This window comes from Bombina bombina, chromosome 2 (genome assembly GCF_027579735.1).
Source record: "Bombina bombina isolate aBomBom1 chromosome 2, aBomBom1.pri, whole genome shotgun sequence".
Classification (NCBI taxonomy): domain Eukaryota; kingdom Metazoa; phylum Chordata; class Amphibia; order Anura; family Bombinatoridae; genus Bombina; species Bombina bombina.
This window is the reverse complement of record NC_069500.1, coordinates 435,373,017-435,445,105: the sequence shown is the minus strand read 5'-3', so window position 1 is coordinate 435,445,105 and position 72,089 is coordinate 435,373,017. Positions and strand designations below refer to the sequence as shown.

General features: G+C 39.5%; 1 protein-coding gene, 1 non-coding gene and 1 pseudogene across 2 annotated transcripts; 1 reads left to right on the top strand and 2 right to left on the bottom strand.

Moving 5' to 3' along the window:
* Nucleotides 1-14,796: 14,796 nt before the first annotated feature.
* TRNAD-GUC (transfer RNA aspartic acid (anticodon GUC)) lies at nt 14,797-14,868 on the bottom strand. The gene has a single exon. It is a non-coding gene; the product is annotated as a tRNA-Asp (tRNA).
* Nucleotides 14,869-22,620: 7,752 nt separating this feature from the next.
* LOC128646989 (peptidyl-tRNA hydrolase 2, mitochondrial-like) lies at nt 22,621-33,466 on the bottom strand (annotated as a pseudogene).
* Nucleotides 33,467-55,442: 21,976 nt separating this feature from the next.
* Nucleotides 55,443-58,747, top strand: LOC128647810 (cytochrome c oxidase subunit 6A, mitochondrial). The gene is made up of 3 exons (XM_053700530.1): nt 55,443-55,602; nt 55,841-55,986; nt 58,510-58,747. Exons 1-3 carry the CDS (start codon nt 55,500-55,502, stop codon nt 58,606-58,608), a joined length of 348 nt encoding a protein of 115 aa, XP_053556505.1. The 5' UTR covers nt 55,443-55,499; the 3' UTR covers nt 58,609-58,747.
* Nucleotides 58,748-72,089: the final 13,342 nt, after the last annotated feature.

The following is a 72,089-nucleotide window of genomic DNA, read 5'->3' as shown; positions in this document are numbered from 1 at the left end:
GAATATCCTTTAAATACTAATACCCATTTTCTCATATATTCCCCAGTTTGTGACTACCCCGCAAAGGGTTTTATATCTCTCATATATGGTGTATTTATATCCTTACCATGTACTATTGATATTTATTAATGTTGTTTATAGTACCCTTGATGTAAAAGAGTCACGCTACCTAGAAGTGATTCTCACATACTCTCCTGCGAAGGAACTATATAGATATAGTGTCTGTTAGGGCACAGTGCAAACTAAGGCATTATTTACTCAGATGCACATGGGAAGTTCTTTTCTTCTCTTTACTGAGCTACTTAAGTCCCCTAGACATAGCCTTTAATGTCTCTCTGAATGCCAAGTGCACCATAATCCCTTCATCTAATAACCCTATAAGGTACCCTTTATAATTCTCTTATCTAATGGGGCCCCCTCAAACCACAACTTCACTGGCACTCCCTTAGCATTCGACAACTCATGCTTCTAACAAGAGCCCATCTCCCCCCCAACTCTTCTTTTTCCCTTTTCTCACCTCTTCCCCTCCCCCTCTTTCATTTCTTCTAAGCAGCCTTATCCTGCTGCCTTTTCCCTTCTTGCTATCCCAATCACTAGGCCCAAAAGTGGCCTCCTCAAATGCCAATTTCCTCTATCTGTGCACATAAGCTTTTGGGGGTTCAAAAGTAACTCCCCCTTTACATAGAGGATCACACTATAGAAAATAATATAAAAATAGAGGTTCAAGGTTGATGCCCACACAGATTTAATGTATTGTCTCTGCATTATTCATCAGCTTTTTGTGTGTTAACTACTCAGTTGCTCTTATTGCATGGCATTTTATTAACAATGTATTATCTTTATAACCTCAATAAAAAAAATTATTACAAAAAAAAAAAAAATATTTTAAAAAAAATATTGCACAAAAAAGTTATAACGGCTCAAATATATGAAGTCTCAGGTGTTAGAAAAATGACTGCAAATGGCTTTTACATAGAGATACATACATACACATGTGAAAAGTTGGCATTTATCATTGCACAAGCAGTTCTTGTGAACATATTCGCAGTCAATCGGCGGCTAGCAGGGGGTGTCAATCAGCCCCATTGTATAGGATCGGGCGGTTTGATGTCCGCAGCCTCAGAGCAGGGGGACAAGTTATGGAGCATAGGTCTTTAGACCACTGCTTCATAACTGCTGTTTCCCGCAAGCCTGAAGCCATTCGGAGCTTGATAATTCGGCCCTATATCTAAAGATGCTGAAATAAACAGCATTTGAAGTGACTACCCCTTCTTAAAAAATACTTAAAGGGTTAGAAAATTATGCAAAATTTAACAAAACTAAAACAGATTATTATAAAACTATGTTATATTCTATCAAACAACTGTTTGTGGTGAAAAACGAATCTTCTACATACGATTATTTTTATTTTAAAGTTGTTATGAAAGGAGGGATAACGACCACCCACAAAAAGAGGTGTAGTTTATGTTAATCCTGCTACCGCCCTCCCCATCCAATGGCAAAGCGTTTGGGTCCCTTGATTTTAATATTAATTTCATCCCACAATGCATGCGCACTTGCTTTATAAGGAATTCACATGCACACTACAGCGGCCATATTTGTAGTTTGTTGTCTAGAGTAGTACTCCATATACTTTATAAAATGCTAGTCTAGGGGTACTTTGTGTACTTACCTCAAACGACACTGCTAAATCTGCTGCCCTTCCTCTTCAACTTCCATGGTACCCAGAACTTCAGCACTCTGGTGCGCCACTCCCCCATCACTAACCACATATCCACCCAGCATCCGACGCGATCACGACACTCTGCTAGAGAAAGAAGAGAAGGGACGATTCTGCACACGCGTGGGCAATAGAATAATTTTAATGCGCATGCGGGTGGCCATGATGTTTCTTCCTAGGTAGAACATCATAACAGGGCTCATATAACAAGCAAAAATGGGTTTGGCACAGTAGTAATTTTATAAATAAAATTACAAGAAAATGAAAGAAAACTTTAAATAAGTACCAATTAGAAATAGGTTTATTATTTAAAGAAGTTTTTGGGGTTTACTATTCCTTTAACTATAAGCCAGGAGGACTCACTCTTGATGTACTCCCAATGTGAAAGTTCCAAGCTAAAGTATACAACAAAAGTGAGTTCACCCCTGTGCAATATAAATTAAATGTTAAATAATTAAAAATTGTATCACCTCTCAATAACTGCATTGTTTCTAAATTAACAAGTATTTCCTCTCAAAAACAAACACTTTAGAAAGACTATATTGAAAATACAGACCCCAAAGTAGAAACTGTTTATCTGATAGCGATGAAAATCTAGATGCTATGCAAAGAATACATAGATCCTGAATTTTATCACATGAAGATTATAGTGAGGATTTTAATTCCAGTAAGCAAATATTGGAAAACTTAGATACATATAATAAAACATCTAAGAACTTAATTTAGAATTTAAATATTATTTTGTACAACCAATGACCCTAGAACAGAGTAATAATTAAATTCCTGTCCTCAGAACCCGCTACAAAGCCACATCAGAACAAATTTGAATGAGAACAAGTTAGTTAACCATATTTACTGGGTAGATAATAATCAGCTAGATTACGAGTTGAGCGGCATTACTCAAATAGCAGTGTTGTGGCCCATAATGCATCATTTCCCCTAATGCAGCCATTACAAGTCTTGTCGGTATAGGTGTACCGCAAGCCTTTTAGCCTGTAACGCAACGCAACGTCAGTACCGCATACGTAAAATTTATGTTTTTTAATGGGATTCCCATAGTGCTGATATTACGAGTTTTTCTGGGAGGCTAAAAAGCGAGTGTTACACTCTAAAACGACAAGATCCGTAAGGCCATCTAAAGTCAGTAGTTATGAGTTTTACGCTACAAAGTTGTAACATAAAACTCATAACTAATGTGTTACAAAGTACACTAAACACCCATAGGGGTTAATAGATTTATTTAGTGGTAGTGATGTGGGAGGCCAGAGGTTTAGGGGTTAATAACTTTATTTAGTTGCGGCTATGTCGGGGAGCAGCGGAATAAACTACCTATTAACCCCTAAACCGAGGCCCTCCCGCATTGCAAACACTATAATACATTTATTAACCCCTAATCTGCCGCTCCCGACATTGCCGCCACTAATAAAATGTATTAACCCCTATTCCGGCACTCCCCAACATCGTCATCACTATAATAAAGTTATTAACCCCTAAACTGCCGCCCTCCCGTCCTCCCACATCGCAAACACTATTTAAATATTATTAACCCCTAATCTCCCATCCGCCCACATCGCCTCCACTAATATAAAGTTATTAAGCCCTACACCGCCGCCACTATAATAAACCTTTTAACCCCTAAACCGAAAGCCCACCACAAAGAAATATAATAAATTAAACTATTAACCTCTAAACCGAAAGTTCCCCACATCGCAATAAACTAAATTAAACTAGTAACCCCCAAACCTAACGCCCCCTAACGTTATATTAAAATTACAATTTCCCTAGCTTAAATTAAATTAAAACTTACCTGTCAAATTAAAAAAAAACTAAGTTTAAACTAACAATTAAGCTAATATAATTATTAAACTAAAATTAAATGAACTACCAATTAAATTAAACTAAACTACATATTAAAAAATCCTAACACTACAAAGTATCTAATTACAAAAAAAAAGACTAAATTACAAAAAATAACAAACACTAAATTACAGAAAATAACAACCGAAATTATCAAAAATAAAAAAGAATTACACCTAATCTAATAGCCCTATCAACATAAAAAGCCAACCCAAAATAAAAAAACTAGCCTACAATAAACTACCAAAGGCCCTTAAAATGCGATTCAGAATTCAGAAATTAGAATCAGCCAATAGAATGAGAGCTGCTAAAATCCTTTTGGCTGTTCAAATCAGCCAATAGGATTTAAGCAGCTCTCATTAATTAATTAGATCTATTTTAATTATGTTAAAGTTAGGGGGTGTTAGGGTTAGGTTTAGGGTTAGGTGTAGGGGTTAATAGTTTAATTTAGGTTGTTGCGATGTGGGGAGCTGGTGGTTTAGGGGTTAATAGATTTATTTAGTGGTAGTGATGTGGGAGGCCAGAGGTTTAGGGGTTAATAACGTTATTTAGTTGTGGCGATGCCGGGGAGCAGCGGAATAGGGGTTAATAACTTTAATATAGTGGCAGCGATGTTGGGGTGCGGCGGAATAGGGGTTAATAACTTTAGTATAGTGGCAGCAATATCGGGAGCAGTAGATTAGGGGTTAATACTTTTATTTAGGTATTAGGGGTTAATAACTGTAAGCAGGCGTCGGCGATGTAGGGGGCAGCAGATTAGGGGTGTTTAGATGTGGGGTTTATGTTAGGGTGTTAGGTTTAAACGTTAGTTTCTTTTTCCCCATAGACATCAATGGGGCTGCGTTATGGAGCTTTTCTGTCCACTATCGCAGGTGTTAGACTTTTTTTCTGACAGACTCTCCCCATTGATGTCTATGGGGAAAGCATGCACGAGCACGTCAAAACAACGCTTGTTTTTTGTGCGGTATGGAGCTTAAAAACCCCATATCGTGAGCACAAGCCAGGTTTTTTAAAACTTGTAATGGCAGCGCTATAGGGGATTAAATAACGCCACTTTTGTTGCATTTGTTAATTTCCCTATAGCGCTCAAAACTCGTAATCTAGGCGTATATGATTTGTGCTGTACATAAGACATCTCAAAAATAAGGTCTGATAGTGGGTCCCGAGATCTGTAAAACAGCAGCCCAGAAGATACGTTTCTTCATGCATAACTCCATGTACTTATATACTATTCGTGTCAAATACAAAAAATCATTATTCATTCTTCAAAATGCTAGGCAATCATATGAAATAATATGACAACATGCTATTAAAGGGACACTACACCCAAATTTTTTCTTTCATGATTTACAAAGAGCATGCAATTTTAAACAACTTTCCAAATGACTTCTATTATCTAATTGCTTTATTCTCTTGAGCGGGAGCATTAAATAGTGCTCCACTGATGTACACCATTGTCAACACCACATCATGCATAACACTATGGGGTCGATTTATTAAAGTGCGAGCAGACATGATACGATGTAGCGTATTGTGTCCGCCGCACATCGATAAATGCCGACAGCATACGCTGCCAGCATTTATCATTGCACAAGCAGTTTTTGTATTTATTGTTAAAGGGATAAGAAACCCAAAAAATCCTTTTGTTAATCAGACAGAGAATACAATTTTTAAAAAGTTTCCAATTTGATCCTAAAACATTTTTTCCTTTAATGTGTGTCCAATTACTTTTTTTACCAGCTGCAGAGAATGTATGAGATTTGCTATTTTATGCTTATTTGTATATATATATGAATTAGCTGATTTTTTGTTTTGAAGCCACAACCTAATAAAATGGGTTGAGCTTGTAGGTATAATCAGATCTCATTACTTTATCACAGTGTGTACATAGACCTGCTTCTTTATCTTATATCTGTCCATAAACTATTCACCAATACTTGGAGAGAACAATGGAAAATTAACATTTTATTACCTTATCTCTTCTATAACCCACTGGGAGTGTAATTTCTTCTACTGGCTGTGTTAACACAGCTTGGCATTGAGGCCAAACACTTTCAGGATGGGTGGAGATACCACAGGCTAAATAAACTATTTCAAATGCCAAAATAAGGGTAATGGAAATACTTGTAAACAATTTAATACACTCCAGCAGGAAAAAGTGGATCATTGGGAACAAATTAAAGGGGAGAAAATGTTTGAGTAAACTGTCCCTTTAACTTCAGATAACACTTCAGATAACATTGTAACATTGGTGAGCTATCAGTTTTGCCTGTGGCATGGGATGTGTACCCACTACAGTTTGAGAATCCAGTCTAGGAGAGATTATAAATGGCTGTGACATTATTTATTTATTTTTTTGTTCTCAGTGTCTTTGCTTGAGAGTTAGCATGTGTGGCAGTTCCCCCTATGTGGTTAAATGCAGTAACTAACTGACCATTCTGTGTTTTTTTATGTGATATTTCCTATTAAATCTTGCATCCAAGCCTGTCTGTAGTTTGCTGCTTGAGTCGCTGAATACAAACACACCTGTATGTATGTTTACTGGTGATCTGAGCACCCAGAGTGAGAATGGGATATGAACCCACTCCAGTTTGAGAGTGCAGTCCACTTCTAGGTTTTTGTGTATATAAATGGTCAATGAGTGGTGCGGAGATCCTGTGGCTGGTCAGTAATTGTATATTGTGGCTGGTCAGAGAGAAAATGCTGTGGCTTGTCAGAGAGGAGATGCTGTGGCAGATCAATAAGGTGATCTTGTGGTTGGTCTGTAAGGAGATGATGTGGCTAGTCAGTAAGGGGATATTGTGGCTGGTCAGTGAGTTGATACTGTGAGAGGTGGTCAGTGAAAAGATGCTGTGGCTGATCAGTAAGGAGCTACTGTGGCTGGTCTGTGAGGATATGCTGTTGGTGGTCAGAAAGGGAATACTGTGGCTGGTCAGTGAGTTGATACTGTAAATGGTAGTCATTGAGAAGATGCTGTGGATGATCAGTAGGGAGATACTGTGGCTGGTCTGTGAGGATATGCTGTTGGTGGTCAGTAATGGAATACTGTGACTGGTCAGTGAGTTGATACTGTAAATGGTAGTCAATGAGAAGATACTGTGGCTGATCAGTAAGGAGCTACTGTGGCTGGTCTGTGAGGATATGATGTTGGTGGTCAGTAAGGGAATACTGTGGCTGGTCAGTGAGTTGATACTGTGAGTGGTGGTCAGTGAGAAGATGCTGTGGCTGATCAGTAAGGAGATACTGTGGCTGCTCTGTGAGGATATACTGTGGGTGGTCAGTAAGGTAATACTGTGGCTGGTCTGTGAGAGGATGCTGTGAATGGTCAGTGAGGAATGCTATAGCTTGTTAGTGAGGGGTGGTCAGTGAAAAATACTGTTGCTGGTCAGTGAGAAAATATTGGGGATGATCAGTAAGGGGATACTTGGCTGTTCATTGAGTGGAATGTGTGGCTGGTCAATGAGGAGATACTGTAGCTGGTCAATGAGTAAATGTTGTGTCTGGTCAGGGACATGATGCTCTGGTGGTCAGTGATGGGATACTGTGGCTAGTCAGTGAGAGGACACTGTGGTTGCTCAGTAAGGGGACACTGTAGCTGGTCAGTTAGAGGATAATGTGGTTGGTCAGTGAGGGGAAACTTTGGCTGTTCAGTGAAGGGGAAAATGTGGCTGGTCAGTGAATGGGAAACTGTGGCTGGTCAGTAAAGGGGAAATTGTTGTTGGTCAGTGATGGGAAACTGTGGCTGGTCAGTGACAGAACATTGTGGCTGGTCAGTGAGGGGATACTGTGGCTGGTCAGTGAGGGAATACAGTAGTAGATAAGTTGGTGAATGTTGTAGCTGAGTGGTAGGAGGATAATATGGCAGGTCAGTGTAGGGATGTGCTAGTTGGTTAGGAAGAGGATGATATAGTGATGCTGTGGCTGGTTAATAAGAAAGGCATGGTGTGGGCCAGGGAGACACAGTGGTTGGTCAGTGAGCAGATTTTGTGCTGGTTAATGAGTGTATGATGTGACTAGTCAGTGAATGGTGGAGTGTTTGGTCAGTGAGGGAATGATGTGGCTGATCAGTAAGGGAATATACTGTAACTGAACAGGAAGAGGATGCAGTAGCTTGTGGCTGGTCAGTGAGAGGATAAAGTACAAGGTCAGTGAGGAGATTTTGTTGAGGGTCAATAACAGGATGCAGTGTATACCATTTCTTGTTAGGTGCTGATAAGCAGTGGCACAGTATTTGGCCAGTGCTCCTCCCACCGCACAGCTCTGAATCACTTGCTGGGAATCTGTAACATAATTATCACATGAAAGGAACGCTCTTCTATTCACAGACCCGACAAGTAAAACTCTGAAAAGCAGGAGCTGAAAGGCAGAACTTTTTGTGTATTCTAAAGTTTAGCAGCGGGGCCCTGTCAAGGGTTATAGCATTATAAGAATTTTATAAATAAATCCAAATAAAAAAAAGAACATAATCTTTTTTCCAATATACTTTTAAAATGCCCTAACTATCTATAAAACAATAGGTCCAGAAACATGTCAAAACACAGTTTTTTTGTCAATATTAATTTGTATAAACCATTTGTCTGCTGAAAGGCCATACCAGAGATGTAAAATTATTTCTATTACGTATAAATAATCCATATTTTAAACTTACTTCCCTTACCCAATATATCCAAGTAAATAGAACTAGTTTGATGGCTAAAATATTTGTAATTATTATTTTAAATATATAACAATTAATGATAGTGCACATTTCTACCTCATTCTCTAAAAATAAAAATATCACATGACCTTTCATTAATTAAATTTGAAATTTGTGCTTAACACCCTTTAGCAAAGCATCAAGGGAATCCCAGTGTGAAGAAAATAAATGGGAAAAAGCCATAAAACAAGGCTCAACAGAACATGTGAAAGAGCTGTGGGTGTGTGGGTCTCTAAGCTGTAAATGCTGTAGAGAATACTGGAGTGTACTATTCGGTTTATAGGAGAGAGCTGACATCCTCTGGAGTCCCAAGGAACTGCCGGCTAAAAGGGTTGCTTTGCTCTTCACAAATATAGTTCATAGTAGAAAGTCAGTTACAATCAGAGTAATAAATCTTTGCCAAACAGAAAATTATTTTATGAAGTAAGTTAACTGTAAAGCAGCACATATTCTATAGTGTTTATAGTATAGTGCACATTTTAAACAAGAGGAACATTTTCATTTTGCAGTGATTCACTGCATTCAGTTTTAAGACATAGTACAGTTTTTTTATATTTCTGCTGATTAAATCTGAGTTATCTATTCAGGTTTGTGGAGGCTTTACCTATCAACCAATGAGCAATCAGTTGCTCCCGCTCTCACGTTAACTTCGCTAGACGTGTTGCACTCACAAGTTGAAAGTAAAAATTTACCATGAGAGCAAAAATGTTTTGCTTTTTTTTTTTAGAAGCATTTTTGTTAGTGGAAGTATATTTAAAAAAAATATATTCTATTTAAAACTGAAATGGACCTTACACATTTCAATTGCTAGGAAATCAGAGGAATTCATTTTCAAACCAGAGAAAAAAAGCTATTTATACCAGATATTATATGCTATCATGACTGGATATATCATCATAATGCCTGTTCTTTGTGAAGATGGGATTTTTCTCCCTAATCACTGTCTTCAGAGCCTCTGCTTTGCTGAGGCAGGCCCAGGAGTTAATAGAGAGAAGCTTTCAGGCAGCATAGATAGGTACATAACTATCTGTGGAAAGGAAAAAGAACAACCTATCTCATTGCATGCTTCCCAGCAGCCGCACGTGCACCTAGGGAGAAAGGCGCACGTGCTTATGGTGTTTGTTGTGATATTATAATATATAATGCTTTCTTCCTAGTTTGTGCTCTGACTTGTAAATGTATATAATTGTTGCAAAGAAGCAGGGGCGGGGACAGTGTTGTTGAAGTGAGGAACCAGGAAGTAAAGTGTGTAGTTAGTTGCTGTATAAATGGACTCTGTGTCAGATATATTTCTAAACCACCTGGATTTACAAACACTACATTTTGGCGACGAGGATTATGTTTGAACCCTATTGCTTTGTCTCAGCAAACAGTGAGTAACCTGCTGCAATACACACACAAGAATGGCTGCATGTAATGAATACAACTTCCCTGTGTTTGATTCTGATGCAGAACTAAACTCAGTAGGCCCAAGATGGCTAAAATGGATTCAGAGATTTGAAAATTATCTTATTGCTTTGGATGTTACTGATGCAAACAGAAAAAAGGCTTTACTGCTTCATTTAGCTGGAGAAAAAGTGTATGACATTTATGATACCTTGTCTGCAACCACTGACTCATACAATGATGTTAAAGATAAACTGACAACATATTTTCTCCCCAAAAAGAACACTCAGTATGAAATATACACATTCAGACAGGCAACACAACAGGGTGATGAACCTTTAGATGCATTTCAAACCAGGTTACGTTTACTAGCAAAGAATTGTGAGTTTTCTAATGTTGAAAATGAGATTAAAGCACAGATAATACAAAGCTGCACTTCTTCAAAACTTAGGAAATATGCACTGAGACAATCTGAACTATCTTTAAAAGATTTGCTTGATTATGGCAGAACATTAGAAATTGCTGACAGGCAAGCTGCAAGCATAGAAAATAGATCTACTGAAGATCAGTTTATTACAAATAGAGTTCAAAAAGACAGTTCAACAGTACAGCCCACAAAAAAGAAACAGATCTCATGTGTGTTATGCAGGAACTGTGGGGGTTTCTATCCACATAATGGGACTTGTCCTGCAAGGAATAAGCAATGCAGGGCATGTGGGAAATTTAATCACTTTGCAAAGCAATGTAGAACAAAACTGTATCAAATACCTCAATCACATACTGAGCCACATACATCAGAACAGTGGAAAGTAAATCTAGTCAGATCTCCTGATCAAAAAGGACAATATTCAAACAATGATGACAAATATGTATTTGTAGTAAACAACATGTGTAACCTAACTCAGCCACAAGTTGATGTACTCATTAATGACACTAAAATCACTGCATTGATTGATTCAGGATCTGCTGTCAATTTAGTGGGTGAACAAACATTTCACATGTTAAAACCACAACCACAGTTATTACAGAGTAAAATAAATATATATGCATATGGATCAACTAAACCCCTTAATGTCATTGGTAAATTTACAGCCACATGTGCATTTAAACACAACAAAAGAGCAACTATGTTTTATGTTGTAAAGGGTCAAAATTCTTCTCTTCTGAGTTTTGAAACTTCATCCAGTTTGGGACTTATAAAGCTTATGAATGCAATTTCACCTAGAAAGGACACAGGATCTGTAGCAGATCGGTTAGTACAGCAGTATTCCCATTTGTTTAATGGCATTGGTAAATTGAAAGATTTTCAAGTACAGCTGCATATTAATCCACATATAAAACCTGTAATACAACCACATAGAAGAATTCCATTTCATCTAAGGCACAAGGTTGATGCTGAACTCAGGAACCTTGAAACACAAGGAATTATCGAAAGAGTGCAGGGGCCAACTCCATGGGTCTCCCCAATAGTATCAATGCCAAAACCCAAAGACCCAAATAGTGTAAGAATTTGCATAGACATGAGGCAAGCCAACACTGCCATTATCAGGGAGCGCCACGTTACTCCAACATTAGATGATATAATTCATGATCTCAACCAGGCAAAAGTTTTCTCCAAACTTGATTTAAAATCAGGCTATCATCAACTGGAATTGGATCCAACAAGTAGATATATAACTACATTCTCAACACACACAGGATTGTGGAGATACAAGCGCCTAAGTTTTGGTGTTTCTTCTGCTGCTGAAGTATTTCAAAATGCAATACAGCAAACATTATCTGGAATTCCAGGAGTTAAAAACTTCAGCGATGATATCATTGTGTTTGGAGCTACTCAAGAGGACCATGATAAAAATCTCACAGCAGTTTTTGAGCGACTTCATGAGAAAGGACTTACCTTAAATTGTAGTAAGTGTGAATTTAACAAAACTAAACTAGAATTTTATGGATTTGTTTTTTCAGCTGAAGGCATATCAGCAGACCCAAAGAAAGTGGAAGCAATTCAGAATGCAAATCCTCCAATAGACGCCAGTGAAGTCAGAAGTTTCCTAGGGATGGTAAACTACTGTTCTCGATTTATCCCTAATTTCTCTACTATTGCCACACCTTTAAGAGAGTTAACAAAGAAAAGTGTGCCATGGCATTGGACTGAAACTGAACAACAAGCTTTTCAACAACTGAAACAGAGTTTGACCAGTGACAAGACAATGTCCTATTTTAACCCTCAACGGCAAACTATTCTTTTAGTAGATGCTAGCCCTGTTGGTTTAGGTGCTATTCTGGCGCAGAGAGACAAAGGCAAGCATTATATAATTGCTTATGGTAGCCGTTCTTTAAATGATGTGGAAAAACGTTATTCTCAAACAGAACGTGAAGCTCTGGCAATAGTTTGGAGTTGTGAATACTTTCATTTATATTTATATGGTTGTCCATTCACACTGATCACAGATCACAAGCCTTTACAGTTGATCTGGAATAATCCAAAATCCAAACCACCCGCTAGAATAGAAAGATGGGGTTTAAGACTACAACCATATAATTTTACTGTGGTTTACAAATCTGGAAAAGAGAACCCAGCAGACTATATGTCTCGACATCCTATATCAACAGATTCATTCACAAGTTCACCAAGTTCCATGGATGCAGAGGAATATATCAATTTTGTTACTAATCATGCTATACCTAAAGCATTGAGTTTAGAAGAAATACAACAAGCAACATTAGCTGATCCTATACTGCAAAAACTCGCTGTATTAGTTCGGAATGGAAAATGGTACACAGCTGATTCTGACAAAATACATGGAAAAGAGTTGAAGTCATTTGCAAGATTTAGCAAAGAACTCTCAGTGAATAATGACAACAGTATTATCTTGCGAGGTAATCGACTAGTCATTCCGACATGTTTACAACAGCAAGTATTATCCTTAGCACATGAAGGTCACCAAGGAATAGTTAAAATGAAAAGTTTATTGCGAGAAAAAGTGTGGTTTCCATCAATAGATCAACAAGCAGAAAAGTTGGTGAGAAATTGTATTGTGTGTCAAGCCACAACTCCAGGAGCTCACAAAGAACCTTTAAAAATGTCTGCATTGCCTGAAGCACCATGGTGTAATGTGAGTATAGATTTTTATGGTCCATTACCTACTAGAGATTATTTGATGGTGATTATAGACGAATATTCAAGATACCCGGTAGTAGAAGTTATCAGCTCAACATCTTCAGTCACTGTTATTCCGGTTTTAGACAAAGTTTTCTCTTTATTGGGAATTCCTAAAATTGTTAAAACAGATAACGGTCCCCCATTTAACAGTACTCAGTTTAATAAATTTGCTTCATATCTTGGATTTAAACATAGGCGCATTACTCCTTTGTGGCCACAAGCTAATGCAGAAGCTGAAAGATTCATGCGTTCTATGGGGAAATTTCTAAGGGCAACTACAGCGCAAGGTAGACCATGGAAACAAAATTTATACTCTTTTCTGAGAGACTATCGATCAACTCCCCATTGTACTACTGGCAGATCACCTGCAGAGCTGTTATTCAATCGCAAACTTCGGATCAAAATTCCGGATATAAATGATTCGCTAACAGAGACACTCAACAAGGACTTAATACAAAAAGACAGTCATGCCAAAGCCAAGATGAAAGCTTATGCGGATAAATATTATCATACCAAATCTGCTCCTTTTGCTGTTGGAGACAGAGTCCTGTGTAGGCAAGATAGACGACACAAGTTGGATACTTTATATGATGTCATCCCATATACAGTTACAAGAATTCAAGGATCAATGATCACTGCAGAAAGAAATGGACATACAATAACTCGGAACTCTTCTTTCTTCAAGAAACTACACAAAGAACAGGACACTGAAGTATCTGATGCAGAAGATGATGATTCTGATATACCCAAATTATTTCAAGAACATGATGATAATATGAATAACTCAGAGAGCAGTGAGGGGGAAGAAAACATAGCATATGATCAGTCCTTAGATACTAATCGAAAATACCCTCTCAGAGAAAATAGAAGACCTCCTGAATACCTTAAAAACTATGAAAAATAATGTGTTTTCATGTAATGTATTATGTCATCATGCAACTCTTTTATGTGAAATATAGTTGGTCTTATTTCTAGATATTAAGCATAGTATATATATAGTTATATTTATGTTTAGTTTCTTTGTTATGTTTCTAATCTAAAGTAAGGGAGAGATATGGTGTTTGTTGTGATATTATAATATATAATGCTTTCTTCCTAGTTTGTGCTCTGACTTGTAAATGTATATAATTGTTGCAAAGAAGCAGGGGCGGGGACAGTGTTGTTGAAGTGAGGAACCAGGAAGTAAAGTGTGTAGTTAGTTGCTGTATAAATGGACTCTGTGTCAGATATATTTCTAAACCACCTGGATTTACAAACACTACAGTGCTCAGGTGAGATCCTCTTACAGGCCCTGTTACTAGGCTGGCCCCTTCTCCTTTCGGTAGCGCAATGTAGCCAGCTCGCGCACGCTCCATTTCTTCCTACAACTGCTTAAGCGCATCAGCCCAAGCACTACTGCAGAGGCACGCTGGGTAAATGATTTTAATAATGGGAGTGGCTTTGGTGGAAACAGCTTTGCCAGCAGCCTGACAGTATATATGCCCTGATTGGGTTAGAGTTTTGATTTTAAGAAAAGCCTTAAAGGACTTTGCAAGGTGCCCCTTCCCCAGGCAAGCTCTCAGTGGACCAAAACGCATTGCGGCGCACAACAGGTGCGCGTGCCTGAGCAAAACAGAGTGGCGCAGCGGAAGCGTACTGGGCCCATAACCCAGAGGTCGATGGATCAAAATCATCCTCTGCTAAGGCATTTTCTCTTTCACGCCGGGAAACGTATTTCTTTCTTCGTCGCATCCAAAAATGGCAATGACTTTCACATAACGGCAGCGCCTGGAACGTACATGCGCTATAAACCTTCGCAAGCCTCATCTTTCAGCCAGGCGGGAAAATAGGGGCATAGGGCTGACTGGTAGATTTGCACGCAGTACCTGTAGATACTTTTCTTTTTTCACCTCTATTTATATGCAAGGCCTAAGGCTTAACGCTCCTATTTTTTAAACTTCCTGTGATATGGGGGACACCTGGTGGTAAAAGGCACACCTCCCCGTCGGGGAATCGAACCCCGGTCTCCCGTGTGACAGGCGGGGATACTCACCACTATACTAACAAGGAAAAGCTGTGCGCACTTCTCCTTTACATGACGCCACGATAAGCAATTTGCTTTTAAACGCTTCCAAAACATGACTTTTGCATGCAGATTTTTAGGGTTTTTTTTGCAATGCAATGCAAAGCGATTTTCGCGGGAAAGTCCCAATTTTAGGGGTCTGTCCCGCTGTCCCGGGTTGCTAGCAATCTGTCCCGCATTGCCCCATGCATTAAAAAAAATGTTTTTTTTTTTTTTTTTTAAATTCTATTGGGCCCATACTCAGAAGAAGCTGGCTTTTCTCTCCCAGGGTTATATACCTGTTAGATTCCTTGTGAAAAAGTAATGGTGTGTGTTAAGCAGGAGTAGGAAGGCTGTATACCCTCTGACCTCAGGTAATGGTGACCTCTAACCCCTGGTAGTGATAACGTCTAACCCCTGGTGATAATACTAGCATGCCTTAAGTTTTATATGATGAGCAGTGCTAACACCAAGGTAACGAACAGTGGCAGCCTTAGACTAATGTGCTTGCCAACCTCAGGACCCCATACAATGAGTAACAGATAATCATATATAATGTAGTGTGTGTGTCTATCTGTATCTATAAGTGTGTATGTGTGTGTATCTGCATGTATAAGTGTAAGCTGTGTAGTGTGTATCTGCATGTATAAGTGTATGCTATGTAGTGTGTGTGTATCTACATGTGTAAGTGTATACTACGTAGTGTGTCTGTATCTGCATGTATAAGTGTATGCTATGTAGTGTGTGTGTATCTGCATGTATACGTGTAAGCTATGTAGTGTGTGTGCGTGCATCTGCATGTATAAGTGTATAATATGTAGTGTGTGTGTATCTGCATGTATAAGTGTAAGCTATGTAGTGTGTGTGTATCTGCATGTATACGTGTAAGCTATGTAGTGTGTGTGTGTATCTGCATGTATAAGTGTATAATATGTAGTGTGTGTGTATCTGCATGTATAAGTGTAAGCTATGTAGTGTGTGTGTATCTGCATGTATAAGTGTAAGCTTTGTAGTGTATGTGCGTGTGTGTATCTGCATGTATAAGTGTATGCTATGTAGTGTGTGTGTGTATTGGTATGTATAAGTGTGTGTGTGTGTATCTGTATGTGTAAGTGCATGCTATTTAGTGTGTGTGTGCGTATCTGCATGTATAAGTGTATGCTATGTAGTGTGTGTGTATCTGCCTGTATAAATGTATGATATGTGGTGTGTCTGCATGTGTAAGTGTATGCTATGTAGTGTGTGTATTTATGTGTACCTGCATGTATATGTGTATGCTATGTAGTGTGTGTGTGTCTGCATGTATAAATGTATGATATGTAGTGTGTGTCTGCATGTATAAGTGTATGTTATGTAGTGTGTGTGTGTGTATCTGTATGTGTAAGAGTATACTATGTAGTGTGTGTGTATCTGTATGACAGTATAAGTGTATGCTATGTAGTGTGTGTGTATCTGCCTGTATAAGTGTATGATATGTAATGTGTGTCTGCATGTGTAAGTGTATGCTGTGTAGTGTGTGTATGTATCTGCCTGTATAAGTGTATGCTATGTAGTGTGTGTGTATCTGCATGTGTAAGTGTATGCTATGTAGTGTGTGTGTATCTGCATGAGTAAGTGTATGCTATGTAGTGTGTGTGTCTGCATGTGTAAGTGTATGCTATGTAGTGTGTGTGTCTGCATGTGTAAGTGTATGCTATGTAGTGTGTGTATCTGCATGTGTAAGTGTATGCTATGTAGTGTGTGTATCTGCATGTGTAACTGTATGCTATGTAGTGTGTGTATCTGCATGTGTAAGTGTATGCTATGTAGTGTGTGTATCTGCATGTGTAAGTGTATGCTATGTAGTGTGTGTATCTGCATGTGTAAGTGTATGCTATGTAGTGTGTGTATCTGCATGTGTAACTGTATGCTATGTAGTGTGTGTATCTGCATGTGTAAGTGTATGCTATGTAGTGTGTGTATCTGCATGTGTAAGTGTATGCTATGTAGTGTGTGTGTCTGCATGTGTAAGTGTATGCTATGTAGTGTGTGTGTGTCTGCATGTGTAAGTGTATGCTATGTAGTGTGTGTATCTGCATGTGTAAGTGTATGCTATGTAGTGTGTGTATCTACATGTGTAACTGTATGCTATGTAGTGTGTGTATCTGCATGTGTAAGTGTATGCTATGTAGTGTGTGTATCTGCATCTGTAAGTGTATGCTATGTAGTGTGTATCTGCCTGTATAAGTGTATGCTATGTAGCATGTGTGTGTATCTGCCTGTATAAGTGTATGCTATGTAGTGTGTTACTGTGCATTTTCGCTAACTTTAAAGGCCAGAATCTAGAATATTAGCAGTTTTAAAGAATCTATTATTAAATGTCCAATTAAGAAAAAAAATACTTAGCACTGTCTCTGCAAAGGTTAATTAAATACAGAGCTCACATAGCTATACCAGTGGTTTGAGCTTGTGTTTGATTTGCTGCCTAAGAGTATTAAAAGATATGACTTTATTTAGAATTTTATTTATATTACTTTAGTCTTATGATTTTTTAAGCCCCGCCCCCGCTCCTGCCCACCACATTTAAAAAATTTTCTGCGGGGGGTGTCCCTCTTTTGAATTTTGAAATGTTGGGAGGTATGTATATATGAGCCAGAACAAAGGATAAGGGTAATACATTTACTCAGGCTACAGAGCATTTAACCGAGGGGTCTATTTATGATAGTGCGGACAGATATGATGCGATGTAATGTATCATGTCCGCCGCACATCGATAAATGCCGACAGCATATGCTGTCGGCATTTATCATTGCACCAGCAGTTCTTGTGAACTGCTGGTGCAATGCTGCCCCCTGCAGATTTGCGGCCAATCAGCCGCTAGCAGGGGGTGTCAATCAACCCGATCGTATTCGATCGGGTTGATTTCTGTCCACCGCCTCAGAGCAGGCAGACAGGTTATGGAGCAGTGGTCTTTATTGACCCCTAAGTCTGTATCTATACTTTCTCACAAAAGGAAATGGAGTAATATGAGTGTAGGCCACATCTGATTGTTGGGTGTCATGATTGATGGGTAGGTTGCATAACACGACTATACTATTGATGTTACAGTAGCAGTAAAGCTTTAGCATAGAAGAAAAGTTAAAAGAGACTTCGCTTGGTGTGATATTATATGTTATAAGTTTAACACAAGCAATCAATAATCAAGGTCCTTACTACCTATATCAGGTACCTAGTTCTAATTTTGAGAACTTGAAAGAAATAAACTATAGGTGCTTATGAAATGATAGAGTTAACCCTCCATTTCACTGGCACATTGGAAGCAGAGCAGAGCAAAAATGTTCCTTTTTTGTAAGACATAGAGGAGATACAATATTTTGGGCCCCAATAATTCACCAGCCATTACAGTGGCTGGTTATTGCAACCGCAAGCTTGCGGTAGCAGTTAGTGCTCTGAAAATGAACTAGAGATTAGGGGCGCGATCCGATAAAGATCGTAGTTTGCGGCGCAAGTGAGGGAACCCCCTGTCGCCCGCAGTTTCAGCTCGCAACTCGAGCTATCCTATATACGGCGTCGTCAGAGGCTAAAGTGCCGTAAGTCTGACAAACCAGCGATGTCCAGAAATCTGCGTAAGCACAAATTTCTGGAGTCGCCAGTGACTTACGGCACTTTAGAAACTGCCAGCGCCTACAAAACCTGACTAAAGTTATTAAATCTCCTCCTAAACATAGCCCGACACGTCTAACCCTCTATCTGCTATCCCCCCTCACTATCCTAAAAAAAATATGTATTAACCCCTAAACCGCCGCTCTCGGACCCCGCCGCCAGGTATATTAATTCTATAACCCCCTAATGTAAGCCATCTACCTTACCTACCCCCAAAAGTGAGCCCCTACCCCGCCGCCATCTACCTTACCTACCCCCTAATGTGAGCCCTTTACACCACCACCATCTATTTTAAAAATATTAACCCCTAATTTAATCCCCCTACACCGCCGCCAGCTATATTAACTATATTAACCCTAATTATATTCTAAGCCCCCTAATAAAATAATAAAGCCCCCCAAAATAAAAAAATTTCCCTACCCTATTCTAAATTTAAAAAGTTCACAGTTCTTTTACCTTACCAGCCCTTAAAAGGGCCTTTTGCGTGGCATGCCCCAAAGAAAAACAGCTCTTTTGCCTGTAAAAGAAAAACACAATACCACCCCCCAACATTACAACCCACCACCCACATACCCCTATTCTAAACCCACCCAAACCCCCCTTAAAAAAACCTAACACTACCCCCCTGAAGATCTCCCTACCTTGTCTTCACCCAGCTGGGCCGAACTCTTCATCCGATCCGGGCGATGTCCAATCAAGCGGCAGTGAAGTCTTCTTCCATCCAGGCGATGTCTTCAATCAAGCGGCAGTGAAGTCTTCTTCCATCCGGCGATGTCTTCAATCAAGCGGCAGTGAAGTCTTCTTCCATCCGGCGATGTCTTCTTCCATCCGGCGATGTCTTCAAGCAAAGCGGCATCTTCAATCTTCTTTCTTTGCTCCTCCGCCGCGGAGCATCCATCTGGCACGAAGACCAATCAGCCAATCAGATTGAACTTTAATCTGATTGGCTGATTCAATCAGCCAATCAGATTTTTCTACCTTAATTCCGATTGGCTGATTGAATCCTATCAGCCAATCGGAATTCGACAGACGCCATCTTGGATGACGTCATTTAAAGGTACCTCATTCCTCGTTTAGTCTTCGTGCCGGATGGATGCTCTGCGGCGGAGGAGCGAAGAAAGAAGATTGAAAATGCCGCTTTGCTTGAAGACATCGCCGGATGGAAGAAGACATCGCCGGATGGAAGAAGACTTTACTGCCGCTTGATTGAAGACATCGCCGGATGGAAGAAGACTTCATTGCCGCTTGATTGAAGACATCGTCCGGATGGAAGAAGACTTCACTGCCGCTTGATTGGACATCGCCCGGATCGGATGAAGAGTTCGGCCCGGCTGGGTGAAGACAAGGTAGGGAAATATTCAGGGGGGTAGTGTTAGGTTTTTTTAAGGGGGGTTTGGGTGGGTTTAGAATAGGGGTATGTGGGTGGTGGGATGTAATGTTGGGGGGTGGTATTGTGTTTTTCTTTTACAGGCAAAAGAGCTGTTTTCTTTGGGGCATGCCCAGCAAAAGGCCCTTTTAAGGGCTGGTAAGGTAAAAGAACTGTGAACTTTTTAAATTTAGAATAGGGTAGGGAATTTTTTTTATTTTGGGGGGCTTTATTATTTTATTAGGGGGCTTAGAATGGGTGTAATTAGCTTAAAAATCTTGTAATATTTTTTTTATTTTTTGTAATTTAGTGTTTGTTTTTGTAATTTAGTTTAGATTATTTTATTGTATTTTAGTTTAGATATTTGTAGTTTATTTAATTTATTGATAGTGTAGGTGTATTTGTAACTTAGGTTAGGATTTATTTTACAGGTAAATTGGTAATTATTTTAACTAGGTAGCTATTAAATAGTTATTAACTATTTAATAGCTATTGTACCTAGTTAAAATAAATACCAAGTTACCTGTAAAATAAATATAAACCCTAAAATAGCTACAATGTAATTATTAATGACATTGTAGCTATCAGGATTTATTTTATAGGTAAGTATTTAGATTTAAATAGGAATATTTTAATTAATAATATTAATATTAATTAGATTTATTTTAATAAGAATTTAGTTAGGGATGTTAGAGTTAGATAGGGTTATTATACTTAATATATATATAATATAATAACGATATTAACTATATTAACCCTAATATAATTAGGGTTAATATAGTTAATATATATAATATAATAACTATATTAACTATATTAACCCTAATATAATTAGGGTTAATATAGTTAATATAGCTGGCGGCGGTGTAGGGGGATTAAATTAGGGGTTAATATTTTTAAAATAGATGGCGGCGGTGTAAGGGGCTTACTTTAGGGTGGTAGGTAAGGTAGATGGCGGCAGGGTAGGTGCTCACTTTAGGGGGTAGGTAAGATAGATGGCGGCGGGGTAGGGGCTCATTTTAGGTGGTAGGTAAGGTAGATGGCGGCGGGGTAGGTGCTCACTTTAGGGGGTAGGTAAGGTAGATGGCGGCGGTGTAAGGGACTCACATTAGGGGGTATGTAATGTAGCTTGCGACCGTGTAGGGGGATCACATTAGGGGGTTATACTTTTAATGTAGGTGGCGGCGGGGTCCATGTGCGGGGTTAAATACTTTATTAGGGATTGCGGCGGGGGATTGGGGGGGGGCAGTTGACAGGTAGATAAACATTGCGCATGCATTAGGTGTTAGGTTTTATATAGCAGGTAGTTTAGGGAGTTACGGGGCTCCAATAGACAGCGTAAGGCTTACTACGGCTGCATTTTGTGGCGAGTAAGATTTCTCCATTTTCGCCACGTAAGTCCTTACGCTGTATATTGGATACCAAACTGCGCTGGTTTGGTATACCTGCCTATGGCCCAAAAAACTATGGGCGAAGGCAGAAATATACGAGCGTAACTTCTAGGTTACGCCGTATATGTGATACCAAACCAGCGCAAATTTCGGCGTTGCCGGCTTTTGCGGGCGACGCTGCATATCGGATTGGGCCCTAGATCTCTTGTTCATTTTCTAAAATTGAGGGCAATATAGTTTTTTTAATTTTTTAAAAACAGCTTTTTTTAATATAAAAAAACTGCACTAGGCAATTTTGGGGCTATAAAGTTGGTGGGAGTGGGGTGTTAGAAGTGCCTTTACATTGCGGTCTAAGGGAACTGTGTTTTCCCATAGACCGCAATGTAAATATATATTATATGATTATATACATATATAGGTATATTTATGTGTTAATACGTGTTTTTTATACATATTAACACATAAATATATATGTATATAGTCAAAAAATGGTGCCCATCGCTGTGCTACTTAACCCCTTTGCTGCATGAGGTTCTGAAATACAATAATTTTCAAAGTGTTTCAGTATATCCTGCAATACAGGCCATCTGTATTACAGCAACTTTTCAAAACACTGTACAATTATCAAAAAACATACTTTTGTGCTGCTGCTTTCCTTAATGTATCACGGCTGTCACTGTAAGGAGTAATGTGGTACAGCAAAGAAAGCAGTAGCAAGAGAGTGCACTGCTATATAAAGACAAAGCGCAGGTGGTTTGCTTGTGGTTAAATGTACCACCCACCACCTATCAAACTTTGGAAACAAATAATTTCAGGAGAGGAGCCAGGGGAATTTAAAGATCAAGAATAAAAAGCATATATAAGTATAATTATACAGTATTATTGTATTTTTTTTTTAAAGTGTATATATATTTTATAATACAAGATTTATAATCCTACTGGGTATCTTCTGTTCCTTCGCCTCCCTTAATTTCCTCTTTTGGCTGGTCTGTGACATAAAGAGCAGTCCCACCCACTCTCTATGTAGGCTTCCTAAGGGCTTTAGAATGCTGGACTTCAAGAGTGTCATATGACGCGCACACTGATTGGATGTTTATTGGAATTGTCATTAAAAAAAAATAGTTCATCCCAGTGAGTCGGCATAACATTGTAATACTATAAGCAAGTATTTAGCCCTTTTCATGGATAAAAAGGCCAAATGACTCAGACACAAGCTAACTTCAGGACTTTAGATATGGTACTGCGCTAACTCGCTCTCCTCACAGACTTCTATGAAGTACTCTAAAGAAAGCTTTTGCATTTTATCGCTTGAGCGCTAACTGAAACTGCTCTAGATCAACTGTGCTTAAGCCGAATGTGTGTTAAGATACTACAAATTCTTTTTTTTTTACCACCAAAAACACATTTCTTCTCAAACATCTAATTATAGTGCCATAAAACAACCATGTGGTAAAGGTAACCATGTGGTAATGTCCAGTCACCTTGTCAATTCAGCAGGACCTGGTCACACACCGAGTATGGTTCTTGAACCTGGTGCTATCTGAGTGCGACCAGCATCTTGTATCAAACTAATGGTCAACCCTTCTTACTTAGTATGAATGAGAAGTTTAAATAAGGTGTATTCATTAGGTGCTTTTAACACCACTTTAAGTTGCCCACAATATTCCCATTGTTTGAGTAGTCCCGGATTTCTCTTGAGCAGTTGTTTATAGACCGACACTTTAGGCATGCGAGCATTGTGCTTCAACTTTTCCTTTAACCATTTTCAAATCATTGCGGACAACCAATACTATTTTAAACTCGTCACTCTCTCCCATTATGCTTGTGTCACTTCCAGCCTCATTTAACCCCTTAAGGACACGGCCATTTTTCAATTTCTTTCCCTGAAGGACCAGGGCTATTTTTAAATTTCTGCGGTGTTTGTGTTTAGCTGTAATTTTCCTCTTACTCATTTACTGTACCCACACATATTATATACCGTTTTTCTCGCCATTAAATGGACTTTCTAAAGATACCATTATTTTCATCATATCTTATAAATTACTATAAAAAAAATTATAAAATATTAGGAAAAAATGGAAAAAAACACACTTTTTCTAACTTTGACCCCCACAATCTGTTACACATCTACAACCACCAAAAAACACCCATGCTAAATAGTTTCTAAATTTTGTCCTGAGTTTAGAAATACCCAATGTTTACATGTTCTTTGCTTTTTTTGTAAACTATAGGGCCATAAATACAAGTAGCACTTTGCTATTTCCAAACCATTTTTTTTCAAAATTAGCGCTAGTTACATTGGGACACTGATATCTGTCAGGAATCCCTGATTAACTCTTGACAAGTATATATTTTTTTTTAGAAGACATCCCAAAGTATTGATCTAGGTCCATTTTGGTATATTTCATGCCACCATTTCACCACCAAATGCAATCAAATAAAAAAAATTGTTCACTTTTTCCCAAATATTTTCACAAACTTTAGGTTTCTCACTGAAATTATTTACAAACAACTTGTGCAATTATGGCATAAATGGTTGTAAATGCTTCTCTGGGATCCCCTTTGTTCAAAAATAGCAGAAATATAGGACTTTGGCGTTGCTTTTTGGTAATTAGAAGGCCGCTAAATGCCACTGCGCATCACACGTGTATTATGCCCAGCAGTGAAGGGGTTAATTAGGGAGCATGTAGGGAGCTTCTAGGGTTAATTTTAGCTTTAGTGTAGTGTAGTAGACAACCCCAAGTATTGATCTAGGCCCATCTTGGTATATTTCATGCTACCATTTCACCGCTAAATGCGATCAAATTAAAAAAAACGTAAAATTTTTCACAATTTTAGGTTTCTCACTGAAATTATTTACAAACAACTTTTGCAAGTATGGCATAAATGATTGTAAATGCTTCTCTGGGATCCCCTTTGTTCAGAAATAGCAGACATATATGGCTTTGGCGTTGCTTTTTGGTAATTATAAGGCCGCTAAATGCCGCTGCGCACCACACGTGTATTATGCCCAGCAGTGCAGGGGTTAATTAGGTCATTTGTAGGGAGCTTGCAGGGTTAATTTTAGCTTTAGCGTAGAGATCAGCCTCCCACCTGACACATCACACCCCAGGATCCCTCCCAAATAGCTCTCTTCCCTCCCCCATCCCACAATTGTCCCCGCCATCTTAAGTACTGGCAGAAAGTCTGCCAGTACTAAAATAAAAGGTATATTTAAAATTTAAAAAAAAATTGTAAAGCATATTTACATATGCAGCTGTGTAGGATCCCCCCTTAGCCCCCAACCTCCCTGATCCCCCCCCAAACAGCTCTCTAACCCTCCACCTCTACCTTACTGGGAGCCATCTTGGGTACTGGCAGCTGTCTGCCAGTACCCTGTTTGCAAATACAAATGTTTTTTTTTTGTTTTTTTTAAAAAAAAATTCCATTTTTTCTGTAGTGTAGCTTCCCCCCCCACAGACAAATCCCCCACCCGCTCCCAGATCCCTTATATTTATTTTTGTTGGGGATTGTATCCCCCCTTACTGCCAGTTTTATATAATTAATTTGCTGTAGTGTAGCGGTTCCCACCCGCTCCCTCCCCGTGCACGCGCCCACCCACCGGCCCCCGTGCACGCGCGCGCTCCCATGCGCGCGCCCAACAACCCCGCCCCCGATCCCGCCCCCCTCTCTCTTCAATTTGTCACCGATGGCCGCCCACCCGCCTCCACGGTCAGCTCCCACCCACCAACGATTGCGGCCATCGATGCCGGTGCAGAGAGGGCCACAGAGTGGCTCTCTCTGCATCGGATGGGGGAAAAAGGTTATTGCAGGATGCCTCGATATCGAGGCATCACTGCAATAACCGTAAAGCGGCTGGAAGCGATCAGGATCGCTTCCAGCCGCTTTAATCCCCAAAGTCGTACAGGGTACGTCGCTGGTCTTTAAAGACCAGGTTGTGTGCGACGTACCCTGTACGACTCGTGTCGTTAAGGGGTTAAAGCCAAAGTTGTAATGATTCTGGAGAGGAAATAACGACCCCTAAGATACCAGCCAAGTAAAAGTCCACATGTAATACCTGCTGTCACTGAAATTGTCCCAGGTTTAGAAAAATAGTCCACTGCAGGTCAAGGATTATGCGTCTAGCTATGGTGTTCTTGGTGTAGTATAATTATCCAATCAGTATAAGACATAATTTGGCTCAGCGGTGAACATAGGAATTTCAAGTATTTCTAATAAAAAAAATTAAAACATATTAAATTGATTAAAAAACATAATTTATGTAAGAACTTACCTGATAAATTAATTTCTTTCATATTGGCAAGAGTCCATGAGCTAGTGACGTATGGGACATACAATCCTACCAGGAGGGGCAAAGTTTCCCAAACCTCAAAATGCCTATAAATACACCCCTCACCACACCCACAATTTAGTTTAACGAATAGCCAAGCAGTGAGGTGATAAAGAAAGGAGTAGAAAGCATCAACAAAAGAAATTTGGAAATAATTGTGCTTTATACAAAAAATCATAACAACCATAAAAAGGGTGGGCCTCATGGACTCTTGCCAATATGAAATAAATGAATTTATCAGGTAAGTTCTTACATAAATTATGTTTTCTTTCCTGTAATTGGCAAGAGTCCATGAGCTAGTGACGTATGGGATAGCAATACCCAAGATGTGGAACTCAACGCAAGAGTCACTAGAGAGGGAGGGATAAAAATAAAAACAGCCATTTTCCACTGAAAAAATTAATCCACAACCCAAAAAAATAAGTTTATTCTCATAAATGAAAGAAAAAAACTTAAATCAAAAGCAGAAGAATCAAACTGAAACAGCTGCCTGAAGAACTTTTCTACCAAAAACTGCTTCTGAAGTAGCAAATACATCAAAACGGTAGAATTTAGTAAATGTATGCAAAGAGGACCAAGTTGCCGCTTTGCAAATCTGATCAACTGAAGCTTCATTCTTAAAGGCCCACAAAGTGGAGACTGATCTAGTAGAATGAGCTATAATTCTCTGAGGCGGGGCCTGACCCGACTCCAAATAAACTTGATGAATCAAAAGTTTTAACCAAGAAGCCAAGGAAATAGCAGAAGCCTTCTGACCTTTCCTAGGACCAGAACAAATAGACTGTAAGTCTTCCTGAAATCTTTAGTAACTTCCACATAATATTTCAAATCTCTTACCACATTCAAAGAATGTAAGGATCTTTCCAAAGAATTCTTAGGATTAGGACACAAGGAAGGCACAACAATTTATCTACTAATGTTGTTAGAATTCACAACCTTAGGTAAAAATTGAAAAGAAGTCCGCAAAACTGCCTTATCCTGATGAAAAATCAGAAAAGAAGACTCACAAGAAAGAGCAGATAGCTCAGAGACTCTTCTAGCAGAAGAGATAGCCAAAAGGAACAACACTTTCCAAGAAAGTAGTTTAATGTCCAAAGAATGCATAGGCTCAAATGGAGGAGCCTGTAAAGCCTTCAAAACCAAATTAAGACTCCAAGGAGGAGAAATTGATTTAATGACAGGCTTAATACGAACTAAAGCCTGTACAAAACAGTGAATATCAGGAAGTATAGCAATCTTTCTGTGAAATAAAACATAAAGAGCAGAGATTTGTCCCTTCAAGGAACTTGCAGACAAAACCTTATCCAAACCATCCTGAAGAAACTGTAAAATTCTAGGAATTCTAAAAGAATGCCAAGAGAATTTATGAGAAGAACACCATGAAATGTAAGTCTTCCAAACTCTATAATAAATCTTTCTAGAGACAGATTTACGAGCTTGTAACATAGTATTAATCACTGAGTCAGAGAAACCTCTATGACTTAGTACTAAGCATTCAATTTCCATACCTTCAAATTTAATGATTTGAGATCCTGATGGAAAAACGGACCTTGAGACAGTAGGTCCGGCCTTAACGAAAGTGGCCAAGGTTGGCAACTGGACATCCGAACCAGATCTGCATACCAAAACCTGTGTGGCCATGCTGGAGCCACCAGCAACACAAACAATTGTTCCATGATGATTTTGGAGATCACTCTTGGAAGAAGAACTAGAGGCGGGAAAATGTAAGCAGGATGATAACAGCAAGGAAGTGTCAGCGCATCCACTGCTTCCGCCTGAACATCCCTGGACCTGGACAGGTATCTGGGAAGTTTCTTGTTTAGATGAGAGGCCATGAGATCTATCTCTGGAAGACCCCACATCTGAACAATCTGAGAAAACACATCTGGATGAAGAGACCACTCCCCTGGATGTAAAGTCTGACGGCTGAGATAATCTGCTTCCCAATTGTCTACACCTGGGATATGCACCGCAGAGATTAGACAGGAGCTGGATTCCGCCCAAGCAAGTATCAGAGATACTTCTTTCATAGCTTGGGGACTGTGAGTCCCACCCTGATGATTGACATATGCTACTGTTGTAATATTGTCTGTCTGAAAACAAATGAACGATTCTCTCTTTAACAGAGGCCAAAACTGAAGAGCTCTGAGAATTGCACAGAGTTCTAAAATATTTATTGGTAATCTCGCCTCTTGAAATTTCCAAACCCCTTGTGCTGTCAGTGATCCCCAAACTGCTCCCCAACCTGAAAGACTCGCATCTGTTGTGATCACAGTCCAGGTTGGCTGAACAAAAGAAGCCCCTTGAACTAAACAATGGTGATCTATCCACCACGTCAGAGAGTGTCGAACATTGGGATTTAAGGATATTGTGATATCTTTCTATAATCACTGCACCATTGGTTCAGCATACAAAGCTGTAGAGGTCTCATGTGAAAACGAGCAAAAGGGATTGCGTCCGATGCTGCAGTCATGAGACCTAAAACTTCCATGCACATAGCCACTGAAGGGAATGACTGAGACTGAAGGTGCCGGCAGGCTGCAACCAATTTTAAACGTCTCTTGTCTGTTAGAGACAGAGTCATGGACACTGAATCTATCTGGAAGCCTAAAAAGGTGACCCTTGTCTGAGGAATTAGGAAACTTTTTGGTAGATTAATCCTCCAACCATGTTTCCGAAGAAACAACACTAGTTGATTTGTGTTAGATTCTGCAGAACGTAAAGACTGAGCTAGTACCAAAATATCATCCAAATAAGGAAACAACGCAATACCCTATTCTCTGATTACAGAGAGTAGGGTACCTAGAACCTTTGAAAAGATTCTTGGAGCTGTTGCTAGGCCAAATGGAAGAGCAACAAATTGGTAATGCTTGTCTAGAAAAGAGAATCTCAGGAACTGATAATGCTCTGGATGAATCGGAATATGAAGGTATGCATCCTGCAAGTCTATTGTGGACATATAATGTCCTCACTGAACAAAAGGCAGAATAGTCCTTATAGTCACCATCTTGAAAGTTGGTACTCTTACATAACGATTCAAAATTTTCAGATCCAGAACTGGTCTGAATAAATTTTCCTTATTTGGGACAATGAATAGATTTGAATAAAACCCCAAACCTTGTTCCTGAAAAGGAACTGGCATGATTAACCCTGAAGACTCCAGGTCTGAAACACACTTCAGGAAAGCCTGAGCTTTTACTGGATTTGCTGGGATATGTGAGAGAAAAAATCTTCTCACAGGAGGTCTTACTCTGAATCCTATTCGATACCCTTGAGAGACAATGCTCTGAATCCATTGATTTTGGACAGAATTTATCCAAAAATCCTTGAAAAACCTTAATCTGCCCCCTACCAGCTGAGCTGGAATGAGGGCCGCACCTTCATGCGGACTTAGGGGCTGACTTTGGTTTCTTAAATGGTTTGGATTTATTCCAATTTGAGGAAGGCTTCCAATTGGAAACAGATTCCATGGGGGAAGGATTGGGTTTTTGTTCCATATTTTAACGAAAGGAACAAAAACGGTTAGAAGCCTTAGATTTACCCTTAGGTTTTTTATCCTGAGGCAGAAAAACTCCCTTTCCACCAGTAATAGTTGAAATAATAGAATCCAACTGAGAACCAAATAAATTATTACCTTGGAAAGAAAGAGATAGTAATCTAGATTTAGATGTCATATTAGCATTCCAAGATTTAAGCCACAAAGCTCTTCTAGCTAAAATAGCTAAAGACATGGATCTAACATCAATTTTGATAATATAAAAAATGGCATCACAAATAAAATGATTAGCATATTGCATTAAGCGAATAATGCTAGATATGTCAGAATCCAATTCTTGTTGCGCTAAATTCTCCAACCAGAAAGTTGATGCAGCCGCAACATCAGCCAAAGAAATTGCAGGTCTGAGAAGATGACCTGAAAATAAATATCTAAGCTTCCTATCTAAAGGATCCTTAAAGGAAGTACTATCTTCCATAGGAATAGTGGTACGTTTAGCAAGAGTAGAAATAGCCCCATCAACTTTGGGGATTGTTAAATCTACCTCATAGACTTGCTTAACACAGGTTTGCCACAAACATTCAATTAGTAAAAAATGTAATATCAGCAAAGCGCAATAAAGTGAAGTGCAATAAAACGAGGTACGCCAAGAATGACTCCATAAAGTCTAGCATTTGGCGCACCTGCGGGCCTAATACCGTCCGCAATTTGTAAGAAAGTAGTCAATTGAAAAAAAGACTAAACCCCAGGTAAGAAAAACATTTCTTAAAAATGTTTATTTTCCCCAAATATGAAACTGACAGTCTGCAGAAGGAAATACATGAACCTGACTCATGGCAAATATAAGTACAATACATATATTTAGAACTTTATATAAATGCATAAAGTGCCAAACCATAGCTGAGGTGCCTTAAGTAATAAAAAACATACTTACCAAAAGACACCCATCCACATATAGCAGATAGCCAAACCAGTACTGAAACAGTTATCAGTAGAAGTTATGGTAAATTGAGAGTATATCGTCGATCTGAAAAGGGAGGTAGGAGATGAATCTCTACGACCGATAACAGAGAACCTATGAAATAGTCCCCCGTTAGGGAAATCATCGTATTCATAAGTGATACTCCCTTCACGTCCCTCTGACATTCGCTGTACTCTGAGAGGAATCAGGCTTCAACAATGCTGAGAAGCGCATATCAACGTAGAAATCTTAGCACAAACTTACTTCACCACCTCCATAGGAGGCAAAGTTTGTAAAACTGAATTGTGGGTGTGGTGACGGGTGTATTTATAGGCATTTTGAGGTTTGGGAAACTTTGCCCCTCCTGGTAGGATTGTATATCCCATACGCCACTAGCTCATGGACTCTTGCCAATTACATGAAAGAAATGATATTGCATATTTTAAGGTATTTGACTAGGAAGGGCTTAAAAGTATATATATATATATATATATATATATATATTTGTGTGTATGTGTGTATATATATATATATATATATATCTGTATAGGTGTACCTCGTTTTATTGCACTTCACTTTATTGCGCTTTGCTGATATTACATTTTTTACTAATTGAAGGTTTGTGGCAAACCTGTGTTGAGCAAGTCTATGAGGTAGATTTAACAAAGGTCCAGCGCTGTAGCGAATTATATCTGCTCAACCTCGCTTAATGCCAACAGCATACGCTGTCAGCATTTAACATTGCACAAGCATTTCCGGTAAAATGCTTACGCAATGCTACCCCCTGCTCACTTGAGGCCAATCGACCACTAGCACGGGCCGCCAATCATCTGATTGCTTCTTAACTTCAGTTTCTGACCAGAAATGATGGGGCATTGATGCAGCATGCGCTGCTTAATTAATCGACCCCTATCAGTGCCATTTTTCCAATATATATATAACAGCAGAGGGTTTGGCGCACATCCACTTGCAAATAAACAACAAATTTTTAAATGCTGCAAACAATTACCTGCAAAAAACACCTATGCTTCTATATTAAAATTGGGTTCTTAGTCACACAATATGGCCATATTCTGCTTAGCCAGTCACCAACTTACAACTGGTGTCTTAATGCTGACTGGTCCTAACACTACAGTACTTTGCCTTTATGGGCTGAATCATTCCTGCTTTTTCTCTTCATAATAGAATGAGACTCTACCCAACGCTACCCAACGAAAAAAGTGAAGTTAACGTTTGAGTGGGAGCGGTAAATAACGCTCCACTTGTAACTACAGTATAGTACAAACATAACTTTTATATGCAATGGAAAAATTTGTGTGACTCACTTTATTGCAATATTTGCTTTATTGCAGTGGTCTGGAACCGAACCCTTAATATCTCTAAGGTATGCCTGTTACATGTATGTATGTGTACATATAAATATTATGCTATGAATACGGCTTTGCCGAAACACGTAAGCCTTACCAGCCAGAGGTACCCTATCTCTAGTTTGTACTGACATCCTGCATGTCCTAATCTTTTACTTGCCAATAAAGGTTAAGTTTTATTTTCAAACGCTCTCGCCTTCTTCTTTGTGGATTTGCATAAAAATATTTACACATATGAACACATAAATACACATGTATATACATATATACACATTTATACATACACACATACAAATATTTTGACATATACTGTACATAATTGGAGCCCTTCCCAGTCAAACACCTTGCCATATATATCTCTTTTTAACCAATTTAAAACATTCTTATCAATATAAATGTTATATTTTTTATAAAGAAATTGTGTATATTAGTGTAATACTTTATTTTAATATGTTTTACATGTGTTTTGTGAAACTTTATTTTAACTCTTACACTTTACTTCAGGTCTCAGGTCACGCTAATTCTTCTAGCGGTATTAGGGCTTTTGCTCAAGCACAAACTATAACTTTCAACCTAATATCAGAGCTATATATCGTGATTGCAATATGCATTGAAAGTAATGGGTGCGCTAGAGCTATGTCAGTCACGCTAAACCTTCTCTAGTAAATCTGATTTATTATGGACTTGTAATATTAAGTTGCATGCTAATTTTAGCAAGATCCAGAGATACTGTTTATCACGTCCCGCACTAGCATTAACGCACTACTTGCAATCTGGTCCTAGGTGTGTTCCTCAAAATATCAAAGTTTCGAGTAAGACTCCAGCGTTCCCTCCTACCTTGTCTGATATCTGCATGAGTTTTTGAAAAAAAGGATACCAGCACAACACTATTTAGGAGTCCCACAGTGAGAAACTGCCAAACTCAACAAAAATAGTAGAAAAAGGAAGAAAGTGGTCTCCAGTTCATGCAAACAATCCTTTTATTCAGTTCAAGAAAAAATAAAAAATAATCAGTATATACACAATCAATTTTGATTATGAAATTCTAAAGGAAAACATTTAATAGAAAACTGCCCAGTTGATTTCCCTATGCATTCTCTTTTGTTCTAGTGTATCTAGATGGAAGATCCAAAAGGTTTCATGCTGATTAAGTAATAGCTCCCTATTACCTTCCCTTCTGGGGATTTTAATCTGTTCTATTATCTTATATCTTAGTTGGTTGATTTGGTGCCCTGAACTTAAAAAATGGCAAGCAACTGGGGCAGTGACAACCTTACATCTAATATTGCTTTTGTGCTCACTAATGCAATCTCGAATACGTCTAGTGGTCTCACCCACATGCACGCTCACATGGGCATTTGATCAGGTATACCACGTACCGAGTATCGCAAGTGAAGTGATCACAATAGAAATATTTATGTCCAGTGTGGGGATGCAGAAAGTATGGACTTTTAATGATAGTACTGCAATTCACACAGCCCAGACATGGAAAACAACTCAAATTATTCCTTGTAATAAAAGATTGTTCTATAGATTTACTTGGACCAATGTCTGCTTTTATCAAAACATCTTGTAAGGGGGCGGATCCGAACACCGACCAAGATGGCTGCTTTTAACTTTAGCTGAATCCGGGAGCTGATAGATCCGTTGCCTATAGCTTCACAAACTTAAAATCCAAGCCTGGAATTACAACTGTCCTGTAGATTAATATCTGAAAAACGGATTTCTGTGCTTTTTAACTTTGAATTCCAGCCAAGCAGACCGGAATAGATGAGGAACGCAGCGGAGGCCTAGCAACAGACCTGGCTCCTCATTTACCCTCCCTGAGTCCTGATGTGTCAGGAATAACAGCCGTGTGTGCTGTCTAGATCTATTGATACGTAGCTGCTGAAATGCTATGGCAATAACTGTCTTTTTCACCCATGGACATATGTATTTATAGGTAACGGTGCTATTGTGGAGTGGGATACGCACTAACTCTACTGTCACCCAGATATTTCGCTACTACCTACAATATCCTGTGGTGTATACCAGAGATCAATTGCTCCAGCATGAAGCCGGCTATATGTCTTGTAGAGGAGCTGTGTAGCCTCTTTGATGCTTTTCAGGCTGAATGTATAGAACAGTTACGAATGGCCTTTATTAAACCTGAGGTCGACAAGGCTGATCTACAAACAGCCCACTCTCCGATGAATGAAGGTAGATGCAGCGCTTTGGGGCCCCAGCATCAGCTGCCTGCATTCTATAATGGCCCGCAAAAACAAGGAGATGGGGACATGTGTTTGTCTGGGCGGACCGTTACTCCTGATTATGCTGCCAGTACAAGTAAAGAGAAGGTCGATAGGGCTAACCAGAGAGTCGCTGACCACATGGCGCTAAATTACATCTCGCCTCTGACAGGGGAAATGGATTCCAACACTACATGCCGCTCAGCTCACAAATCCATTCATTTGGCAGTCATGTTGAAGCACGCTCAAATATGCAACCCACCTGCTGGGGTTAAAGCCCTGAGAGGTGAACGGACACTGGGTTTACAACTTTCCTCACATTACCTGTTACAATCCACGCAAGTTAGCACTGGGGTAAGGCCCTTGCGGTCTCCAACTGAGGCATCTGCCGTCCGAACTGCTGCTGCTGTGAGTTGCTTAGCCTGCAGAATAGGTATAGGCTGAACAAAACTCTTAACGGTGTATTAATGTGGACATAATATCGGACCTTCCTGGGAGAACCTCTACTTAGCTTCAAGACTTATAGTTTGGTTTACGGTTATACATTGCGTACTGCTTCCACTTGCCCACTATATATTTATACTTTGGTGTAATTTTATTTTATGTTCACAAGGTGGGTTTATGGGATTTTGGTTCATACCTGTTTGCTTTTACTAGGGAGCTTGTTTTCATATACAGATGCTTATAGTTCACACTCTTAACGTCACCGTGTGACTTCAAATACAGAAGCTTGTTATTTTAATTAGGCAAATAATGAGTCATAAGCAGGGATACTTAGAGATGTAATAGATGGGTATTTGAAAGAACTGTATTCTGATTTCCCATTATGTTGCACTATACTATATGCTGCAGTGTTATAGCATTCCATATTAGTTAGACTGTGTCACACCGTTAGAATAATATAACACCCCACAGACTATTGGCTTACAAAGCCTCATGGACCTCTCTCACCCCCCTCTGGAGATGTGGGCAATAAATTATGGCCATATAAGTTCCCAAAGGCCCCGCATCTTTGTGCCTGGTAATTAATACCACAGTCTGCTAGGACTTAATTATATACTGCAATCAGTAACCCTACTTAATTTTATTACATGTACCCCTTGTACATCAATACAGCCCAGATGTTAGTGCTAGTTGATAATAGTATGTGTCACACCTTTTGTTATATTATACTGTTATAAATTGAGTTTTCTGTATGCTAGACTATAACTATGATGTATGCTCTCCTATCTGTTGAAATTTCAGTTCAACCCACATGTAATTTAGCTAATTTTATATATGTCTATGTTTAGTTTTATAAAGGCCCAAAAGTGGTCTCATATTTTCCACCCTTTGTTGTTTATCTCCATAAGGGTTCAGGGGTCCAAGAGAGGCCCAGCTGGTTCTGAACAAAAAGACAGAAAAATTAGGTTTTTATATTTTGGAATGCCATAAAGCTAATTTCTATTTGTAATAGACTATAAATGTGTCATACCCATATATTGTGATTATCTAGTTTTTACCTGTACTAGACCATAAGTATGGAACATGTATACAATTTTTACCATTTCTTTATATATTTGTCTACTTCATAATCCCTTCCCTTAAAACAAAAAATAAGATTCGCTAATTGAGACCCATGAGTGGTCTTGTACTGTTTTCAGTTACCTTCTTTACTGATTATCTTTATATCTTTTCAAGGTCCAAGAGTGGCCTTATAGCTCTTTAGAGGGTATATAGTCTGATAGGCATAGCTTACTTGTTTGATCTCACAAATGTTTATAACTTGCTGTCTTGGAATCATTTATTTGTATAATATGTATTGATATTTCACTATTGTATGCCTTACCGTGAATCTTAATAAAACTATTTAAAGAAAAAAAAAAAAAAACATCTTGTAAACTCTTACTGCGCTTTTAGCCTGGCATGGGGAACTGTTTGTATACTTCAATAACAGGGTTACACGTACTTACATTTTTTTGGACAGAATATTATGTCCTTTGGTGGGGCAATCAAGCACTTTTATTAAGGATACTAATGATTTTCTCAGTAAATTGAACTATTTGCAACTAACCACAGATAAATTTGTAATGTTTAGTTTAGACGTAACCAGTTTGTATACATCTATCTCTCATGAAAGTGGTTTAGGTGCTGTTAGGTATGCTTTATACTCTACAGGTACACATAACATTGGTCAGATTCCTTTTATTTAACAACTGTTGGAGATCATTTTGTATAATAACTATTTCCTTTTTGAGAACTCTTTTTTTTTATCTTCAACTACAGCCATGGGATCCAATGTTGCCCCCAAATATGCGAATATCTACATGAATGTTTTTGAGGAAAGATTTGTCTTTGAAAATAAACTATTTAGTCAATATGGCATCACCTGGTGGTGCTATATTGACTATATTTTTGGCATTTGGGTAGGCGACATTGGATCCCTTGAACAATTTGTAGAGGAATTGAATGATTCCACAACTAATATAAAATTCAAATTAACCTGTAGTGAAATTAGATTGGATTTTTTGGATGTAATTCTTAGAAAAGAGTTATCCTAAACAATTGATAGACAAAATTATTGGAGATGTTGGGCCAATTCAGAGAGAAGAACAATTGAAATCCAAAAAAACTAAGACTGGTAAGAAGAGGATTACTTTTGTCTCTGAATTTTCCAGACAGAGTCCTATAATTGCTAAGTCTATCCGGAAACATTGGGGCATGTTAAGTTTGTGTAACCCTGATATTGAAGGACACCAACAGTTCCCCATGCCAGCCTAAAAGCACAGTAAGAGTTTAGATGTTTTGATAAAAGCAGACATTGGTCCAAACAAATCTATAGAATAATCTTTTATTACAAGGAAGAATTTGGGTTGTTTTCCATGTCTGGGCTGTGTGAATTGCAGTTCTATCATTAAAAGTCCATACTTTTTGCATCCTCACAATGGACATAAATATTTGTATTGTGATCACTTCACTTGCAATACTCGGTACGGGGTATACATGATTAAATGCCATGTCTATGTGGGCGCGACCACTAGACGTATTCGAGATTACATTAGTGAGCACAAAAGCAATATTAGATGTAAGGTTGTCACTGCCCCAGTTGCTTGACATTTTTTAAGTTCAGGGCACCAAATCAACCAACTAAGATATTAGATAATCCCCAGAAGGGGAGGTAATAGGGAGCTATTACTTAAGCAGCGTGAAATCTATTGGATCTTCCATCTAGATACACTAGAACCAAAGGGCATAAATAGGGAAATCAACTGGGCAGTTTTCTATTAAATATTTTCCCTTTATACTTTCATAATAACAATTGATTTGTGTATATACTGATAATTGGTTTTTTCCCCCTATTTTCTTTTCTAAAAATGAGAGCCTTTTTCCATTTATGTTTATAAACATTGTATCAATCGATTATAGTTAGCTTCTATAATGTACTTCTGGTTGTTCTAAACTGTTGGTGTTTTTAATTTTCATCCACTAGATGGCGATGTTTAAACTAGTTACATTGGTCCCATTAAGGGTTAAAACAGGTATACTGCTATAAAGGTAACGAACATTGATGACCATTGCATCACATGATTAAGGGGTGTTACCCCAAAACATTGTGTTTGTTTGGATCCTATTCTATGTAACTGAATAAAAGGATTTTTTGCATGAACTGTAGACCACTTTCTTCTTTTGTCTGCATGAGTTTTGCCAATTTCTCAGTTACATTATTAACTGAAAACCTGTCAATGTCCTCCATTTACGTCATCTCAAAATGAACTCCTTTCTTTTATCCTAATAAAATCCTCTGTGGGAGTTAACTATATATTCTGTGTTCTATGGACACTAGAATTAACCACCTCACCACAGCAATACCTGTACTGACAAATTAAGCCATACAGGGAATTACCTTGCCCACAGAAATATCAATGCTAACAAATTAAAAGAACACTAAAGTCAAAATTAAACTTTCATGATACAGATAGGGCAAGCAATTTTAAACAACTTTCCAATTTATTTACATTTCAGTTTGTTCTCAATCTTTTAATATGCACAATTTCTAAGGCACCAGCTCATACTGCGCATGTGCAAGAGTTCACAGAGTCTATAATTTGCTGATGGCTGTTACATGATACAGAGAGCAGGAAAAATTAGTAAATTGAAATTTCTCAGAAAAAATAAATAAATTCAGAGTAAGTGCTAATGCATTGTCTTTTTGATTGTGCATTTGTGGATTATACATTTCTCCTTTAAGCCACACTGTTGGAGTCACCTACCCACAGTTCTTCCACTTATAACCCCAATATGTGCTAAAATCCACCACATTAAAAAAACAAACACAATTAAAAGAAAAGGTGTACATGCCAAGTATGGGTGTGTGGGTGCTAATCGGTATTGTCTGTGCATGGCATACAAAGCATGCTTACCAAAAATTGGAGACAAAGAGAGCATCCCCCAGACACACTAGATTAACTACCATTAATCTCTATTCTACCTTAAAGGGACACTGTAACCAAAATTTTTCTTTTGTGATTCAGATTGAGCATGAAATTTTAAGCAACTTTCTAATTTACTCCTATTATCAAATTTTCTTCATTCTCTTGGTATCTTTATTTGAAATGCAAGAATATAAGTTTAGATGCCGGCCCATTTTTGGTGAACAACCTGGGTTGTCCTTGCTGATTGGTGGATAAATTAATCCACCAATACAAAAGTGCTGTCCAGAGTACTGAAACCAAAAAAAAGCTTAGATGCCTTCTTTTTCAAATAATGATAGCAAGAGAACGAAGAAAAATTGATAATAGGAGTAAATTAGAAAGTTGCTTAAAATTGCATGCTCTTTCTGAATTACAAAAGAAAAAATTGGGTTCAGTGTCCCTTTAAGCATTGCCGAAAAAAATAAAATATAACATTTCTTAGTATTAATTAAGAATGATGATATTACATTCTAAAACAACACAAGTAAAATTTTCTCTCCCCTGTATCATGTGGTCAGTCAATCACAAATATCCTGGGCCTTTTTCACATGCTCAGTAAGGAAGTGTGCAAATAAAAAGAATGTACAAGACGTTTACTAATAACATTGGTTACTATGTTTTTCTCACATTGGAATATAAATCTACATTTATGATTAACCTATGTGATTTATTGATGTTACCTTGACATTTGTTTTGTTTAATAAGTGACTTGTATCACTTATGCAAATTGATCATTACTTTACCTTGTCTTTGCATATCATATTATTGTTATGTTTGTTGAAACCTCAATAAAAAATGTAAACTTAAGAAAAAAAAAATGTATATTAACCATTTGAGTGCTAAGCACTTTACCACCTGGGTGCTAAGATTTTTTAATGTTTTTTTAATTTTTTTAACAATTTTTTTTTAACTTTTTTTAAATTTTTTTCAGACCCCCAAGGCTTACACTGTTGGAAAGGTTAGGCGATTACCTTTCCAATGGTCTTGGTGGTCTGTAGCTGCTTAGATGCCTGAGATACAGGCTTCTAAGCAGCATGCCCCCTGCTCCTATACTTAACATTGTTAAGTATAAATAAAGTTGCGCGGTGACGTCATCACGTTATTGCGCGTGACGTCACCACGCAAAACGGGAAGCCCTGATGATGCCTGTCACTCTACAGACACGATCGCTGGGGTAGGAGCAGGTTGGAGCCCCTAGATCTCCCTCAAGGTGGGAGAGTGCTCATGACGGCTCTGAGCCGTCATTAGCGCCAGAGTGGGAAACTCTGTGACGGCTCAGAGCCGTCATTAGCACTCAAAGGGTTAAAGGGACACTGAACCCAATTTTTTTTATTTCGTGATTCAGATAGAGCATGAAATTTTAAGAAACTTTCTAATTTACTCCTAATATCATAATTTTGGAGAAGACTGTCCCCTTAAGCAAGGATCTGTGCTTTTAAATAATAAATAAATCTAGCAAATAAAAAAAGAAGAAAAAAAAGAATGCGCATGGTTTGATAATGGAAGTAAAGTAGTATATATTTAATTGCTTGCTTTATCTGAATCATGAAACTATAATTTTGACTTTAATAGATAGAAAGGTCAAAAATGAAATATGTATGGGTGCATTTAAATGTTAAATAAAATCATTGTTGCAATTAACATTCATTAGCAAAAATGCTTCTTCTGAAAATGTAAAAAGAAAATTCAACTGCTCATTTACAATTTAGAGTAAGTGCTATTTTGTTGTATTTTTATTATGTATTTGTTCATATGCAATTATACTGTATTTAATGAAGAAGATCTGCACTCTCTCTCTAACACACAACACATAGGGGCCGATTTATCAATGTCTGTCCGATACGCTGTAGCATACGCTGTCAGCATTTATCATTGCACAAGCAGTTCTGGTGAATTGCTTGTGCAATGCAGCCCCCGCTAGCAGGGGGTGTCAATCAACCTGATCGTATAAGATCAGGCGGATTGATGTCCGCAGCCTCAGAGGCAGCAAGACCAGCGGACTTCATGACTGCTGAAGGCTCGCGCAGAAACAGGGGCATCAGGGGCCATTCGGCCCTTGATAAATCAGCCCCATAATCTCTTTCTCTCACTCACACACACTCACTCACACACACATACATTTACTAACGCACGCTCTTTTTCTCTTACTCACACACTCACACACACACACATAAACTCACTAACTCACACTCTCTCTCACACACACACACTCTCACTCACTCTTTCACGCATACACTCACTAACTCTCTCTCTCTCACACACACACACACATACACTCACTAACTCACTCGCTCTCTCTCTCTCACACACACACACACACACATACACTCACTAACTCACTCTCACACACTCACTAACTCACTCTCTCTCTCTCTCTCACACACACACACACACATACACTCACTAACTCACTCTCTCTCTCACACACACACACATACACTCACTCTCTCTCTCTCACACACATACACTCACTAACTCACTCTCTCTCTCTCACACACACACACACATACACTCACTAACTCATTCTCTCTCTCTCTCACACACACACACACACACACACACAGTCTCTCACTCACTCTTTCACACATACACTCACTAACTCACACTCTCTCACTCACACTCACACTCTCAAACACACACACTCACATTCTCTCTCATACACACTCTTACACACACAAACTCTCTCTTACGCACAACTTCCTTATGCTTTGCTTGTGCTTTCATTATTGGTGGAAATGTATTTGCTTCTTTTTTTTTTTTTATCCTGGAAAATGGATGTCTACAATAGTAGACCTATTCAACATAGGGCCCTGGGCAAAACATTTTGTGGATGTTCCCTAAAGGTAACTTAGAGGTAAGCAATAGTAATAATATTCATGCTTCTCTGTATAATGATTTTGAGGATAGATAGAACTGCAACTTGCACTAATAAAAGGCTCCATTAGGATTGTACCCATTCAGTATACGCTTATGTATAGATTGGCTGCTATGTGCCCCCCAGCATCTGCTGCACCAATGGTAGTCTCGCCCCTGGATCTCTCTCTGATTTATACGGAATGTCCATGTTCTCAGGCCCTCCTGTCCTAGCTTTTTTTATATCACCCCAAAGACCCATTCCCTCTTATTTTGGCCTACCTTTGAGCAAGTATCTGACACCGTCCCCTGCACCATGCAGGCCACTCAATCAGTCACTGTGGACAACAAAGTACAAGGACGGTAGGAGCTTTTATAGAGTGTGAGGAGTCTGTGCTATACTTTAACCACCTTCTAATTTCTTAAATTAAATAAACAAAACCTGCATTTCTGCAGGCCAGGCTGTGAAACCTTACTTGGTGTCCTGAATTTCTGTTTAAAAAGTTAGGGACAGTCTGTTCGTAAAAATAGGGACACCTTAGTACGTCCTATCCCTTATTTCCATTACTAATTTATGACAGCAGTCTTTCCAAGATGGCCATCACAGTAAAGAAGAAATACTAAACATGTGCAGCATTTCCAAGCATGTACAAGTTCATATTAATTAAATATTGAAGCAGCCTTTATAAAAAAATAAATCTTCACAACCCTGTAATTCTTGTGTGTGGACACATATTTTAGACCAATAGGAAGCATGAAAATCTTGTGTTTTTGCATGAAAACCAGAAAAGCTTGTATCTTTGTGTGATAACCACATGAGAGTTCGTAATTTGCAATTTATTTAAAATTTATTCAGATTTTTTTTAAGGAAGACATGTTTTTTTAAGCAAAAATATTTGACATTGACTACTGTTGATAATTCCATCGTATTTACAACTTCGTATGCACAATGTTATGGAGTTTACCCTGTGCAATAAGTTGCTTGTTAAACCATTTAAGTTTAACCTAAAAAATATGCTTTGGCTAGTGAAATCCATTCCAGGCTTGCCCTTTAGGCAGGGTGGGGAGGGCACACACTCTGGGGCACACTGTCATCAGAAGTTAGGGTATGAGAAGGTGCAATGCACATCCTGTATTTCATTTATGAAGAAATGTTTATGGTATCAAGAAGTGTAATATATAGTGTTATTCTTTATATAGGATAAACTAGATTTTGGGACGGGGTGGTCCATACAGGAGGCAGGGAATACAGGGAGAAGGGAATAAGGGAGCTAGGCTGAGGGCCCCCACAAAGTTGTCTTACACAAGGCCCCACAAAATGTTAATGTTGGCCTTGATCCATTCCTTGCAAGCCTGATGTACAATTTATCCCAACATCAATCAGTTACGAATATCTTTGCCAAATGTATCTGCGTTACTTACTGTTCCTGATCTGCTTCATCACTCTGCCAGTCTATTCACTGCTGTCAGTCTATTCATTTGTTCAAATCAGCCAATAGGATTTAAGCAGCTCTCATCCTATTGGCTGATTTAAAATATTCAGTCAATAGGAATGTAGGGTACCCCTTTTATATTTATAATCTTCAGTGTGCGGCAGACGATCGCATGAAGAGGAGCCTCCACGTCGTATGTCCACGCTGCAGCTGATCCTGCTCTGCACCGTCGCCGATCCTGCTCTGTGCCGCCTCGGCTCCGCAACCCCTGGATGAAGATTGAAGATGGCTCCGTGACACCAGGATGACGATTGAAGATGGAGCTGCCTGGAAGAAGACCTTCACCGCCGGACTTCAGGAATGGTGAGTACCTATTTCAGAGTTAGTGTTAGTTTTTTTTATATTTTGTTTTTGGGTGGGGGGGTTTTAGATTAGGGCTTTTTTTTTTTTTAATGGGCTAAAAGAGCTGAATGCCCATACAAATGCCCCTTTAGGGGCAATGGTTAGATTAGGTTTTTTATAGTTAGGTCATTTTTATTTTGGGGGGGGGTTAGGTGGGTGGGGGGTTGTACTGTTAGGGGGGACTTAGTATTTTTCTTAAAGGGACAGTCAACCCCATAATTTTTGTTGTTTAAAAAGAAAGATAATCCCTTTATTACTTATTCCCCTGTTTTGCATAACCAACACTGTTATAGAAATACACATTTTACCTTGGTGATTACCTTGTATCTAAGCCTCTGCATACTGCCCCCTTATTTTAGTTCTTTTGACAGACTTGCATTTTAGCCAATCAGTGCTCACTCCAGGGCAACTTCATGTGCATGAGCTCAATGTTATCTATACGAAATACATGAACTAATGCCCTCTAGTGGTCAAAATGCATTCAGATTAGAGGCAGTCTTCAAGGTCTAAGAAATTAGCATATGAGCCTCCTAAGATTAGCTTTCAACTAAGAATACCAAGAGAACAATGCAAAATTGGTGATAAAAGTAAATTGGAAAGTTGTTTAAAATTACATTCCCTATTTAAATCATGTAAGTTTTTTTGGACTTGACCGTCCCTTTAAGTAAAAGAGCTGTTAAACTTAGGGCAATGCCCTACAAAAGGCCCTTTTAAGGGCTATTAGTAGTCTAGTTATAGATTTGGGGGTGTTTTTATTTTTGGGTGGCTTTTTTTCTTTTTATAGGGGTATTAGATTAGTTTTAATTTTTTTTATTTTGGATAATTTCGTTTATTATTTTCTGTAATCTTAGATTTTGTTATTTTTCGTAAATTTTAGAGTTTGTTATTTTGTGTAATGTTATGTTTTGTTATATGTTTAATTTTAGATATTGTTATTTTTTTTTTTTTGTAATGTTAGTTTTTTTTCCCCCCGTAGTGTTAGGATTTTTAAATTTGTAATTTAGGTTTTTTTTTTTTTTTTTTTATCATTTTATATTAACATCTAAAAGTTTTTTTTATTTTATTTTTTTAATTTATTATTTTTTATTGAGGGTAGTACAATATATGCTTTACAAATGTATTGAACAAACATGTCACATATTTACAGCATATCTGCTATTATAGTGTATATATAGAAAGTCCGGTCCTCATTTTTGATCCCTCAGACCTTATAGGTCACTCTTGGACCTAAAGTTTTATAGCATATTGAAGCAAGGGATTATTTAAATAACACAAATATATTAATTAAAGGGAAAAGAAAAATAACATCTCTATAGTTTAGGACACATAAAAATATGGATTTAATTATAATAATGTAGAGATGCAAGTTACCAGGAATGATTTTAACATAGTTATTTCCATCAAGTTCTTGATTAAAGCATTCAAGTAAAACATGTAAGTTAAACACAAATCTCATGTTTGTGGCAATTTTCTGGATTACACAGAAAAGGCGTTTAATTTAATGATAATTAGAGTACACTCATGGCTAATATTTAGCGGTTGATGTGTTATAAGTAGTAGAAGTGCATCTGAAATGTGGTCTATTAGCTAGCAGACAGCTTTGTATCATATAGTTAGTATGGCATATTGGTTGTTTTAAGGTATATGCTTCCTCTCGCTCGCAGCTGCGGCCGCCAGCCACGAGGGAGGCAATGAGATAAGCCTGCACCATTAAAGTTAGGTGATAGAGCTGTGAATGGGATCTTGTAAACGATGTCTACCGGTAGCCTGGATGGCACTGTGTTTTTAGCTGCTTCTGCTGTGCGTGTGTATGCTATTTATTTAATATGCATAAAAATATGTAGCATATGTGATCCAAACATCTTTTAATGTGACCCAGAATCTCAAGTAGGAGAAAAAAACAAAACAAAAAACAAAACCAAAAACACACAACCAAACATCAATTAACTTCATAATATTACAACCTGAACTTTTGAATAATGAATCTGATACATATAATTTTATAATTATGCTATCCCCCATCTAAGAATGCCCGCTGAGCAAACGTGATGCCTTTTCCATAATAGGTGTTGATTAGAATATGCTGAGCAGCTCCCAATTTTAAACCTACAAGTCCAGTGGTTAGTAGTGACAGGGAGCGTTTTAGCAGCGATCAGAGACCCCTTCATGTTGTGCGTCAAGTCGCCCCGGGGTTGAATTATCTACCGGATCAGTCATTGCAAGCAAGGAACTTGTTATCCCAAAGTCCTCGGCCACCCAGGGGTCCACCCCGAGCCCCCACAGCAGCGGAACCGCAGCCTGGGTCCATCCTGATTTGCACTGTGTTCCTTTCATGCTGTTATAGCTCGAAGGTGTGAAGAGAGGTAGTCCCCGAGAAGTAGTAGAAGAGGGGTAGTCTCTGTGTCAGGGTGCCAGGAATCAGACTGAGACGAGAAGTGCAAAAATAATCACACCTCTATTAATAGCAAAAAATAATAAAAAGTCCACAAGTCAAATAACAAGCCAGGAATCAAAACCAGAGCTGGTAGTCAGACGAGCCGAGTCAGGAGCCAAAGCGAATAGTCAGACGAGCCGAGATCAGGAACAAGGAGAACAGCAGAGTCAGGAATAAGCCAGGGATCAGGAACCAGGAGGGACGTCAGACAGCCAGGTAATACACAGGAGCTCTCACAAACAGGTCTGAGACAACGCAAGGGCAAAGCATACTGAACAGAGGCCCTTTAAATAATAAGTGATGACATCACAATTCTGAGACTGCATCCTGTCTCACACGGATGATGTACACCAGTCTGGCCATAAAAGGAAGTGTAGGAAATGAGCAGCATCACACAGTATGCACCAGTCAGCAAGAGAGGTGAGTAAAATGGCTGCCAGCAGCACATGGCAAACAAAGCAGGGAAAAAACCCTGACATTACCCTCCCCTCAACGACCCCTCCCCCACGGGAGGACAAAAGGCTTATTGGGGAAATGGGCATGGAAGGCACAGAGGAGGGCGGGAGCATGAACATCAGAGGAGGGAACCCATGAACGCTCCTCCGGACCGTAGCCCCTCCAGTGAACCAAATACTGTACGCGGCCCCTGGACATACGAGAGTCAATAATGCTGCTGACCTTATACTCCTCATGGTTGTCAACAAAGATAGGACAGGGATGAGGCAAAACAGTGGTAAACTGATTACAAACCAATGGTTTCAAGAGGGAGACATGAAAAACATTGGAGATGCGCATTACAGGAGGAAGGTCAAGAGCATAGGCCACAGGATTGACCCGTCGGAGTATTCGAAAAGGACCAACATAACGGGGAGCTAGTTTATTGGAAGGCACACGAAGGTTCAAGCTACGGAAGGATAGCCAAATTCTCTCACCAACCTGGCAATCCTGAATCTGCACCCACGTGAAACGGAGTTGCCGGAGATGCTCCTCCAAAGCCGGAATACCCTGAGACATGAATGAATCAGGCAACAAGGATGGTTGAAACCCATAATTCGCCATGAACGGGGATAACTTGTAGGAAGCATTAATAGCACTATTACGAGCAAACTCTGCCCAAGGTAACAGTTCAGACCAATTATTGTGGTGATCTGAGACATAGCAGCGGAGGAACTCCCAGGCAAAAATTGAAGCAAGCTTCTGAGCGGTAGGCAACTTTTTCAAGGGAATGCAATGTGACATTTTAGAAAAACGGTCAACTACCATAAGGATAACAGTATTGCCATTGGAAACAGGGAGCTCGACAATGAAGTCCATGGAAAGATGTGTCCAAGGACGCTCACCATTAGGTTGAAGAAGACCCACAGGAAGACGTCGAGGAGTCTTATTCTGTGCACAAACTGAGCAGGAGGCAACATATGCAGCAACATCAGAACGAAGACCTGGCCACCAGAATTGTCGAGTGACAGACCAAATCATTTGGTTATTGTCTGGGTGACCTGCGGCTTTAGGATAGTGGTAAGTGTGCGAAAGTTTAGTTTGAAGATTCTCAGGAACAAAACACTTACCACTAGGTTTCTCAGGAGGTGCATTGGTTTGTGCAGCCAGGATCTCCTCCCCCAAGGGAGAAGTCAAATTTGTACGTATGGTAGCCAAAATATGGTCAGGAGGTATAACTGGAGTAGGTACAGACTCCTCCTTGGACAGAGGCGAAAATTGTCGAGAGAGGGCATTAGCTCTAACATTCTTACTACCAGGCAGGTAGGAGACCACATAATTAAACCGAGACAAAAATAGCGCCCATCTGGCCTGTCGGGGTGACAAACGTTTTGCTTCAGATAGATAAGTTAAATTCTTGTGGTCAGTAAGAATGAGCACTGGCACGCTAGTACCCTCGAGAAGATGCCTCCATTCCTTGAGTGCCAAAATTATGGCCAGCAATTCCCTGTCGCCAATTTCATAATTGCACTCCGCTGGCGACAATTTCTTAGAGAAGAAACCACACGGATGCAAGGAATCATCAGGCGTAGGATGTTGAGACAAGAGGGCACCTACTCCAGTCTCAGACGCATCGACCTCAAGAACGAAAGGCAGGACAGGGTTAGGATGAGCCAGAACTGGAGCAGCAGCAAAGGCAGTCTTAAGACTATCAAAGGCCTTAAAGGCAGTAGGTGGCCAATGGAGTGGATCATTCTCTTTACGGGTCATGTCTGTGATAGGTTTGACCAAGGAAGAAAGGTTTTTAATAAACTTTCTATAGTAATTGGCGAACCCCAAAAAATGTTGAATAGACCGAAGACGAACTGGGCGAGGCCACTGCAGAACTGCAGATAACTTGTCAGGATCCATGGAGAACCCTGCAACAGAGATAACATAACCTAGGAAGGTTACTTGAGTCTGATGGAATTCACATTTCTCGAGTTTACAAAACAAGCCGTTCTCACGTAGTCTCTGAAGAACCCGTGTAACATCAGAATGATGAGCCTCAAGTGTGGGTGAGTGTATGAGGATGTTGTCTATGTACACCACAACACACTGTTGCAACATATCTCGTAGGACATCATTAATAAGTTCCTGGAAAACAGAAGGAGCATTACATAGGCCAAAGGACATTACAAGATACTCATAATGCCCGCTTCTGGTGTCAAATGCCGATTTCCATTCGTGGCCCTCCTTGATCCTAACGAGATTGTACGCTCCTCTCAAATCAAGTTTAGTAAAGACCGTAGCTCCCTTGAGGCGGTCAAAGAGTTCCGTAATGAGCGGAATAGGGTAAGCATTCTTAATAGTAAGACGATTAAGACCCCTATAATCGATGCATGGTCTTAACTTGCCACCCTTTTTCTTCACAAAGAAGAAGCCAGCCCCTGCAGGAGAGCAGGATTTGTGGATGATCCCCACCGACAGAGCATCGGCAACATACTCCTCCATAGCACAATTCTCTGCAAGAGAGAGAGGGTACACCCGGCCCCGAGGAGGAATGGCACCGGGTTGCAGGTCTATGGCACAATTGTAAGACCGGTGAGGAGGCAACATACCGGCACGCACCTTGTCAAAAACATCTAGGAACTCTCGGTACTCCTCTGGCAATTGAGATACGGAAGAAGTACACAAGACTTTAACTGGTTTCCGAAGTAGAAATACATTGCGGAGACCACGACAAAATTTCGGACCTGCGCCAGTCGAGACTGGGATTATGCTTTTGAAGCCAGGGATAACCCAGAACAACCGGAAAATGTGAAGAGTTTATCACCTGGAACTGGAGGGTTTCAAAATGGAGAGCCCCAACAGCCATGGATAACGGAGCAGTTTCGTGAGTAACGTGTGCGGGCTGAAGGGGCCTGCCATAAATGGCCTCAATAGCAAGCGGAACGGACCGAGGCAAAACAGGAATGAAGTGCTTTTCTGATACAAAAGTACTGTCAATGAAATAGCCCGCAGCACCGGAGTCAACAAGAGCCTGGGTGACTATGGAGGAGTCCACCCAGGAAAGGACAACCGTGACAAAAGGTTTCTCCATTAGCGGTTCCGGGGATGAGGATAAACCACCCAAGGTCTGCCCCTAACAGGACCTTAGGTGTGAGCGTTTCCCGGCCGTGTAGGACAAGACTTCAAAAGGTGGCCCTGTAACAAACAATAGAGGCAGAGCCCCTCCCTCCTCCTAAAGGCCCTCTCTGCCGCGGAGAGACACGTGAATCCCAACTGCATTGGCTCAGCAGCACCTGGTGACTCGGGACCAGGAGGCATGGGAGGAGAGGGAGGCATGGGTGGGAACGAACATGTAGGAGACAACGGAACAGGAGGCTTTTGCAAGCGCTCCTTGGAAGAGGGCCTCTCACTTAGTCTGATGTCAATTAGGATCAAAAAAGACACCAATGCCTCGAGATCTTTTGGTAAATCTCTGGCAGCAACTTTGTCTTTAATTGCATCAGAGAGCCCATGAAAGAAGGCGGCAACAAGGGCTTCATTGTTCCAACCTACCTCTGCGGCAAGCGTACGGAACTCAATGGCATACTGAGCAACAGATCTTGTACCTTGCTGAATGGACGTCGTTTAGCAGCAGAGGAGGAGCGAGCTGGAACATCAAATACCCTTTGAAAGGAGGCCACAAATTCAGGGTAATTTGAAATCACAGGTTTATTAGTCTCCCACAAGGGATTAGCCCATGCAAGAGCTGTGTCAGAGAGTAGCGAGATGAGAAATCCCACCTTAGCTCTGTCAGAGGGAAACACCTGAGGTAAAATCTCAAAGTAAATGCCCACCTGGTTCAAAAACCCTCTGCACTGATTAGGATCGCCTCCATAATGCTGAGGTAGAGGTGCAGAACCGGAAATGCACCTGGTAGGACTAGGTGCAGCAGCAGAAACAGGAGCAGCCATAACTTGCGGGACACTTTGGTCCAAATGTGCAGTGCGAGTCAGCAGGGTTTGCAGGGCTAGTGCAAATTGATCCAAGCGGTGATCCTGTTCATCCATCCTGGAAATTATGGCAGGTAAAGGTGGATTATTAGCACCATCAGGATTCATGGCCCTTGCGTAATGTCAGGGTGCCAGGAATCAGACTGAGACGAGAAGTGCAAAAATAATCACACCTTTATTAATAGCAAAAAATAAAAAAATCCACAAGTCAAATAACAAGCCAGGAATCAAAACCAGAGCTGGTAGTCAGAGGAGCCGAGTCAGGAGCCAAAGCGAATAGTCAGACGAGCCGAGATCAGGAACAAGGAGAACAGCAGAGTCAGGAACAAGTCAGAGATCATGAACCAGGAGGGATGTCAGACAACCAGGTAATACACAGGAGCTCTCACAAACAGGTCTGAGACAACGCAAGGGCAAAGCATACTGAACAGAGGCCCTTTAAATAATAAGTGATGACATCACAATTCTGAGACTGCATCCTGTCTCACACGGATGATGTACACCAGTCTGGCCATAAGAGGAAGTGCAGGAAATGAGCAGCATCACACAGTATGCACCAGAGTCAGCAAGAGAGGTGAGTAAAATGGCTGCCAGCAGGACATGGCAAACAAAGCAGGGAAAAAACCTTGACACTCTGCTGCTATGATCTGTGAGAGTTGAGTTCAGCTCTTGCGCCGATTGTTCATCCGGTCTGACATTGGGAGCCATCTTAGAAATCGTGGCGGCATGGGTTCCCCTCTTAATATCTCGTTCTTCAGTAAGGTTGAATAGATGTGTCATTTAGTATAATGGTTAGGCCACCCTCTTTGGTATCTAGAGTTGATGCAGGCCCCTCATGTTCTCCATGCTTGTTGCTCTTTCTATTAGTAGTTGCAGGTCTCGATCTGATGGTGCTTTGTCTATCATAACTTGAAATAAGGCTTGCAGTTTGGCCAGATGAGGATCTGGGGTGTTAAGGTAATCTTCGATTTGCATTGTTAATGCTCACTATTCATCTGCGTCACTTATAGATATTATGTTCGGTCAATAAGGTGTTGGTTACTATTTAAGGACCGAGGTATTATGATGTTTAGGTTGACCAAATCTGGCAACTTACCTCAGGGGTTTCCTGAGGGGGGGACGCTGCCTGTGTGGTAGTCGCCGCTCCAGGCCTCAACTGTCCGTTTTCAACTCAGAGGTCATCAATACAACCAATGAGTATTAAAACTGCTTGCTGGTCCGAGACAGTACAACGCCAGTTGTACCAATAAGAAAAAGCTGTAAAATTGTAGTAATAACCTGCGGATTATGTACTTTTCTCCCGGAGTTTAGAAAAGTGCGACTGCACAGAGCCGCTGCATGGACACGCCCCCCGTAATTTAGTTTTTTTTAAATAGTTTTTATTTCACAGGTATGTTTTTATTTATTTATTTCAAGGTAGTTATAGTGTAACTTTAATTTTAAGTAAGCGGGTGTTAGGTTTAGAGGTTAATAGTTTAATTTAGTTTGTCGCAATGGGGGGGTGGCGGTTTAGGGGTTAATAGGTTTATTTTAGTATTTGCGATGCGGGGTAATGGCGGTTTAAGGGTTAATAGTTAGTTTATGGGTTTTAATGTACTTTGTAACATATTTTGTTTCGCAAAATCCATAACTACAGGTCTTTGATTGCAGAATGGATCGTTGAGGTGTAGGCCATAGCAATCACGTTAAAGCCATAACGCACAACTTGTAATAACAGTGAGCTGACCATTCCGCACTCAAAGGGCTTTTTAGCGGTCAAGTTGTACCGCACAACTTGTTATCTCCGTCTTTATTTTTAACGGTTTCCTTGGTGTAATTGTTTTTGTTCATTCCTTTTTTTACATAAATACTTTGACTATTTTTGTTCATAATAAATATTCCTTTATTAATAAACACAATTTTTTTCTTTCATGATTCAGGTAGAGCATGCAATATTAACCCCTTAGTGACCAGACCATTTTTCAATTTTCTTACCGTTAAGGACCAGGGCTGTTTTTACATTTCTGCTGTGTTTGTGTTTAGCTGTAATTTTCCTCTTACTCATTTACTGTACCCACACATATTTTATACCGTTTTTCTCAACATTAAATGGACTTTCTAAAGATACCATTATTTTCATCATATCATATCATTTACTATAAAAAATATATAAAATATGATGAAAAAATTGAAAAAAACACACTTTTTCTAACTTTGACCCCCAAAATCTCTTACGCATCTACAACCACCAAAAATGTCCCATGCTGAATAGGTTCTAAATTTTGTCCTCAGCTTAGAAATTCCCAATGTTTACATGTTCTTTGCTTTTTTTGAAAGTTATAGGGCAATAAGTACAAGTAGCTCTTTGCTATTTCCAACGCATTTTTTTTCTCAAAAATTAGCAAAAGTTACATTGTAACACTGATATCTGTCAGGAATCCCTGACTAATCCTTCACATGTATATATTTTTTTATTAGACAACCCAAAGTATTGATCTAGGCCCATTTTGGTATATTTCATGCCACTATTTCACCACCAAATGTGATAAAATAAAAAAAAATTGTTAACTTTTTCACAAACTTTAGGTTTCTCACTGATATTATTTACAAACAGCTTGTGCAATTATGACACAAATGGTTGTAAATGCTTCTCTGGGATCCCCTTTGTTCAGAAATAGCAGACATATATGGCTTTGGAATTGCTTTTTGATAATTAGAAGGCCGCTAAATGCAGCTGCGCACCACACTTTTATTATGCCCAGCAGTGAAGTGGTTAATTAGGTAGCTTGTAGGGTTAATTTTAGCTTTAGTGTGTCTCCCACCTGACACAATCCAACCCCTGATCCCTCCCTGGTCCCTCTCAAACAGCTTTCTTCTATCCCCCACCCCTCAACCACCCTGATCCCCCCTAAACAGTTTTATAACCCACCCCCCTCTACCTATTTTCCTCCATCTTAGGTACTGGCAGCTGTCTGCCAGTACCCAGTTTGCCCGTAAATTATGCAAAACATTTTTTATAAAAATAAAAAATATTTTTTTTTCTATAGTGTAGCTGCACCCCCTCATTACCATACCCCCTCCTCCTCCTAGATCCCTTTCCTAACACGGATTCCACATAGGACCCCTCTCTCCTTCCTTCCCCCTCCTCCCCCCTTCCCACTCACTGCCGTGCTGTAGCGGTCCCACCCGCTCCCGCCCCCTCCGAATCCCCGCCCGCCCCCTCCAGCGATGGACCACTCACCCGTCTCCCTCCAAACCCTCACATGCCACCAATCATCGGCACCATTGCTGGCCGATGCAGAGAGGGCCACTCGTTACTGCCTAAAGGGTATTGAACGCAATATTGAGGCATCGTTGCTATACCCTGAGAGCTGCTGGAAGCAATTGCGATCGCTTCCAGCACTCAATTTGACAGAGGACATGCCAGGTACGTCAATGGTGGTTAACTGACGTTTTTTGGAGGACGTACCTGGCACGTCCTCGGTCGTTAAGGGGTTAAGCAACTTTCTAATTTACTCCTTTTATCAATTTTTCTTCATTCTCTTGGTGTCTTTATTTGAAAACACAGGAATGTATGCTTAGGAGCCGAGCCATTTTTGGTTCAGCAGCCTGGGTAGCCCTTGCTCATTGGTGGCTATATTTAGCCACCAATCAGCAAGGTAGCGCTGAACCAAAAATGGGCCAACTCCTAAGCTTATATTCTGCTTTGAATTTAAAGATACCAAGAGAACGAAGAAAAAATGATAATAGGAGTAAATTAGAAAATTGCTTAAAATTGCATGCTCCACCTGAATCATGAAAGAAAAGAAAAAAATGGGTTTCATATTCATTTTGCCTTTGTCTAATATTTGAACCACATTACCAACGAGACAATTAATAACAACAATATTGTGCTTTTAGATTGATGTTTGCCAAACTGTGTTTTGAGGTTTGAATCTATTAGTCTGGATTTTCCTTAGGATTTCCCTTATGACAATCCTAAGTAGTGGCAGTAGAGATAGTTTAGTGTGGGTGGCAGACAGTAAGAGGGCATTTTTGGGCATTTTCTGGGCCTATTTCAGACAGGAGACAATTTTGTTAACCCTTGCACCCACTGAACTGTCACAGACTTCCCCGGAGTATCATGGCTATGTCAATCTTCTACATCACAAATTGGTGACAGTTGAAGAGTTGTTTAACTCCTTTCTTTGACAATATCTGTAAAGCAGTTTTTTTTGTTGGCAATCATATGTAACAGTTTACACTGAATTTATATAAAAGCAGAAATACCTTTACACTGCAAAAGTAAGTGTTTATGTGGGTGGTTTATATACATGGTTTGAGTCCTTTACTCATTGGCTGCTTTGAATTTCAAAGCAAAATACAGTGGGACCTCGGTTAACGAACGACTCAGTATACGAAATTTCGGTTTACGAATGCAAAATCTTTTAAAAAAAATGCCTCGGTTTACGAATTTTTTTCGCAATACGAAACAAATGTCCCGGTTTGCCCCTCGGTTTACGATTTTTTTTCGCAATACGAAACAAGTGGCCCCTGCATACTGAAGTGTGGGTAGCAGTGTGGAGGTGTTGGAGAGGTTTTGGAGCCATTTGCAGCAAGTTGTTGAGCCTTTTGGAGCCATTTGCAGCAAGTTGTTGAGCCTTTTGGAGCCATTTGCAGCAAGTTGTGGAGCCTTTTGGAGCCATTGGAGCCATTTGCAGCAGGTTTTGGAGCCTTTTGCAGCAGGTTTTGGAGCCTTTATTTGACTTTTTTCTCACCTCCGGAACGCATTAATTGGTTTTCAATGCATTCCTAAGGGAAACCATGTTTCGGTTTACGAATTTTTCGCAATACGAAACGTCCCGGAGAACGAATTAAATTCGTAAACCGAGGTCCCACTGTATTAATTTTTTTCCATAGTATATATTTTAAAAATATTAAAATTAGATGGCTATAAAATTATGTATATTCATACCAGAGTTTAGGCTCTCATTATTAATATGTGAGTAGGGAAATTCCACCAACCTAAAGGTCCATCATAGTGGAAAAATAATATGGTCTAATTTGTCACTGCATGTAATGTTAACACTAGCAGGGGTTAAATACACAGTTAAAGAATTGCTTAGGAGTTGTAGATGTCCCAAGCATAAACACATGCTGACCCAATCATCAGGGATAATTGCAGAGCTGGGTCATGCAACTATAATGGTCATTTAACTTATGCACTCCACCATCCAAGCCCCCATTCCCTCAAAAAGTTATTTAGTAAAGAGCTCTTGGGTAATGTGCTGCAGTCATATTTCTTTCTATTTGTGTTTGCATTGACCATACAGTGAAATACAGAGCGTATATTTTTTTATTTCGTTTGCTTGTGCTGAAACAAGTTGTTTCCCTGCTATTTTTGACTTGAGTGATAAAAGTCTGGGATGATTTTTTTTTGTACATAACCATACTATGTATAGCAGGGGTCGACAAATTTAGGGGCCGGAATTTTACCCCGAGCCAGTAATGTATTCGTTATGAGCATGGTGGCTGTATAAACACATGCAGAACGATTAAATCAAGATATAGAAGAACTGAATATAGGTAATCAACCAAATAGCTGGCGCATGAGCATCACTAAACATTATTACCCAAAAGTTTTGCATGTGACTCGTCTCCCAGTTGTCCAACATGCTTACTAGAGGGCGTGAACCTACTGCGCAAGCGTATTGTTGTCTGGTACGCCTCTTGCGTAGCCTGCTTGTATAGGTGCTATTGATATTCTGTTTGCAGCTCCGTTTTCCCTTCTTTGGGAGCGTTTGACATGCGCAGTCCTTTACCTACTTTTGCGCATGAACATTGACGGTCCCTCCCACTCCATATAGTGTAGTGGAGTCAATTCCTCTTCCGGTTAGTAGTTCACCGACGAGATGGCATCTCTTGGCAGGCTGTCCGGTCTTCTTGGTCGCTCTCTTGCACGCCGTGGGCGGCAATACTCTTCTGCTGTGTCAGGAGGCGAGCATGAAAATGCAGGTAACGCCGGGTGTTAGTGAGGGTGTGATTTGGGATACTGACATTGTACCTGGGGTCACCTTGGCGGAAATGAACTTCAAGGCCTGACAAGGGTGATACAGTGCTTGTAAAATGCGTTCTGCTGAAGTGCGCCCGTTGTGCCAAGTGGTGTATACATCGTTTGTCAAGTTAATGTGAATTTTTGAGTTTGCCACACGTTTTTTTTTAAATTAAATGTTGAACATTTTCTCTTTCTTAGCTCGTACCTGGAAGATTCTGTCCTTTGTGGTGGCTCTGCCAGGGGTCGCAGTGTGCATGCTTAATGTCTATCTAAAGACGCAACAGCACTCACATGATGAGCAACCTGAGTTTGTTCCCTATGAGCACCTGCGAATCAGGACCAAGGTGAGAGAGGGCACAGGGAGTATAGTCATTACCTGCGACTATTCTTTGTTGCAATTGTTACTATTGCCTTTCCATTAAAGGGACACTGAACCCAAATTTTCTTTCGTGATTCAGGTAGAGCATGACATTTTAAGCAACTTTCTAATTTACTCCTATTATCAAATTTTCTTTATTCTCTTGGTATCTTTATTTGAAATGCAACAATGTAAGTTTAGATGCTGGCCCATTTTTGGTGAATAACCTGGGTTGTCCTTGCTGATTGGTGGATAAATTCATCCACCAATAAAAAAAGTGCTGTCCAGAGTACTGAACCAAGAAAAAAGCATAGATGCCTTCTTTTTCAAATAAACATAGCAAGAGAACAAAGAAAATTTGATAGTAGGAGTAAATTAGAAAGTTGCTTAAAATTGCATGCTCTATCTGAATCACGAAAGAAAAAATTTGGGTTCAGTGTCCCTTTAAAAACGAGCTTTTTTTTTTTTTTTTTGTAGGACATAATACTTATATGCAGTGATGCAGCTTAATTGTAAAATGATGACATGAAAATTTCACCTGGACATCTCTTGATTACAAGAACGATATTTTAACTCAAAACTTCTTTAGCCCAGTGCTCCATTAACTGTTATGGCAGCTACTGTTCAGCTGCAAGTTGAAAAATAGTAATAAAAAAAATAGCCCATCAGCAGTGCTGAGGTCATTCTTTGCTTTGATCTGAGATTTCACTATAATCTCATGAAATTTCATATTAAACTTCCTTAAACTGAATAGGAAAATAACATAATTGTGCCTGCACATACCAGATGCACACTCCCTTGCAAGTCCTGAGGTTAGCATCCTGATAGGCTGCTTGTCTCCTTAAGGACAAGGCCATTTTTCAATTTCTTACCCTTAAAGCGAATGTAAATTTTGATGTTAAAGTGCCTGGTTTTTAAAAATTTGATTAAAAACAGGGGCACTTTAATTATTCAATATACATTTCACTGGTGTTGTGAAAAAATACCTTTTTAAACTTGACAGCCACTCCAGCTTCCTCCGCCCGTCGCAAAGCCTCTTCCTGGGTCTAAAATGAGGAATCTGGCTTCCTCCAATCACAGCGTTGAATCAGACATTGATTCCCCCGGGGGGGGGGGGGGTGATTGGAGGATGACGATCCATCATTTGATGTCCGAAATGGCTTGCGACAACCGGGGGAAGCTGGAGCGGCTGTCAAGTTTAAAAGGTAAGTATTTTTTTTCACGAGTGAAATGTAAATTTTTATGAATTAAAGTGCCCCTGTTTATAATCAAATTTTTAAAAACTGGGCACTGTAGCATCAAAATTTACTTTCACTTTAAGGACAGGGCTATCTTTACATTTCTACGGTGTTTGTGTTTAGCTGTAATTTTCCTCTTACTCATTTACTGTACCCACACATTATATACTGGTTTTTCTTGCCATTAAATGGGCTTTTTAAAGATACCATGATTTTCATATCTTATAATTTACTATAAAAATAATTCATAAAATCATGATGGGGAATAAAACACACTTTTTCTAACTTTGACCCCCAAAATCTGTTACACATCTACAACCACCAAACAACAACCATGCTAAATAGTTTCTAAATTTTGTCCTGAGTTTAGAAATACCCAATGTTTACATGTTGGTTTTTGTTTTTTTGCAAACAAATTTGGTGTTTTTATAAAAAGTAACCCCACTTTTTCTGTAGTGTAGCTGCCCCCTCAATACCCATCCCCTCCCAGCTCTCTTTCCAAATATTATTTCTCCTCTGCAATCACCATCTCCCAGTGCTCCTGCCCCCACCACCCTCTTCCAGACTATCTGAAGATCGTGGGCACCCCCCCCCCCATCCCGCGTGCTTTTGCACGCACCTGGGAGTGATTTCCCACACCTGGCTGGGAACTCACCAGTGATGGGCCACCCACCCGCCTCTTTGCAATGGCACCCACAAACTATCGGCACCATCGATAGTGTGCTAAAAAAGGTATTGCAGTAATGCCTCAATATAAAGGCAATACCTTTTTTGGAAACGATAAGGATCGCTTCCAGCCACTTTAAACCCCTAGCGACGTACAGGGTACATCACTGGTCTTTACCAACCAGTTTTGGTATGATGTACCCTGTATGACATGTGTCGTTAAGGGGTTAAAGTCTCTTTTCAATAATTGAGGTAAAATCTTCCTTTTTTATTCTCATAGATGTTCAGGTGATATTTTCTAGTCAGCTTTTTAGTTATGCTGCATCGCTTTCAATTGCTTCAACATTTGGGTATTATGTCCCTTTTAACCTTGGAGAATTTGCATTTGGGACTAATGTGATGTGCAAATAATGCAAGTCAAATTTTTTTTTTTTTTTTATTCTGAATGTTTATAATTATGGTCACCTTTAGTCCAGTTGCTTACATTGATGCAACATATTCTTCAACAAAGCATTATTTGCTTAAATACTAAAGGATCGTTAATTATCAATTATTTGTAGAGCTCCAACATATTCCACAGTGCTAATGTTTTGTTTACTTTCCAGAAATTCCCTTGGGGAGATGGGAACCACAGTCTGTTTCACAATCCACATGTGAATGCTCTTCCCACTGGCTATGAAGAATCTGATCACTCAGAACATTAAGTGTGATGACCTTCTGTATTCAGGACCAGTATATTCTGTGGGGCCACATCGGATGTCCGGGTCACTAAACTGTATTTAGTACTGTAAATTTGCTTTGATCTTCTGAGGTCACTATAATTAAAATGTCTGTGGTTCTATGCATAGGAGTCGGTCTCTTACTGGAGTTAGTGTATCTTGGTTGTGTGTGTGCGCTGCTCTACTATATTAACATTTATTCACTTTGCTGAACTGATATTTATACTTTATAAAATGTTGGATAAGCATTTTTTATAATTTAGATTGTACTGGAAAGGCAGTACAAAAAAGTGATGTAAAGGGGCAAGGAAAGTAAAAATAACCTTCCAATTTATTAACTGTTTACTTCTAAAACGCCAACAGATTCTGCAGTGCTATACAATGTAAAGTATGTTGCTAACAAGTATAGGAGTTTAGGTTACATTTTGTGAGGGTACGTTACTGCAGTAGTTCAACTGACAAATTTAAACAAGAGGAGAGGAATGTCCTACCCTTGAGCACAATCAATGATAGGCACTTATTTAGAGTGGTCTACAGGTAGGAATTCTGTCAATCTAGACGAGAGACACAGAAGGTGAGAGGGAAGAAAATCCAGAAACATGGTAAAGTAAATTTTGAGTTGGAATGAATCTGTAAATGGGAGAATGTGTGTGCCAAGAGCAGTGGGAGGAAGGTGCAGAATATTGCATTGAAATGAAGAGCAATACAATTGTGTGAAGAAGATATGACTCAGACTGTGCAACTGCAGTTAATCCTTCTTTGCAATCAGATCTGTGATCCTACGAAGAGCAATTAAAGGGATACTGAACCCATTTTTTTTTTTCCTTTTGTGATTCAGATAGAGCTTGCGGTTTTAAGCAACTTTCTAATTTACTCCTATTTTTCTTAATTCTCTTGCCATCTTTATTTGAAAAAGGCATCTAAGCTATTTTTTGGCTCTGAACAGCACTTGTTTAATGGTGGGTGAATTTATCCACCAATCGGCAAGAACAACCCAGGTTGTTCACTAAAAATGGGCCAGCATGTAAACTTACATTTTTGCTTTTCAAATAAAGATACCAAGAGAATGAAGAAATTTTGATAATAGGAGTAAATTAGAAAGTTGCTTAAAATTGCATGCTCTATCTGAATCACGAAAGACAATTTTTTGGGGTTTAGTGTCCCTTTAAGAGTGGTTAAGAGGGTTAAACTTGGGTTGCATGATGGAAAGTGCTTTGTGAAATAGATGGTTTGCAGACAGTGGTCCAATGCTTTAGGGAAGCTGGGATGTCTGACGTGAGTCTGTGGCCTAGACCACAGGGAGAGTGTTCAGCTTCAAGTGTTTCAAGAATGAATGTAGTGGTTTAAGCTGTGTAGTAACAGGGGTAAGAGTGTACAAACAAATGGAAGAAAAACTGAAATAAGAACACTGTAAAATACATAGTCTATCTTTAATGCAGATGAATTTGTCATTATACATCTGCTGGGCTTTTGTGAAACAATTGGATTTGTTTGCAGACAGTAGTCGGACGCTTTAGACAAGCTAGGATGTCGTGAGAGAAGAGTTTCATCTGGGTTTTGTTAAATAGATGGTTTGTTTGCACACAGTGATCAGATTCTTTTGGTCAGAGCTAGGTGTCTGATTTTACTTATATTATTAAAGCAGACTCGGGAGCAGCAATGCACTACTGGTAGCTAGCTGCTCATTGGTGGTTTTGCATATATGATTCTTGTCATTGGCTCACCCAATATGTTCTCTCCCAGTATCACATTGTTATCTTTCAACAAAGGATGCTATTTATGATAAATATAAACTGGATATGCTCTAGCTCTCTGGTTTTCAAACCTATCCTCAGGCCTCCCTAACAGGACAGATTTTGAGGATAACTTTGGTTAGAGCAGGTAAAATAAGTTTACTAATCAGCTGGATGGTGAAAGAAAAAAAATGGGATTTATATGTCCCTTTAAAGGGACAGTCTACTTGTAGATGTTTAGGGCCAGCTAACAAGTGGACTGCTAAATATTGTTTTCATGAAAGCGATATTTGCGCTCCACTATATAATACCAGCGCACGCTAATGTGCGCTGGTATTACAAGCTGTCGGCAATGTGAGTTAGCATTGTGGGGTGCGCTTCCATAGACTCCAATGAGAGCTTCGTTCTGATGCCATCAGAACCTAAGCACAGCGAAGGGGGGAAAAGAAGCGCATCAATGGCAGTAAATTTAAATATGTATGTGTATATATAAACTTGTACTGTATTTTGGGGGCATTTAGGGCACATTTATAAAATTAACCAGAGATCAGATCTCCGGTTAATCTTATAAGCGTTGATTGCCACCCAGAGCTCGCTGTGGCAATAACCAGCTACTTGTAATGTCTCATTAATTATCTACGCGCCCGCATGATAATTTACCTCTCCACTTGTAATCTAGCCCTTTTTGTTTAAAAAAATAGATAATCCCTTTTACCCATTCCCCAATTTTGCATAACCAACATTTATTTTTTCCTTTGTGATTACTTTGTATCTAAACCTCTGCGGACTAACCCCCCCCCCCCATTTCAGTTCTTTTGACAGATTTGCATTTTAGCTAATCAGCGAAGACTCGTAACATTGTGCCCACTCCCGTGGGGTTATTTATCTATATGGTACACATGAACAAGCACTGTCTAGCTGTGAAAATGGCAAAATGCCTTTACGGGCTAAGAATTTTTCATATCAGCCTACCTAGGTTTAGCTTTCAAAGAATACAGAGAGAACAAAGAAAATGTGAAGCTAAAAGTAAACTGGAAAGTTGTTTAAAATTGCATGCCCTATCTAAATCATGAAAGTTTAACTTTAATGGCCTTTTTAAAGTTTTACTAGCTGTTCACTAAATGTTTTGCTGGTCAATAAAAAAAAAAATGGGACGTTGAACTCTTATCCTAGTTTTGTAAACCTGATTTACAAGTTCTCAAAAATGAAAAGCAACTCGGGGAAACTACTATTGAAAAGCATGGCAGAATGAATATTTTGGCTATTTGAGGACAAGACAGAATTACCATCTACTCTGATCTAGGCAATCACCGTGTGCAGTTCCAGTAACTTTTTCCATTCTTCATGGAGTCCCTTGAGTCTCTCTACAGGGAGTATTTTATATCAATAGCAAGCAAAATAATGTATTTTGCAATGTTTTTTTTTTCTTAAAAGGACATTTAACTCGGTGTCGTAATTAAAGGGACAGTTTACTCCAGAATTTTTATTGTTTAAAAAGATCATTTCTTTATTACCCATTTCCCGGTTTTGCATAACCAACACTATATTACTATACTTTTTTCTCTGTGATTACCTTGTATCTAAGCCACTGCAGACTGCCCCCTTATTTAAGTTCTTTTGACAGACTTGCATTTTAGCCAATCAGTGCTGACTCATAAATAACTCTGGAAAACTTGTGAATGGGTAAAAAAAAAGGGAATATCTGTTTTTAAACAAAAATAATTCTGAAGTAGACTGTCCCTTTCCAATGTACTTTTATTATCAAATTTGCGTTCTTTTGGTATTCTTTGTTGAAAGCTAAAACTAGGTAAGCGCATGCTAATCTCTAAGCCTTTGAAGGCTGCCTCGTATCTCAGTGCATTTTGACAGTTTTTCACAGCTAGACATTGCTAAGTTCATGTGTGCCATTGCCATATAGATAACATTGTGCCCACTCCCAAGGAGTTATTTATGAGTCAGCACTGATTAGCTAAAATGCAAGTCTGTCAAAAGAACTGAGATAAGGAGCAGTCTGCAGAGGCATAGATACAAGGTTATGCAAAACTGGGGAATGGGTAATAAAGGTATTATCTATGTTTTTAAACCATATCAATTTTCAAGTAGACTGTAGCTTTAATTTCAGAAGCTAGATAGTTTTAATGGGTAATTTATCTGCTCTATATTAAACAGCTAACAAGCCATTTTTCTACTAAATATGTCCTAATTCAGCCGGGAAAATAGGGCAGTTCCTGGTTTAAGCCCTCATTGGATATGATACTTATTTTGTACTTAAAGGGACAGTATACACTCATTTTCATATAACTGCATGTAATAGACACTACTATAAAGGATAAGATGCACAGATACTGATATAAAAATCCAGTATAAAACTGTTTTAAAAGGTACTTAGAAGCTCTCAGTTTAGTTCTGTTGAAAAGGTTGCTGGAAAGCCCACTGCAAGTGGGAAATAAGACCCTCCTCCCCCTTCTTTTGCATATGAAAAGACCCTTTACACAAACGGGAGCACGCTGGAGAAGGTAGCTGACGGTATTCTCGTAAAACTTTGGGGCTTGGTTAGGAGTCAGAAAATCAGAGCAATGTTATTTAAAAATAATGAAAACTATACATTTAACAAAAAACTTTATAGGCTATATAAATAATCTACAAAACATTTATGCAAAGAAAAAATGAGTGTATAATGTCCCTTTAAAGTGAATGTAAATTTTTATGCTAAAGTGCCCGGTTTTTAAAAATTCGATTAAAAACAGGGGCACTTTAATTCATCAAAATTTACATTTCACTAGTGTTGTGAAAAAATACTTGCCTTTTAATCTTGACAGCCGCTCCAGCTTCCTCCACCCGTCGCAAAGCCTCTTCCTGGGTCTAAAATGACGAATCTGGCTTCCTCCAATCAAGGCGTTGAATCAGACACTGATTCCCCCGGGGAGAAAGCCGTGATTGGAGGATGACCGATCCATCATTTCTGACGTCAGAAATGGCTTGCGACAACTGGGGGAAGCTAGAGCGGCTGTCAAGTTGAAAAGGTAAGTATTTTTTCACAACACAAGTGAAATGTAAATTTTGATGAATTAAAGTGTCCCTGTTTTTAACAACATTTTTAAAAACCGGACACTTTAGCATCAAAATGTACATTCACTTTAACTAATACACTGCATGTAAGTGCAGCCAGAACAATGCTGCACCATCTGACCCAGAAGAATGTAATCAAGACTTTGCATGCTTTGAAAATGAGTGATACGTTAAATGGCATATATTTACCTTTGTGCTATTTAATTCCTACGTTACACAAAAATATTAACCCCTGTTTTATATCTACAGTAATTTGCTGTTATTTTACACCAGCATCCTGGGATTCCCCATGCAATGACGGTGATATCACCATGGTCTGGAAGTGGTAGGCAGCTGTGCTGGATGGAGGTTAAAGGGACAGTCAACACCAGAATTTTTGTTGTTTTAACCCCCTTAACGACCTTGTATGACGCTGGTTATTATGCCCTTACGTCTGTACGTCGCTGCATTCCTGGGCTTCTCTCTGCTGCAATCTCGCTCAAAATAGCGGGATCGCGCTATTTCTTCATGCCCCTCAAAAGGGGCACTGCAGAAATGGATTTGCAGAGAGGGCCACCCTGTGGGCCTCTCTGCATCGGACAGCGGTGGTGCCGATCATTGGTGGGAGCGTAAGGAGGGAGGGAGGTGGGTGGGCAGCCCATCGCTGGAGGGGCGGGAGGAGAGCAGGACCTCTATGCAGCAGGGGAAAAAAATAAGAGCCAGGAAGTTAGGTGGGAGGAAGGGCAATAAGGAGGATCCTATGTGGGATCCATTGAGGGAAAGGGATCTGGGAGGGGGGTAGGGTAATAAGGGGGGGCAGCTTCACTACAGAAAAAAGGGTATATATTCCCCCACACACACACAAAAATCTGCCTAATTTGCAGCAAACTGGGTACTAGCAGACAGCTGCCAGTACCTAAGATGGCATCAAATAGGTAGAAGGGGGAGGGTTAGAGAGCTGTTTGGGGGGATCAGGGAGGTGGGGGTTAAAGGGGATCCTACACTGCAGAAAATATTAAAATATATATGTTTTTAGTGCCAGGTTTCTAAAGCAAATTGTTAGATATTTAGCAAAGAAAACAGAACGCCGCTCCTGGCTCTACTGAGCGGGTGTTTTCTTCTCTTAAGCGCATCTGGGCGATCGGACGCACTGTGACTAGACCGTGCCCGCGATGCGATTAGCAGAAGAAAACACCCGCTCAGTAGAGCCAGGAGTGGCGTTCTGTTTTCTTTGCTATATATCTAACAATTTGCTTTAGAAACCTGGTGCTAAGCTAATGTTATATAATTCTACACTATTTGCAGAATTATATATCATTATTTGCTAGGTTTTACTGGCCCTTTAACCCTACAAGTTACCCAATTAACCCATCACTGCTGGGCATAATACACGTGTGGTGCACAGCGGCATTTAGAGGCCTTCTAATTACCAAAAAGCAATGCCAAAGCCATATATTTCTATTTCTGAACAAAGGGGATCCCAGAGAAGAATTTACAACCATTTGTGCCATGATTGCACAAGCTGTTTGTAAATTATTTCAGTGAGAAACCTAAAATTGTGAAAAAGTTTTAAAAAAATGTATTTGATCGCATTTGGTGGTGAAAAAGTGCTGCAAAGGGAACATTAGAATGTGAAATATTAATTTACTTGCAATGGATGGGCTCTACTGGATCAGCAACCTGTGAGGAAGAAAGGCCTCAGCATGCTGGTAAGACAGAGTGGAGGGGTGCTTCAGTCCAGGTAAGTGACTCAGGAACTACACAACCCAAGAGCTATCCAATAGTACTCTCCTTACAGGTGCTACATAGCTGGGGGTTACAGCCTTACACCTGAGGAGGTTTAACATAGGAGTTTGGGGGAATGAGACAAAGGATAGTTCTTATCTAGCATCCTTAGGACTCCTTAGCAGATCAATTTACCCTCTTTACCTCAAAAACCTTATGTTTTGCATGTTTCTAAAAAAATGGGTAGTGTCTCTTTAAGAGCCACTAATCAGATCTCAAAAATCACAGTGAAGTTGGGCAGGAGCACCCCAGCAAAGCTGTTAAATGTAACTTCCCTTACCCATAATGCCCAGTCATTCTCTTTGCCTCTGTCAATGGAGGATGTACGAAGATGGTGTCTGAAGATATATTATCCTTTTTATGGGTATTTTTCCCTGCAAGCAAGGATTGGAGTCCAGCTGTGTCCACATCAATCTCTTTAATAAGAGTAGTGGTGGCTTTTAGCAGTTATAAGGCAGCGAGGTAGTCTTTGCTTTACTTCTAACACATTTGCTTCCCCTTTGCAGAAAGTTAGGGTTGGTTACTCTGTTCTTTCTTTTACTACAGGTCCATGACAGGGAGTGGAGTACTTGTCACACCTAAGTAGCTGTTATCTGCCCTGGATCCACAGGTAAGTGCCTTTGCCTTCTAGGTACTGAAGGACAGCACTTTAGAGGTTAACCCTCAGGTGGATTTTTTTGAGGACATAGTTATCTTTTATTTGGTTAAGGGTACATTGTATGAGCAGTTTTACTGGCACTTTATCTGTCAAGAGGTTAATGCCTCTTGTCATTAAATGTGAACACATATATGTGAGAGACTTACGACTTGGCTGAAGGGTTATTAAGGGATTTTTACTTTTCCCTTTATTTATAGAGCAGATGGGCTATGGCAGAGAGCTTATGGAAGGAAAGGGATCTAAAGGACCTTTTACTTTTAAGAGCCTTTTGTAATTAAAGGGATGCTGAACCCAAATTTTTATCTTTTGTAATTCAGAAAGAGGATGCAATTTTAAGCAACTTTCTTATTTACTCCTATTATCAATTTTTCTTCGTTCTCTTTCTTTGAAAAAGAAGGCATCTAATCTTTTTTTGGGTTCAGTACTCTGGACAGCACTTTTTTATTGGTGGATGAATTTATCCACCAATCAGCAAGGACAACCCAGGTTGTTCACCAAAAATGGGCCGGCATCTAAACTTACATTCTTGCATTTCAAATAAAGATACCAAGAGAATTAAGTAAATGTGATAATAGGAGTAAATTAGAAAGTTGCTTAAAATTGCATGCTCTATCTGAATCACGAAAGAAAAAATATGGGTACAGTGTCCCTTTAACGCGCGCATGTAATGGCGCAGTTTCTTTTTTCAGCCACTCACGTGACTTCCGCACTTACGTTATATCGGAGCGGAGCTTAGTGAGTCTAACAGTGTCGGCTTTGTGGCTGGTACTCGACGATTGGATTGTCTGCCAAGAGGAAAGGATCTCTACAGGAGACTCTCGCTTCCTCTTGATAATGGGTTTTCAATTCCTGTCACGGTAGGAGCCTCAGGCAGTCTGAGGTTGATTTAAACAGTGACAGTTTTTCCTTTGCCTTAAGGATATTAATTTTGTTTATGTGATAAAACATCTATTTTTGTGCTCTATCGTTCTGTGGGAACAATTTATTTCAATTCTAAATTTGTCATATGTAGTGGGACCTGATGTCTGTAACTATGGACTCAGAACAGGATCAGTCAATTTCTATGGATAAATGCTTACTTTGTTTAGAGGCCCAAATTGTCCTGCCTATGCAATTTGTTCCTCATGCTTAGCTAAGACTCTAAAATTTAAAGATAAATGACTCCCAAGCCAATTGTCTCTCAGGATAATACGGTTTGGGATATGCCACAGCTTTCTCCCCAAACGTCCAAAGCCTTAATGGTTTCACATGCAGTGCCCTGCAGTTCCTCTCAGCCTCCTGGGGGTGTTTATTTGCTGAAAATCAAAAGGGAAGGAGAACAGCACACCTGTTTGTGGGGCACTGAGTAAGATTTGCCAAATCTTGTCAATCCAAATAGTCATACATCCAAAGCACTCCAGACACCAGAAGAAATCTTTGTTTAAAAGACCTTTATTTTCATTAGTTGGGTCCAAAAGTTTACAGGAACAACGTTCCGAACCTACAATAGGCTCTTAGTCATGTACACTGATTGCATGCAGGTTTGTACCTTTTATACCCTCACCCGAGTAATACAGAGTTCTAGGTAACATTATAGTGATCTGCTGGTAACATATTGGTATTGCATCTTTCAACTTCAATATTAACCCTTAATGTACCAAACTCAAAAAGTTAAAAACATAGGTAAAGTAAAACCATTATATGCGGGAGCAGCATCTTATTGGTGCGATGCCTTGTCTGATCTGATATCAGAAGAGACTACGATAGGGGAGATCCAAGATAGGATCAAGGCTCTTAAATTGGCCAATACCTTTATCTGCGATGCTAACATGCAGGTAATTAGACTGGGAGCTAAGATGTCTAGCTTCACTATTCTAGCTCGCAGAGCTCTGTGGTTAAAATCCTGTTCGGCTGACATAACTTCAAAAGCCAAGCTTTTGTCTCTACCTTATAAAGATAGAACTTTATTTGGGCCTGGTTTGGCGGAAATTATTTCTGAAATTACGGGAGGAAAGGGATCTTTCCTTCCTCAGGACAAGAAGAATAGACCTAAGGGTTGCCAGAACTCAAATTTTCATTCATTTCATAATTTTAAAGGACCAAAGTCTTCCTCCTCTTTTTCCAAACCAGAACAAGCCAAGACCTCTTGAAGGTCCAGTCAATCTTGGAATAAGGGGAAGCAGAACAAGAAGACTTCCACTGATTTTAAATCAGCATTAGGGGTCTGCCCCCAATCCAATTTTGGATCAAGTGGGGGGCAGGCTTTCTCTTTTTCAGCATGCCTGTATAAGCAATGTCCCAGATTCGTGGGCTGTGGGACATAGTATCCCAGGGTTACAAAATAGGATTCAAGTCTTGCCCTCCAAGGGGCAAATTCCTCTTGTCAAGACTATCCACAAACCAGGTAAAGAGGGAGGCCTTCTTAAACTGTGTAGAGGACCTATCCTCCCTGGGAGTAATTGTTCCAGTTCCTCTCAAGGAACAGGGTCAAGGATTCTATTCAAATTTCTTTGTGGTTCCCAAAAAAGAGGGAACTTTCCGTCCCATCTTAGAAATGTCCCGTCTAAAATGCCTCAACAAATTCCTCAGGGTTCCGTCCTTCAAGATGGAAACCATTTGTTCCATTCTTCTATTTATTCAGGAAGGTCAGTTCATGACGACCATAGACCTGAAAGATGCGTAGCTTTATGTTCCCATTCACAGGGATCATCACCAGTTTCTGGGATTTGCCTTTCTGAACAAACATTTCCAGTTTGTTGCACTTCATTTGGTCTGACCACGGCTCCCAGAATATTCACAAAGGTTCTGGGGGCTCTATTGGCAGTGGTCAGATCCAAGGGAAAAGCTCAGCGCCTGTGGACTCGGGAGGAGTCTTCTCTTCCCATAAACATCTTAGAGTTGAGAGCAATCTTCAATGCCTTGACAGCTTGGCTTTAATTGTCTTTAGTCCGGTTTATCAGATTCCAGTCGAACAACATTTCTTAGTGGCTTACATCAACCACCAGGGAGGAACTCGGAGTTCCTTGGCCATGAAGGAAGTGACTCGCATTCTGCAGTGTGCCGAAATTCACAATTGTCTCCTATCTGCCATTCACATTCCAGGAGTGGACAACTGGGAAGCGGATTTTCTGAGCAGACAGACTTCTCATCCTGGGGGAAGTGGGCTCTCCATCCGGAAGTGTTCTCTCAGATAACCCTTAGGTGGGGGGTCCCAGAGTTGGATCTGATGGTGTCTAGTCAAAACACCAAGCTTCCAAAGTACGGTTCAAGGTCAAGAGATCCTCAGGCCGCTCTGATAGACGCTCTAGCGGTTCCTTGGATCTTCTCTCTGGCATACCTGTTTCCTCCGGTTGCTCTCCTTCCACGAGCCATTGCTCGTATCAAACAGGAGAGAGCATCAGTAATTCTAATAGCTCCTGCATGGCCTCGCAGGATCTGTTTCGTGGATCTGGTGAGGATGTCATCTTTTCCACCTTGGAGTTTACCTCTGAGAAAGGACCTTCGAATTCAGGGTCCATTCCTCCATCCAAACCTAGATTCTCTGAAGCTGACTGCTTGGAGATTGAATGGCTAGTTTTATCTAGGCGTGGTTTTTCTGAGCCGGTCATTAATACCATGCTTCAGGCTTGTAAACCTGTTACTCACAGTATATACCATAAGGTATGGCATAAATACCTTTATTGGTGTGAATCTAAGGGATTGTCCTGGAGCCGGGTGAGGATTCCCCGGATTTTATCCTTTCTTCAGAAGGGTCTGGAGAAAGGGTTATCAGTCAGTACTCTGAAGGGTCAGATATCTGCTCTATCTATTATTTTGCACAAACACCTGGCTGATTTGCCAGATGTTCAAGCTTTTGCTCAGGCCCTGGTCGAATCAGGCCTGTGTTTACATACACACACACACACTCACAGAGACATCCACAGAAAATGCACAAAGACAGACACATAAACCCTCACAGAGAGATCCACAGAAAAAAAAAACATACACACTCATAGAGACACCAACAAAAGCACAAAGACATAAACACAGACACCCACAAAAGGTAAAATTTCTGCACATTGCAATCCCCTAAATCAACAGTGTGTGACATGCATGATAAAAAAATTGCAGAAATTAAGAGATCACTTTTTAAAGAATCATATTTGTAAATGTGCAAACAAAAATACTTCTGTGAATTCAAAATTGTACGTTATTGATCCGTCAGGATGAGTAGATGAAGAAAAATACTTTTGAAAGGTTAACATATGTTTGGGTCCCCCCCCCCCCATTTTCCCCAACCAAGAGCACCACTTCAAATTTGGTGTACAAATGTTCCCATTTGTCAGCTGTACTTATGGATTTTGAAAATGTTGTACTCTATATGGTCTTGGTGGAACCATAAGCTGTGGCACTAGGTCTCATACCATTAAATCTAGTTAAATGCAGGATTTAAGCTTGTTTGTATGTATTTCAAAATTAAGTCAGCTGTAGTGTAAATTGAACAGTGTTAAGTTAACCTGTCTAATTTCAAATACTGAGCAATCTTAGCCTGAGAGTATAACATTTTATGCAGATGTAAAAATATTAGATAAAATGCCTCCTGGCATCTGGAAAGTCCTTGCATAAAGGGACAGTAACTGGAATGTAATTAAAATATATATAAATAAAAAAAAATCATATTTGCCAAAAGGGCACTTGCTATTTGTGTATTGAGGAGGAAACATTTCTGCATGGTTTTAAATATAGAATTTCTACAGCATTGTCAAATAATCATAAATACACTGCTGCATATTGCTAAAAAAAAAAAGTGTTTTTATGGACCCCTGGCCCCACCACACAACTACCACACTGAAGTTACAATCTTAAATTGCACAAATAAATAAAAAAAACATTTACTAAGTAAGTCCTACTTACTCTGCAAATGAAAGTGATCTGCCGTCTGACTCAGGCACACAATGTACAAACTGAAGTGCCAAGTCTGTCTCACACTGTGCATAGTGGTTTAGTGCACACTCAGAAATCCTCTCAAATGCTAATGCTTTACTCCTTGTAATGACATTTCCCACACTCAATAGCACTCTGCTATAGCGCCCTCTGGTGGCTGCCAAAATGTAAAAAAACATTCACCCCCTGATGGCGAAGATATCTATAAACTCCCCGCTTGCAGTTTATATTATTCAAAATGTAATTTAGAAGCATTAAACACTAAATACATTTTATAAGCTTAAGGGCCACTAAACCCAAAATCTTTCTTTCATGATTCAGATAGAGAATAGAAATTTAAACAACATTACAATTTACTTCCATTATTTATTTTGCTTCATTTTTAAAATATCCTTATTTGAAGAAAAAGCAATGCACATGGCGAGCCAATCACACGATGCTTCTATGTGCAGCAACCAATCAGCAGCTAGTGAGCATATCTAGATATGCTTTTCATCAAAGAATATCAAGAGAATAAAACAAATTAGATAATATAAGTAAATTAGAAAGATGTTTAAAAATGCATTCTCTTTCTAAATCATAAAAGAAAAAATGTGGCTGGCATGTCGCTTTAGTATTGAGGCTATAATTCACCGCCTCTTTCACTACATTCCAGTGCTGAACTGTTTGCACATGTGCAGTAACTCCCCTTCAGATACATGCAGTTTAATCTAGGTTCCATAATAGCAGCACACATGATTAGAGGGAGGTACATGAAATGCATTTAGTGTCCCTTTAAGAAATGGGAGTTAAGACGAACTGTTGCAATCAAGACAAAAACTTGAAAACCAAAAAAAAATCTCTACTAGAACTACTCATGGACTAATCAGGAAAGCAAAACTAACGCCCATATCACTGCAACTGAGTTGCAGAGATTTATCTGACTCTGTGACACTCGCATAGACATAATTTGCATGGAGAGGTCAGCAGAAAGAAAGAAATTCTATGATTTCATCACAAAGCTCAACATATTAATTAAACAAAACAACACATAGATAAACCAGAGGCATTTGAAAACCAGGTGCTGTGGTCTGGAATTAAAAACTGAGCTCTTTAGCAAATAAAGGAACTTATAAAGAATAAAAGGAGAAGCATTAGAAGGAAATAACACCTTGCCAACTGTAAACCACGATTCTTAGTGGTAAAACCCACACCTGACATTTACCACCTATATCAGCTTTTACCAATTTTTTCTGCAGATTCTTGCCTTTTTTATAAGTGGACATAGGGACTTTTTGGAATTCTTGGATACCGGGATAGCAACTAGAAAGGATGTCCCAATGTTTCCTAATAATGCGCTG

Excerpts from the sequence above, each read along its gene's own strand:
- LOC128647810 (XM_053700530.1), top strand. The coding sequence starts at position 55,500 with ATGGCATCTCTTGGCAGGCTGTCCGGTCTTCTTGGTCGCTCTCTTGCA. Across the intron at positions 55,603-55,840 it reads AGGCGAGCATGAAAATGCAG|CTCGTACCTGGAAGATTCTG; the intron begins GTAACGCCGGGT and ends TCTCTTTCTTAG. Across the intron at positions 55,987-58,509 it reads ACCTGCGAATCAGGACCAAG|AAATTCCCTTGGGGAGATGG; the intron begins GTGAGAGAGGGC and ends TTTACTTTCCAG.